Genomic DNA, 72,089 nt, shown 5'->3' with positions numbered 1-72,089 from the left:
TTTTACCTTCCTCACCATTCAGTTTCGGATAAAAATGGTGATAAATTTCGAGTCGTATTTGATCGTTCTGCAAAATCTTCTAGCGGCATTTCTCTTATTGAGTAATTGGTGGTTGGTCCACAGTTACAGACTAATCTGACAACATTAATTATTCGTTTCAGAATTCACAGAATAGCTATAACTGCAGATATAGAGAAAATGTACAGACAAATTATACTAAAAGATGCAGACTTTCAAAGAATAGTATGGCGCGATTCACTTTATAAACCAATTCAGGATTTTCTATTAACTAGGATTGCTTACGGTACTGCATCAGCACCGTACCTTATGGTAAGATGTTTACAGCAGTTAGCATTAGATGAAGCAACTAATTTTCCTTTGGCTTCCAAGACATGTCTTAAGGGCTTCTACGTTGATGATTTGATGTCCGGAGCCAGTTCAGTTACTGAAGCTATAGAATTACAAATGCAATTGAATCAGATGTTGTCACGTGCAGGATTTGTTCTAAGAAAATGGGCTTCTAACAGCAAAGAAGTCTTGAATTCAATTAATCCAGATTTGTGCTTATCAAATGTTTCTTTGAACATGGGCAATGATGATACTTTAAAAACGTTAGGTATCCTGTAGCATCCAGCTTCAGATATGTTTTTATTGAAAGTCAATTCTTCATATCCTGAAGTCTTAACCAAACGAACATTACTTTCAATAATCGCAAAGACCTTTGACCCTCTTGGATGGTTGGCACCGATCACGGTTCTGTATAAATTGATCATGCAAAGATTGCGGAAACATCAGTAGCAGTGGGATGAAAAGGTTCCTCCAGATATTGAATGTGAGTGGAAACAACTTACAGAAGATATGTTATTCATTAAAAGTATCAAAATTCCACGATTCTTGTTGGTTGAATCAGATAACCAGTTTCAACTGCACGGGTTTTGTGACGCCTCAGAGAAGGCCTACGCCGCTGCAATTTATCATCGTTCTGTGTTAGATACTGGACAAATCAATGTTCAGTTGGTGATAGCCAAGACAAGAGTTGCACCACTAAAAACCATATCATTTCCCCGATTGGAACTTTGTGGAGCATTCCTGTTGACTAAATTAATGGATTTCACCTGTAGGGCTTTAAATACTCCTATATCACAAGTTTATTTTCATACTGATTCCACTATTGTATTAGCCTGGATAAGATCTCATGCAAGCCGATGGAAGACCTTCGTCGCCAACAGAGTAGCAAAAATCCAGACTTTATATTCTTCTGTCCAGTGGCATCATGTGAGTGGAAATGCTAATCCTGCTGATCTTGCAACGCGTGGTGTGTCATCATCTGCACTGGTTACCTCATTGTGGTTACGTGGTCCAGATTTATTGTATAATTTATTTCCTTCTCAGCCAGCATTATCTGCACCACTACTGAATGATTCTGTGCCAGAGCAAAGATGTGCTTTACAGTCAACAACTGCTGCCAGTCACTTGACAGACGCTCATGATTTATTTTATAAATATTCTTCTCTCACTAAACTTAAACGTGTTGTAGCATTATGTCTGAGGTTTGTAAATAACTGTAAAAATTCAGAAGATCAGGTAAGTGAATTTTTAAAAACTAGTGAATTAACTAAAGCTATGCATGTGTTAATTAAATTAATGCAATATGCTGAAGTTAAGAATGAAATTAATTGCCTAAATAAATTTAGGCAGAAATCAATCATTATCTGGTACAAGCAAAATTTTATCTTTAAATCCATTTTATTATATCGGTAATTAATGTGTGTAAACTATTTATTGTGTATAATTTTATTTGTACAAGTGCTCTGCTTTATATTTGCGCAATTTGTTTCAAGTTGAAAGAAGTATTGTTAATATTATGGCTCTTGCAAGATTTCGGCATAGTTAAGCCTAGCTTGATGATTTGTTTACTTCTTTGAGTAGTGCTACGAAGTAAAGGAATGCCAGGATGGACGAAGAAGACGATGATGCGTTTTATAGTGCGCTTAAATGTTATGCTTGAAACTTTATGATAAACTTGAAACGGCTATTGAGTCAAAGTGTAATATGAACCAGAATATTCGTGAAGAGGCAAGGCATGCAATGTGTGAGTTAAAGTGTTTGATTACTAAGAATTTTGAACGCATTAAGTCGTTGGGTTACCGTGAAGCTTGTAGGGAAAGTCTTAAAGACATTTTCGTAAAACCAACGTATGCTAGTGCTGTGCTGCCATCTCCTGTGGACAATGTGAAACAAAATTCTTTAAGTTGTGGTCTTGTCATTTCTTCGGAAAATCGTTCGTCAGAGGATATTAAAAAGATTCTTAAATTACAAATTTATCCTGTAGAGAAAAAAGTGGGTATTCTCAATCTAAACAATATTGGAAATGGCAAGGTATTGATAGAATGCCCATCTGAAAATGATTTAAAAAGGATACAATCTGAAATTCAAGTAAAATCACCGGAATTAACTGCCTTTCCTTCCAGACGAAGGAATCCTGCGATCTTAATAAAAAATGTCTCTAATGAGATAAGGGATGAGGATGTTCTCGATGTTTTAAAAAATCAAAATCCAGATGTTATTGCCTCTGAAAATAAATGGAGTGAATCTCGAATTCGATTTACGTTAAGGAAATTTTAAAATACGAGACATTTAGTTGTTGAGGTTCATCCAGACATGCGTAGAGGTATTTTACAGGAATGTAGACTAAGAATTTCTTGGAGCATCTGTACTGCGGATGATTTTGTCGTGATTAATCGGTGTTTTAATTGTTTAGGATGTACCCACCGTGCTGAACATTGTAAAATCCTACGCGCTTGTTATTTCTGTGCACGTGAACATGAAAGTAAAAATTGCCCACATAAGAATTTGAAGGTCTGTATCAATTGCATTCGACGCAATCAAAAAATAAAAGATGAGAAAAAAAATTAAATGTAAGCCATTTGCCGTTTACTGAAAGTTGCTCTTGTCATGAATTTATAAGAAGTCAAAATATATCAAGAACGAATTATGGATAATAGTCATAATTCCATTTTAAAATTTGTTCAAATTAATTTACATAGATGTAAGGCTGCTACTCAGCAACTTGTTTTGAATATGGAGGTATACAATGTTTCTGTTGCTTTTATTCAAGAACCTTACTCTTATCATGGTCTTATGCCTGGCTTTCCGAGTTCCTTTAGGTTATACTCAGAAGTCATAAAGGCTGCTATTGTTGTTCGAGCCGGATTTCTACCTACGTTTTTGGATTTGAGATTCTTGGATTATAATATCGTGACTCTTGATATTATTTTTAAAGATACAAAATATTTTCTTTTTTCATACTACTTTGAGCTCTCCCGATGTATTGAATTTGATTTGGATAAAATAAGTCGGGTCTTCCAGGCTAGGGATCTTGCAAAGCTTATTTAGGGTATGGATTCCAATAGCAAGTCTGAACTGTGGTTTAGTCCCTACAGTGATGCTTGAGGCAACAAGCTTGGAGATTTTGTCAGCTCCTATAACTTATACGTGATCAATGAGGACTGCGGCCCTACCTTTTGTTCGGAACAGGGATCAAGCTATATAGATGTCACAATTATGGGATCTGATTTTCTAGCAAATGTTACCCGCTGGTGTCTCTCGGACTGTGAATCATTGTCAGATCATGCAATGATTGAATTCGACTTATCTGTTTCTGATGCTTCTTTAAATGCTGTCAGTAGATTTTTGTTTAATACAAAAAAAGCAAATTGGGGATATTTTGAAAAATATTGTTCACAGTATATTTCTTTGATCATTAATGGTTTGGATTCTTGCTCAAGCACTGATTCAATGTGATTATAGATTTTATAACTTCAGTTATTTTTCGGGCATGTATTAAATCTATGCCTACTAGAAGGACTGGTAAGCGAAAAGTATCTTGGTGGTCATCGGAAATTTCCATTATGAGAAAGAGAGTCAACGCTGCTAGACGGAGGTTCCAGAGGACTACTAGCAATGATATAAAGGACTTGTATAAATACCTTGATTTAAGGAAAAAAATACAATGAAATGCTTATTGAGGCCAAATTAGAGTCTTGGAGGAAGTTTCTTTCCGATATCAATAATGAGAATGTGTGGAAAAAAATTTACACTTACGGTATTAAAGAAAATTTTATGAGGAAGATTGAGATCTCGGGTCTTCGGCTTTCAAGCGGTAACTTAACGTCTTCCTTGGAAGAAACTATCAATGCTATTCTTGATAATGCATTTCCTCCTGATTGTGTGAGGCTTGATAATGACTTTCATACTCAGTGGCGCTCATCTGCTCGCAGTAATTATGCATCTCAGATTGATCCTCCTTTTTCGCAGGCCGAGGTTGATGATGTAATTCGTAATTTAAGGCTTGGCAGGTCACCTGGCCCGGATTCTATTCCCAATGAAACCATAAGATACTTCCATTGGCTTTTTCCTGCAATTTTTCATAGATTATTTAATATCTGTTTGAATTTTGGTGCTTTTCCACGAACTTGGAAGAACGCCCTCGTTATTGTGATACCCAAAAAACAAACTTTTACTGTTCCACATGTGAATAATTTTAGGTGTATTTCTCTTCTTTCTTCTTTAGGTAAATGTTTTGAAAAACTTATTACTAACAGAATTACATGGCATCTACATAAAGAAAATATTCTTAGTGCTGACCAATATGGTTTCATTGCTCAAAAATGTGCTGAGGATGCACTTCTGCGTCTTAGCAACATTGTACAGAGGGGCAAGATGAGAGGTTTGTACACTATTTTAATTTTTCTTGATATTGAAGTAGCTTTTGATAATGCCTGGTGGCCTGCTATTCTTAATTTACTAAAAGAAATGAAAATACCTCATAATGTGTTTAATGTTGTTTCTGATTTGCTGAAAGACAGGACGGCCGAGATTTTTTTGGGTGGCACCTCAAGTGTTCGTCGACCTCAGAGAGTATGTCCACAAGGCTCTGTTTCCGGTCCCAAGCTTTGGATTATTATTATGAATGATCTCTTACAGAAACTTTCTGATCTCTTCAGTTGTGAAGTCATTGTCTTTGCAGATGATTTGTTGATTTGTAATCAAGGAAAAGAAATGCAAAAAGCATTTCATCGCGCCCAAGATGTTTTAGATTTCATTTATCATTGGTCAATAGATATTAAGTTAAACTTTAACCATGCAAAATCCAAGACCATGTTTATTGATAGAAAAAATACTACTTATGAAAGATATCAATTCCTTTTAAATGACAATCCCCTTGAGAGGGTGAATGAAATTAAATATCTAGGTGTTTTGTTGGACAGCAAATTTAACTGGAAAAAGCATATTTCCTACATTTTTAATAAATGTGAGAGACTTCAGCGTGGGCTGAATCGAATTGCATGTAACAGTTTTGGTGTTAAATCGAATGTTAGCGCAATTATTTATAAACAAGGCATTGTACCCTTTATTTCATATGGATGTAGAGCTTGGGGATTGTCTCTAAAAAAGAAAATTAACTCTAAACGCCTGCTTCGAGTTCAAAGACGAATTTTGCTGCGAGTTATAAGCGGTTACCAAACTATTAGTTACAATGCTGTTTTCTCTCTTGCCGGATTTCCACCCCTGGATTTGTTTATTCTGACCTTTATAGATTACAAGAATAGTCTTGGAAATTACTCTAATTCTCACTTTGATCGTTTATTGCCCTTGTCTGTTCTACCACATCCTTCTGTAAGACAACCAGTACAGATTCTGGATAGTATGGACACTGATGTAAATTCATTCTCATTTGTGTTGTATACGGATGGTAGTAGATTGATGATAAAGTTGGTTTTGCTTATGTTATTTTTGAAGATGATATTGAAATTAAGTTTCACCAATTTCGCATTAGAAATGAATGTACTGTACATATTTCTGAGCTTTTGTGTATTAATTTTGCAATCAAGTGGATAATTAGCCAGTATGGACGTGGTTCCAGCTACTTAATCTGTACGGATTCACTCTCTTCCCTGGAATCTCTTAAAAATACCTCTTTATGTAATGATATTATTGTTAATATACAGCAGTCTCTCGGAGATCTGGAGAAGAAAGGTATTGCAGTGGTTTTTACATCTGTTCGTGGTCATTCGGGTAATTATGTAAACGAGAGAGCTGATTGGCTTGCTAAGAATGCAACTAAAAATGATATTAATGTTGATGTAAATATTCCAAAATCTTATTTTAAAAAACATTCAAAGCTAAAATGATTGAGCGGTGGAACTGTGATTATATCTCTTCTGATAAGGGATCTGTTACAAAAACATTCTTCCCAACTATTTTTGAAAGACTGAAAAGTAAGGACTTGTTGCTCAATTTTAAAGTTACTCAATTTTTGTCTGGACATGGTAAGTTTAATGTTTATCTTGAACGATTTAAGCTGACATCTTCTAGTTTGTGTAATTGCAGTCTTAGAGTTCAGCAAAGTGTTTTCCACCTGCTTTTTGACTGCCCATTGCTTGATAAAGCAAGAAATCTTTTGAAATTTAGATTAAAATTAGTTGGAATTCATTGGCCGCCGAAATGTTATGAATTTGTATCTTCGACTTTCAACAATTTTGTTGACTTTTATTTTAAACATTGTTAATGATTTCTTTATACATTTTTATACTTTTGTATTTACTTGTGTTTTTTTTTTTTTTTTTCTTTTTTTTTCTTTTTTTCCTTGTGTATGATTTCATTGTATTGTTGAAAACTGATGATATTACTTACAATTTTGCCTTTTTTACTTACGATTTGTAAGTCTCGTGTGATACTTTCTGGTGCACGAGGATTTCTTTTTCTTTAAATAAAAAATAATAATAATAAAAAAAAAAAATCCATTTTTAGATAATTCAGGTATTCTTAGGGTGGGCGGTCGCTTGCGACATGCAAACCTTGCATATGGCTTTAGGCATCCAATGTTGCTTCCAAAGAGGCACATTTTAACTTATCTCATTGTTAGACATTACCATGAAAGACTTTGATTGCAGTGGGATGCAGGTCCACAACTTATGCAATCTTGCATTCAAGAACAATATTGAATTATAAATGGTAGAGCTTTTATCAGAGATTTAGTTAGGAAATGTATAAAGTGTTGCAAAATTAGAGCATTCGTCGCTAATCAATTGATGAGCGATTTGCCGTCTAGTCGCGTTTCCCCTGCTCCTGCGTTTTTGCGTTGTGGAGTGGATTACGCAGGTCCTTTTCAAATTAAAGAAAATAAGGGTCGAGGCTCTAGGTCATTCAAGGCATATATAGCTCTATTTGTTTTACGACAAGAGCTATTCATTTAGAATTGGTGACTGATCTTTCAGCAGATGCTTTTATTGCAGCTCTTAAGAGGTTCATTTCCCGCAGAGGCAAAAGCAGTGATATATATAGCGATTGTGGTTCCAATTTTGTTCGAGCAAAACGCAAACTCATGGAATTTGAAAGGCTTGCTAGGTCTGCAACTTATAACCAAAATGTTAGCAGATATTTGGTTGATAATGGCATTAAATGGTATCTAAACGTTCCAGGTGCGCCACATATGGGTGGATTCTGGGAAGCTGGCATAAAATCAACAAAATACCATTTAAAATGAGTAGTTGGTGAGGCGAGATTGACATATGAAGAATTTGAAACATTTCTCACACAAATAGAAGCTTGTCTTAATTCGCGACCTTTAACAAGTTTGTCTAATGATGCAAATGACTTATCAGCATTGACGCCTGCTCATTTTCTTATTGGTAGATCATTAACAAGCATTCCTGAACCAAATTACATTGAAGTTTCCCATCTCACTAGATGGCAACATATTCAAAAAATGGTTCAACAATTTTGGAAGCGTTGGCACAAAGAATATCTGTGTCGATTACAACAAAGACCAAAATGGCTTTTGCCAACTAAAAATCTTCAAGTTAATGTTCTGTGTCTCATAAAGGAGGATAACTTACCTCCAACTAAATGGAAAATGGGTAGAATTACTCAGTTACATCCTGGTCTTGATAATATTGTTGGGGTTGTGACTATAAAGACTTCAGATGGCATGGTCAAAAGAAATATTAAAAAATTGTGTCCATTCCCAATTTGAGTTTTAATTAATACTGTATTGTGTTTTAAATTTACCGAATTTTAACCACTAAATGTTGAAATAGTATTTCAAGGTGGGCGCCACGTTCGCGCGTCATGTAAATTTTGATTTTGGTCTCTACAAGAGGGCGCCTACCTGTATATCTATTGTACGAACTTGTTCTTCAGAGCCTAATAAACGCAATAACGAACGTTTGTGTCTACTTTCCGCTAACAGTCACACACAAGTCAAAATTTCTTTGCGTTTTATTCTTTATGTGAAATAAGAAGTTTCCCTTAATATAAATATAGGGACTGGGAGAACATACAAAATTACATAAGTTTCTTTATATGTAATAATGCCAAAACATGAATATTTTCATCATTTAAAACATTTGTACAAGAAATATGTGTCTACAATCAACAGTTGCAAAAATACAGGCCGGATAAAGATACAGTGTATACTCCATACCACAGCCACGATCATGCACAAGGCTTATTGACAGAGGAAAATATATGAAAGAAAGATCGAAACAAGATCAAACCAAAAAGGAGACTAATAAAAACCTAACCATTAATGAGTGTAAAACAAAATTCATGGCAGTAACTAGTAGAGTACATAATCCCCTCCCACTGCAATCAATTCTCATACTTTTGAGGACATTTCTCAGTTTATGCATCTGGTACTATCATCCCTAATGATATTAAACTTGAAATTGGCAATATATTATTTAGAACCAATAGATGTTACCATGGTTTAAAAAATTATCAGTGTCTAAATTATTAAACTTCAAGATAAAAATAAATCTTTACACAACTCTTATTATACCTATCATATTGTATGGTAGTAAATGGCTATTAACAAAAACAGACAAAGAAAGACTTCTAATCTTTTTTTTTTTTTTTTAATGCGAAAAATATATGGTCCAGTTAGAGAAAACAATAGATAGAGAATTTTGTTTAACTAAGAAATATATAGAATATATAGATAATCTAACATTATCTGAGTAATTGAATCTTATCGTATCAGGTGGCTTGGACATATTTTTAGATATGACAACTTGAACCCTGTTAAAAAGGTGACTTTTGTAAGTGTAAAAGGTACCAAGAAAAGAGGAAGACCTCACATAAAATGGATAAACTGTGTGGAGGTAGATCTCAAGACTTTAAAAATCAATCATTGGCAGACTACAGCGACTAATCGGATCTATTGGAGGAACCTTACTGAGATAGCTTTGGCTTGCGACAGGCTGTAGTGCAATTGTAAAAGAACTGGAGAGATGATCCATTTTCACAATCATATAGTTCTCATAATGCGACTTCATACTAAAAAAGTAAACAGTTTACAAGTCCTTGGGATTGTTGGTTCTATTCCTGTAGTTATGCTATTTTCAAATTCTGGAACATTCCGAGAGGTTGTAAGGCAAGTTGCAGCTGCCCTCCGAAGAGCATCCCAGATATGTTCTATGAGGTTTAAGTCCGATAATTTGTTCTAGTTAGCCAATCCATTCAATTAATATCCTCACCTTCCAGAAAATTATCCATCAGATTATCCATATGTGGAAGCACATTGTCATACGCAAAAATGAACAAAGCAATAAAACTGCCACATGTGCTTTTAATACACATAATAAATACACTAAAATACATGTAATACACACTCAACCCATACACACATGTAATATTAAAATACAATTGTGTATTTTTACCTAAAGATTAGCAGTTCTTGTTTATAAGAACAACTTATACCTTTTTTTGAAAAATCATCAAAAATTTGCAAATTCTAATTTTTAACACCAATGTATAAAGCTGCATTGCAATACCTTAGTCTGGCATCTAATGCTCATTTCGACAGCATTCCCCCCCCTAAAAATTTGTATTTATTTGGTAATTTTCACACAGCTCATTGTTGGAAAATTTAAAGCATTCAACTACAAAAATAAGTAAAGGCTTTGAATATACTTTTGAAATATTCTCTAAATTTTTTGTCTTCAGTTTATAAATTGACAACAGTTTCTGAAGATACTTAAAGCACTTTTTCCCCTTACCTAAAGTTAAATTATTACTATTTTAATATTATTCATCTACCAAAGATTTTTCAGTTAGACATTTTTCCCACAAAAAATTGAAATTTTATAGTCTTCGAAAGTTCGGAAGAGTCTAAATCGTCATCTCTTAAACAATACAGTATTAATTTCTTTGAGTAAGAATAGATTTACATCTAAATGTCATCATTGAAAGGTGAAACATTATGGGCAACAGAATTACTGTTACAGTACAAAGTCTTTAATCCGGACTCAGCGGGACTTTGGCGATTCCGGATTAGGGGTTTTACCGGATTATAGATCATCAATTTAAATCTGGTAAGAAATTATAAAATTAAAAATATGAAACCGCACTTTATGAAATAAAGAGCAATTATAATCTACAGGGTATCAAAATTTACAAAAAAAAAGCTTAATATTTATTTGTTTACTTTATTAATTTCTTTCAATGTAAGTTAAGTTGCTTCATTTTTTGTGCTAATACTTTCTCTTTAATTCTATAAACAGACATAATTTCTTGTTCAGTTACAAAGTTCCACTGTTCAAGTCCTGTAATTGCTGTGTCAAGAACACCGACTGACTTGTCAATCAAAATTTTTTCGTTTTCAATAACCTCTCTGTCACTTTCTTCACTATCGGAAGCAGTATGTCATATACTTTTGCCTTTCCAATGTCATACTCCTCGCATAATTTTGAGACGGATATGCCTTTATCCATTTTTTGCAGCAATTCGACTTTTTGTTTGATGGACATCGACACATGCTTTCGCTTTGCAGAATCTTTCGCAGCTCCAGAATCGGAAACTCTTTTTGACATAATCGAAAGTTCAAACTTACTTTTTATAAAATTGCTCTAACAGTCTGCAAAAAATAATAAGCCAGATCCAATTAGAAGATTAAGGAACAGCGCAATCTGCAACATTAACTGAAATAGATAATTAGATCATTTTAGCCTAGCTTATACCGTTCGTTATACATTAAACGCGCATGCATAAAGGTATTATACGCGTGCGTATTAATGATTTTCTGTGCATGCGCAGAAAGTTTGTAGCTTTGAGGTCCGGATTATAGACGTCCGGATTAAAGACTTTGTACTGTACTACAATCTAAGTAAAAAATGGCTTACCAGCAGCCAAGTAGTAATTTTGCTGAATACTGGTAGTTTCGACTTGGGTTCAGTTCCCAGGTGAATGAGTTGGCTGCATGGGTGTTTTCCCCATGTGTAACATGTATACAAGCCAATTTTCCTTAGAAAGTCTTCCACAAAGGCAACCCTCTGCTTGGGCACCCAGAAGAAGTGTGCTTTGCCATAATGAAATAAAATGAAGTTGAAGTAAATAACATGCAGCAAGTTATAGTTTCATTAAGTGGAATATGATATTTTACACAGAAGATGTGAGAAAGAAATGGGAGCCAATTTTCCTTAGAAAGTCTTCCACAAAGGCAACCCGCTGCTTGGGCACACAGAAGAAGTGTGCTTTGCCATAATGAAATAAAATGAAGTTGAAACAAATAACATGCAGCAAGTTATAGTTTCATTAAGTGGAATATGATATTTTACACAGAAGATGTGAGAAAGAAATGGGATCTAAGGTGTTTTAAAAATCTCCAAAACAAGTGACAAAACTTTTTGTGAAGTCATAATGGACATCACCTCCCCCTTTTGCAACTCGAACATCATGTCACAAATAATATTTGATGAAAATAAATTTATAATTTCTAACTTTTTATATTAAGAAAGAAAGAAGAAAAAAAAAAAAGAGCGGAAACATTCCTACTACACAATATTCACTTACCATTTGCTTACAATAAATAAGTCATGCAAATCAAAAGACAATGAAATGTCAAAATAACATTTCACATTACATACTATATTTATCCCCTGGAAAATATTCTGCAACAATTCATTTTATACACTAGATATTGTAAAATATATTAAAGATATTGAGATATACTATGGATGTATAATAACTGAAGTTTGAGATGGAGATCATAAAGCACTGGACATGTCAAAAATCAGTTTGTTTCCACAAATATCTGTAATGTATAAATACTAGATTCATTTGAATAGAAAATGAATTACATCTTATCTGCTGTTTTCTGTGTTTAAAAATGCATCTTGCAGATTAAACTTTAAAGTAAAAGTTTTGTATGGCTAGATGCTAACTTTAAAGTAAAAGTGTTGTATGGCTAGATGCTAACTTTAAAGTAAAAGTGTTGTATGGCTAGATGCTATAGCATAATAAAGAAGAAATAAAACTTGTTGAAAGGGTACAAGACCACAAAAATTTGTTATTCAAAAACGGATTGCTAAAAAAGGGGCTGTATTTTTTTTTTTTTTTTTTATGTTCATACAATCACTTTTTAAATTTTATTAGTTTAGGAAAGCTACTGTTGCTTTTTACTTCCTTGTACGAAGTAAAAAGGAAGTATTGTAATCGCGAAAAGTTTCAGGCAGCATATTTCAACGAAAATATCCATTTTGACCGCTTTCGAAAGCAATTTAACGATATTTGCGTGATATTTGTATGTAAGGACAGAATAAAAGACTCTTTTCCTCCAAAAAAAATAAAATTGCTTTAAAATGAATTCTGAAGAGAGTTTTTTTGTGGCGTCTGTACGAACGTATGTACATATCTCGCATTAACTCAAAAATGAGTAGCCTCAGAATGTTGAAATTTTGTATATAGAACAGCAGAATAGTAGATTTGTTGCCAATCTAGAGAAAGATAACGCCTTCATTTATTATTGTGAATTAAATCATGCTCAATCCTTTCTGGAATTTTTTCGAGGAAATAAGTGTTTAAGATTTATTTCGTAATTTTTAATACAGATATTTTGAGTTTTTATGTACTTTTGCCTTTTGCGAAGTGAGAACTGAATTAATTGAATGAGAAATACCAAATCGTCTGTGAAAAACTGTTTCTTTTTTGTTTTGTTTGCTTAATTTCTTTTATACATCATTCTAGCTTTATTATAGTATTTGAATAGAACACGTGGCAACGATTAGATAATTTTTTAAACGATATAAATTTTGTGCAATCAGAGTTATAATATGAACGAAATATAATACTGTTAAGTAAACCTAGTGCCAGGGTATCGCTATGGTAAACAAAGTGAATTTTACAGAATGCATTTATTCTATTGTGGTTTATGCGCTGTCGGCGAAGTAGGTTTAATTCAATCTAATAAATTTAAATAAAATGCAAGAAAAAATGCGTATAATTTAATATTCCGTACAAGGAAGTCATGTGGTGTACAGATCAGATTTTTTTCTTTTAAATAAAAGATACATTTGAATCTAAATGTTCAAAATTTTCAGCAAATGTGCTTTTATAAGAGAAATTAATGTGACAAGTTAGTTTACTTTGGCAATTCCATAAATGCCCATGCTTTTAAATGTAAAAGTCGGCAAGCAGCTTTTATAATAAAACGGAAAACAATTTTTATAACACATTTATATTTATTCATTATGAAACCAATTTTATTATAGAATGGTGTGAAAGAAATCCAGGCTCTGGAAAGATGTCTATTTTGAATGAATAAATAAATAAAACTTTATTATGAAATTTCACAATTAGGCTTCAAAGTAATTAAAGTAAAACTGAATTCAAAAACTACCATGGGAAAAGTACTATGCATTTATCTAGGAGGTATTTAAAATCAAATGCATAACATGGAAGAAAAGTAAATGGAGTGGTAAAGAGTAAACCAAGCTATGTTACTGGTTTAAGCCTCCTTGCTGATAAGCTTTTCTGTCCTGCTCATTTTTATCAACACAGAAAGACTACTATTCATATTAATTCTACGCAATTTTTACCATTTTAAATATACTAATAAAAATACCACTATATAAGTAAACTAAGAACTTTGTCACACTAATTGGAATGTTTTTTTAAACTTATCACAATTAAACTTTAGGAACATAAGCAGTTCACAATAAGAATAAAATAAGCTATTAATAATGCTTTTAAATAACAATAATAGGTATGGGAATGTAATTTCAAAGGAATTAGTTCTTAATGCTATTTAAATATGGATGGCTAATTTAAGTGGTAGCAGTAGAATCAAAATTGTATCCAGATATTTCATTTAAACATGGATGGGTAATTTAAATGACAGCAGCAAAATCAAAACTGTATCCATATGTAAGAAATAATACTTTAAAAATTATGTTAAACATAATATAGATTTTCAGAAATCATCCAACTAGTATATATAATCAGGAACAAATGTAAAAAAATAATAAATAAATAAAATAATAATATATCCAAAATTATTTTCTATACTTAATGGGGGAGAAGAAGAAATACTTCTTTAAACATAATTGAAGAGTACTAATATATAGCAAAAATATGAATTTTATCAGAAATTCCAAAAATGAGATTCCACAAAGACAGCTTAAGTTACACTATCTTTCACCTCCCCCTGCATTTAAATACTTACTTCAAAAGTATTTGCTTCATTATTTTTATTATAAGTATTCTTAAGAACAGGCTAGGAAAAAATAAAGGACATAAAAATCAACAGAAATATTGTTCTTAATGAAATAACAGAATAAATTGTAACACAAGCGGTTAGAATATTGCAAAAATGCTAAAATTTGATTTAATCAACGTAAATAAACTTTCATCGTGAAATAAGCAAACAGTTAAAAATCAGAATAATCTTTATTATAATAAGTGTAAACAAAGTACTTGTACAGAGCTGCACAATGCAAAATCTATTGTGATTTGTTACAACTGAAACAATTATATCACAAACATTAATATAAAAAAAATACTACATCATATGCTCATAACATTAAAAAAAAGCAGAAAAATATGTACATCAAACTATACCCAGCCACAAATAATGGTTTATAGGAAAGTTGTCATTCATATATTCATCAGCTTCATTTAATTATTGAGATGTATATGATGCTATTATATACATTTTATTCTTCAAAATACTTCAGTAGCATAAATAAACCTTTCATCATGAAATAAGCAAGCAGTTAAAAATCGGAAAAATCTTTATTATAATAAGTGTAAAAGTACTTATACAGAGCTGCACAATGCAAAATCTATAGCGATTTGTTACAACTGAAACAATTATATCGAAAACATTAATATAACGAAAAATACATCATATGCTCATAACATTAAAAAAAAGCAGAAAAATATGCACATCAAACTAGACCCAGCCACAAATAATGGTTTGTAGGAAAGTTGTCATTCACATATTCATCAGCTCCATTTAATTATTGAAATGCATATGATGCTATTATATACATTTTATTTTTCAAAATACTTCAGTAAGTCGGGTTCAATATCCTAAAAAAGAAAACAAACCAAATTTCATATCAGTTAAAAAAGGACATATAAAATTTAGAAGAAAAATATGCACAATAATTTTCAAGACGGCTATGAAAGAGAAAAGGACAAACATTTTCATTTTCTATCGTTCTTCATATAATTTTCAATATACATAGCTTCTAAATTTCTCAAAAATACATGCACATATATAAATATATTGAAAACGTAAATGATTAAATAGCAGAAATAAGATATATAAAAAAGAGGGGGCAGGTACTCAATTCTATACTGCTTACTCCAATGGCTAATAAACAAAATTTCAGCTTTAGTTTCCATGTCTGGAAAGGATCATTCAAGATACTACATTAGATCCATACTGTACAGTAATAGAAAACATCTTTACAGTAATAGAAAAAAGCTTTTCAGTGGAATGGAAAAAAATGCAGCAATTTTTCTTTACTCTAAAACAAATGAGATAGGAAAGAAAGTTTGTTGAGAAAATGTAATTCAATATAAGAAAATTATTTAAAATAAATTCAGTAGAAATGTTTCATAAAAATTTGCTACACAAATGACTACGTTTGAACATAGAGAAATATAAGACTACCAAAGCATTTCTTTAATTCTAGCAAAGTGGATCATCAGATACATTTTGTTTCTAATTAAAGTTTTAAATAACACATTCTTAGTGTCACCTCTGTAATAGTTGAGAAACATCATCAACACCATATGCTGCCAACAGATCTATCTTTTCGCTTTTCTGGCTGTACATACCAACTCAAAAAGTAGTATTGCCATTATAAATTACAGAAATGGCAAATACGAGGCGTATTCGGAAACTAAGTACCGTTTTGAAAAAAAAAATAAAAAAATAGTAAAACAATTTTTTCGAATCCAATTTTATTTTTACACGAAAATACATGTCTTAAACTATTTTTCAACATAGTTTCCGCCAATGATCAAACACTTGTCATAGCGTGTGACCAGTTTTTGTATACCATCTTCAAAGAAACTTCCTGCCAGTTTCGATAACCACGACTCTACAGCATTTTTCGTGTCATCATCAGATCTAAAGCGCTTGCCACCAAGCTCGCGCTTCATGTACAGGAACAAGTGACAGTCGGATGGCACCAAGTCCGGGCTGTACGGCGGGTGATCGAACTGCTCCCAATGAAACCGTCGAATTAACAATTGAGCGACACCAGCAGTATGGGGCCGCGCATTGTCATGGAGCAACACAATTCCTTTACTGAGCATTCCTCTTCATTTGTTTTGAATAGCACGCCTTAGTTTTGTTAGTCTCACAATATCGTGCCGCATTGATGGCTTCACTTCTGGGAAGAAATTCAGTAAGCAAAACGCCTTTCCTATCCCAGAAGACAGTGCACATGATTTTTTGTGATGACATTGTCACTTTGAACTTTTGTTTTTTCGGAGAATGAGTGTGTCTCCACTCCATCGATTGTTGTTTCGATTCTGGTGTGAAATGACACACCCAAGTTTCATCAGCTGCCACAATTTGGTTTAAAAAGTTTTCTCCCTCATCACTTTACCGCGTGAGAAATGTCAGGGCACTACCAAGTCGCTTTGTTTTGTGAACATCAGTGAGCAGTTTTGGAACCCATCGGGAACACAATTTGCGATAATTCAAGCGGTCAGACACAATTTCAAACAAAACAGTACGTGAAATTTGTGGAAATGCCTCTGAAAGAGTTTTCATTGTGAAGCGTCTGTTCTCATGAATTGCTTCATCAACTTTCCTTACCAAATCATCGGTAACAACAGAAGGCCTACCACTCCCTCGGCGTGGACATTTGTTCGACCTGCATTAACAGGGTTCGTACACATTTCCTTACATGAAAATTAAGGACTTTTAAGGACCATCAAAGAAAAAATTAAGGACCTATCAGCAAACAAAAAAATGAATGGAATAAAGCAATTATCCATACAACCGACTTCATGCTTGTAATTTCACTTTAAGAAACTAACAGAAGTGTGTATTATGCACAATTATTAAATTCAATTTAATACTTACCATAAAACAATTTTGAAAATTAAACTAACTCTCTACAAGTTATGAAGTAGATAGCATTAAATTAGGAACATAATTTCTTGAAAAACATGTATAAGTTTATTTTACACTAATAACAGTCACTATTTTAGAGATTTACATGATTATTATTTAACTTATTTGATATTTATTTAAACACAGTCAACTACTATTATAATCACAATGTAAGAATATTTTGCAGATTAAAATAACTGATTTGTAAACACACAATTTATTTCCTTGGTTTTTTGAAAGATACTAGAATAATAAACTGTACAATAAAAGATACAAAACATTTGTGCTTTTTTTAAATCTGAAATCTTTTCAGCTATTTTAACATCTAATTTATTTATGTCTATTTCCTTTTCTTTAACTATTCTTCCAAGTTCATTTGCATTGATAAACAAATCAATGTTCCTGCTAGTCTCAGCTTCATCTGCTAAAGCATCTACTTCTTCATTAATATCTTTAATGTCCCTTTGATGAAATTTTTTCTTCTGCTTCATATAATCAATTTCTTCCTCAATAATATTTCTTTTCCTTTTTGAAGTTTCAGATTTAGTTAAAGATTTTTGTTCTTCTAAATACTGAACTTCTAAATAACGAACTCCACTTCTTGCAGAAGCTGCTGCTGATCTCATTTCTTTATTAATTTCGATATTAAGAACACCTCCAGAAAATTTTATGTAATCAAATACTGTGCGTTGAAAAATGTATGATGAGTCACTTAAATTTTCAATTTCAATTGCTTTATTTACAGAGAAGCCCCTTTCCACAGAGGCCTGTTCATATGACAGGATAAGAATACTTGTCACAGTGAATACTTGAATAGTGAAAATATACATTTTTTACTATATATATATAATTTATTTCCTAAACAATATTGATTAATTGATTATATTATCTCCTAAGTTTAATTAAAGTAGAATTATTTTAAAAGAGTGAATCCATACTGGTAAGTTATATTTTGAAAGATGTATATATATATATATAGTATATATATATATATATATATATATATACAGTACAAAGTCCGAGATCCGGACATCCAATATCTGGAATGATCTAAAATCCGGACCTCAAAGCCACCACCACCCAAATTTTTAGGGCTTTTTTGAAGGGAAGGGGTATGCTTTATGCACGCGTATTAGATTTTTTTTCCTCATCATAAAAAAACATGTCGGAAATCCCGATTCTTAATCTCAGTTTGGCGATAAATAAAATATCTCATTATTGAAGAAATAATTATTTTAGCATAAATTTATGTGATTAGTAACTTGACTCCATAGCTGCGTATCTCCTTGGCATAATCTCAAACCGAAACATTTGTTTATTTTACACCAACTAATATTTTATATCCTTGATGCCGAAATCGCGAATCATTATTTGTTGTATTTTGCTTTCATCACCGCATGTTTATCAACGGATGACAACTTGAGTGATGAATCATGCAGCGACGCCAAATAACAGAGTATTATCCGATTACAGATTTAAGTTTAATGTGCTAAAATGACAAGGGGAGATTTAGCAGAAATTTCTTTCCTTATGCTAAAAATAGATTTTGTTAATGATACTCATAGGACAAACGATTATATTTAGTGCTATTTGAATTAAGAATAACTGATTTGTTATTCACATAAAGCTACAACCAGCGCAAGAACTCGCATGGCCGCACCAGGCGGCAGAATTTAGCGAAGTTAAACAGAAGTTTTTCATTGCGATGACAATGCCCAATCATCAGTCAATTAACGGAGGGCGAAATCTGTAGTATGGTTCTAAATGCAGAAAATACAGCTACCGATAGTGAAGAAAGTAACAGAGAGGTTACTAAAGAGAAAAAATTTTGATTGACAAGTTATTTGGAATTCTCGACACAGCAATTACAGCACTTGAACAATGGAACTTAATAACTGAACAAGAAATTATATGTCTATAGTATTAGTCTGAAGTATTAGCAGAGAAAACAAATTAAACAACTCACATTGAAAGAAATGTTTAATAAAGTAAACATATAAATATTAAGCTCTTTTCTTTTGTAAATTTTGATAACCTTTCATAAATGCTTCATTATTTCATAAATCATGATTTCATATTTTCAATTTTATAATTTCTACGTGCCATCTTAGTAGATTTAAAATGATCTAATATCCGGAAAAATCTCAAATCTGGAATCACCGAAGTTCCGACGAGTCCAGACCTCGGACTTTGTACTGTGTAAATATATATATATATATAATACGGAATGTATATTTTCAGTTAAACTTCTACCCAATAATTTTAGTAATTCATGAAAGTTAATTTTGCGTCTAGTTAATTGAGGAAAATTAGCTTCAATTAGTTGTTTTCAGCTTTAAAAATATTAAAAAATTTTTAATTAGTTAGTTATTTTCAACTAATAATTGTATCGCCATAAGCAAAAATTATGCGTTACTATCAACAACATAGGTTTAAACCAAATACTTAATTGTCTATTGAAGCTTCAAAACGTATTTCCGAACTTCACTTTTTCTCGGCTAGCGTTACCGAATTTGCCCTTGGCGACCTAAAATCGAAATGGAGCCAACAGATTTCCCGCGAAATCGATAACAGACCCTCTGCAGAAATAAACTCATAATCCCGATATCCCATACATATTACTATATGTGCAAAAGAGAATAAACTCCGTAGAAGGTGATAAAAAATTAATTTATGGCTTAATTGAAACAAACACAGAAATTAAGCTAAGCAAAACCGTGTAAAAACAAATTGAAATGATAAAACGAAACTTAATTTTCATGGGAATTTTCAGCGCTGACTCTCCCATTCTAGAAATTTCAATTTGTTTCACACAAAGACCACATTTAAGAATTGCCATCCATCAATATCCAGTCTTTGTAGTCAACTTGATGAAGCCACAGTTTATTGAAAATGCACTTTCCAGGCATCTCGTTCCTATTGCCGTCGGAAGGGCTGTGGGTTTCCAGGTTGGAATTGCTCTAATTTTGGCAAATATTTTCAGAATCCCCCCTTTTTTTTCTCGAGCACCTTCATCATCACTTTCGCCTCTTAAAGAACTTCCGGCTTCACACTTTCGTCACAATCTGCCTAAATTTATGGATAACACCTGTTTCGAAAGATTGGGTGAATAGCCAATCAGACACCGATACTTTCGTTCGGGTAGCTAATTTTTTTTATTTTTTTTTTATTGTTTGCAATGCAAATCCGCCAACAGATTGGTTAAGAGCCGTGTAATTTTAATTCCATATTCATGAGAAATCGTAATTCACACTTAGAATGGCGGCAATCATTAGAAATGATAAGAAATGTCAAATGAGCAAAATTGAGGACCTTTTATACATTTTGGCCAAAATGAAGAACTTTTAAGGACCAAAAATCATTTTTGAAAAAATTAAGGACTTTTAAGGACCGTATGAACCCTGATTAAACATTCTTACCCACTTTCTCACCATTCCATAACTTATCGCGTATTCACCGTAAACTTCTGTCACTTGACGATAAATTTCGGCCGGTTTAACATTCCTCGCGTTCAAAAATTTAATCACTGCACGAGTCTAACAGTCAGTGGGAGAACTAATTGTCTTAAACCTTTTGAATGTGCACAGCAAACTGAAAACACAACATAGAGCAACCAAAATGGCGACAACTGAAAGTCAGTGAACAAGAAAGACTAGTGCGCATGCGCAGGACGCCTACCACTGCGCTGCGACAGCGCTACAATGAAACGGTACTTAGTTTTTCCGAATACGCTACGTATAGGGCACAAGAGGAAGCTGATATTAATTATAAAGGTTCAAGTTTCCCCCCCCTTTAAAAATGACAACCTAACAACAAACAAACAAAAAAAGAGAGAGAAAGAGACAAATGAAATTTAAATTAGACTTCAAGCTGAAATAGCTATGCAGCCTCATTTATGGCGGTGGTGTATATGGTGCAAAACCTGCATGGTCAGGATGAAGTTATTTAGTTAAGAGTACATAAAATGTTACAAGAACTATATGCTATAAATATAAAAAAAAAAACACATTAAAAACATATTCTAAAAATCCATAAAGCCTAAAAGAAAAAACAGCGAGGAAACTCAAATAACCTAGTAATGTTTTACATCGCACTGAAAGCAACCTATTTCAGTTAAAAACTTTAAAAACATTAAAATGTAAAAAATATACAAACACAACCTTTAATGTTTTACAGTTTATAGTGAAGGCCTTATCTTTTAAAAAGCAAGGACTAATTTAAATACAAATTTTAATTTAATTTAATTTAATTTAATTTAAATATAAATTTAATTTTAATATAAATATAAATTTTGAAAGAATCAAAATGTTTCAACCTAAAAAATTTTTAATTTGGACAATCAAAATACAAACCACAGACAACTGGGCATTACAGTTTGCACAGATTGGAACATCACTTTTTTAGCAGATGCTGACACGTAATCTTTAAAGTGACTAATCCACAAGTGTGTCAAAAGTTCTTTGAGAGTTCTGTTTATAATCCAATACTCGCCTTCATGCTTCCCATGACATAGCTTGTTACTTATTTGTAAATACAAGTGCTGCAGCATTGTTATTTAGGAATTTATGATATCTGCATAAGGGATATTAAGCACAGAGTATACATCAATAGTAAGGCCAGCTATGTCTGCCAGTTATTGCTGCTAATACCAATGTGGCCAATATAGGAATATAAGATATCCAATATAGTATTTTCAGGTCTGAAAAATCTTAAAGGAGGTTAACAATCAATAAGATTTTCAGAACGACTTCCACATCCCAACAATATGAGTTCTAACTCAATGGTTCCCCCCCCCCCAGGAAATTACAGATAGCTTTCTTGTTGCTGTTAGCTATTGCTCTGTTTTGTCTGACTGAGCTAATGGCATACGGAAAGAAATAAGTGTGTCACATGGCTATCTGAAAAGTATTAAAAATATTTTTATAAATACTTCCCATCAATATAGAACATAACCATTGCACTTTTATCCTGACTTAGCAAATTGTAAATAAATAACATTTATTTACACACAAACATGGAAACTATAAAAATATCCTAACAAGAATTACAAGTACTTACATTTGGTGCTGTTTGAGGACTGTAACGTTTAACAGGCTGTCCATTCTTATCAATCAAAAACTTTGAAAAGTTCCATTTTATAAAGCTGAAAACATGAAAAATTTCATTAACCCTTTACATATACAGTAAAATCTCAACTACAAAAGCTTGGAAAACGCCTAACATATGAAAATTACAGAAAGCTAACATACAAAAATTGCCAATTCACACTAAAAAATACAATAAATGGAGGGGGGAATCTAGTTAAAAAATTATAAAAACAATCCTCTTATTTGTTATCAGCTTCTCATTATGTAAAATTTTAAAAAAATACATCATAGACATAAAATCAGGAAGCCTTAATTTTTTCCAATATTTATTTATTTCAAATGGTAGATTACAAAGACAACAGTAGATACAGCAAGGAAATAGGTAAGAGAACAACAAAACTAAAAACAATCCACAGTATGACCCTAAACCTCTTTTGCGTCTCTCCTCCCAATATCTCTCCCAGAAGGATCCAGTATTAAATGCAGGGCAATGACTCAGATGCGAGGCATCCATTTCTTCACAGTTGGACAGTTTACAAACTGGAATTGTGACAACATTCATTCATTGCAGATGTTTTAAAGACAATCACCGCCAGAATCAAGACAAAAGATAGCAATAGTTTTCTTTCTAGGCCATAAAAGAATGTCAAAAATTCTGTTAATCCATTGTTTACGACTGTTCCTGTAAGAAACTGTCTTTTCAAATAACATCTCTGTAACAATTTTTTTATTACTCTTTTGGCAGTATAAAAAGGGATGTGGTTGTGAGTTGTTTGGAAAAAACTGACCCCTTTCTTTGCCAGGAAATCTGCCTTTTTCATTTCCATGAAGGCCACAGTGCGGTGGTATCCATTGAGCTAAATTGTTTAGCTGTAGGGTTTCCCTTATTTTGCATAACAAATTATTTTAAGTTTGATACCTTTCCTGAACCTTTCATTTTCTTGGAGGATGTAAATTTAAAGTTAAGAGAGTATTTAAACGGGTGAATCCCTGAGTTTAGGCAGAGCATGGTTTTCGCTAGCCAGCTTACATTTCGTTCCTGACATTGCTGTTACACTAGTACACCCCTTGGCCACTTCGGATAATTGTCATGCCCGTTAGGTTTTTTTTAAGCCAACCTAAGTTAGCCATACTTTAACGTGCTAATCCAGCACCATTCTATTTAGACTTGAATTTGATTGTGTAATAATATTCAAGTTCCACCACAAGTAGTTAGTGTTATTACAAAGCATGAAGTATGTGCCTTTCAGTTAATAGTTGGAATTAATAAAGGGTTATTTTCACTCTTCTGTGTTGGTATTTACTTCACGCCTGTGCAAGAACTCACCAGGTTCATTGTTTAGTTTATGTGGAAAAGAAGACAGATCCTGTACAGTAACTGCTGGCATTTTAAAACATACAATATACACTGGTGATTCAAAAGACAAAGTGGCAGCTTCAGAATCAAAAAGTATGAAAAACCTTTGAAAAATGTCCAATGTGACATTGGAGTTGAAGTAAGGCCATGCATATGGACATAATCTGCAGCATTAAAAGCAGTGTTATTCCTTCCAACAGGATTGTAAAATGAAAAAAGCTAGCAAAAGACACAAGTGCCTGCATGAATACTGTCAGCCAACTTACAGCCATCCATAAACACATGTAGCTATTCACTGTCAAAATATAAAGCATTAATGATTTCCAAAGACATTTTATTTTTATTTATTTATTTAGAAATAGGCCTTAAACATATTAATGTAAAACATTCTTATTTGATTACAAAATCTCATCAACCATGGCTGAGATTATGCCAAATTTATGCATAACATTCTGGCAGAAGTTTTGGGGAGGCGACTAATTGCTCTTTAGGTTGGATAATCAAAAGATAGAATAAAAATATTCCAATTCAATATATGCTGATTAGTTGTGATTTTACTGTGTTTTAGGTTAAATATTCATACTCACTTGCCAAAAGTTCCACCTTGTTTACTTTTTAAGTAGGACCAAAGAGGATGAGTATTATCACCATTAACATTGATTTTACTGAACATATCAAACTGAACATTGTATTTCTTCACAAATTCTTTAATTTCTGCTTCAGTACCTGGCTCCTAAATTAAAAAATATCCACATTTTAAAAAAAATGCAGAATAATTTTTTGCATCTGTTTTATGTATTTACTAACATATTACAAAATGACACATTTTAACAACTGTTATCTATCACAATCTTAACTAATAATTCACTTCTTTGAAAAGAAAAAAAAAAGAATTATTTATGTATTGAAATATGTGTCACATAGTTAAATTTTAGTTCCTAACATGTAATTTGGTACTTGTGCATAAATGCAACAACTATAATAAGTATCACCAGATGTTCAAAATGCACCAATTCCAGCATCCCAGTTTTAACAAGCAACATCACCATTTCCGTATGCAGGTTCCCAACCCCTCCTTATTTTAAGTTAAAATGATTTTTAGACTAATTAGAACTTTTTATTTGTGATCTTAAACTCAGTTTTAAAATCTGTGCTTCTGGAATTTGCAGCTGTGGAAGAAACTGATAAAAGTTTTTCGAGAATACAGTATTCTGCTACAAAATTGCTAAAAGGAAACAGCTGGTTTGAATCTTCTAAATACGATTTTGCTAACATTCCTGCTAGGAAGAAGAAGCTGAAACCCATTTGTGAGCAGGTTTACTGAGTGCTCTTCTAGATGCATGCAATGCCTTCTTTTTTTTTTTTTTTTTTTTTTTTTGAAATTGTGTCATCATTCATTTTGTAAAAATCCACCAAACCACACTACGGTGATTGTGCTAATAAGCAAGTACTGTAAATCTTACTTAATGAAAGTCAAAAATAATAATAAATAAAATAATTTAGAACAAATGCAGTATTACCATAATTGAAAAATGCAGAATACTTTTTTTATATCTGTTTTATGTATTTACTAACATATTACAAAATGACACTTTTTAACTTTATTGTATGTATATTGTATTGACACTTTAATTATATGGATCAAGAAAAGATACATCATTTTATATGGATCAAGAAAAGATATATCATTTTATTAACATACAAGATACAGAGCATATTTTAATTTCTTAATCTTACTGAAGAGACTATTTAATAAAATATTCACCAATAAAAGTTATTAACCGCAAGCGTGTGTGCTGGGTCCAATGGACCCACCCGATTAACCTGTAACTACTGTGATTATTGTCGCATAACTACTGTGAGCGGTCTCTCAGACCACTTCTGCTAAAACAAAAGATATGGTTTAATTTTTCTTATTTGAATAAATGTTATTTAATTTCATATATTTAACATTTTCATAAAGATATAAAGCAATTTTTATACTTAAATCAGTTCATTAAAATAAAATAAATACTATGATAATAATTCCTTCGCTTACGTATCTGGACGGAAAAAGTAAATTTTAAAATTTAACTTTTTTATTTTACATTAAAATTTGCGATAAGAATGCTTTAATAAGAATATAGAAAATTAATTTTTATTTTTAAAATTATAATTCTAGCTGCATTTTATACATACTTCTCTACTGCATTGTAGACATACTGGTTCTTTGCATGCTATACATTTGTAAGCTGTTTTCCTTTTTTTTTTTTTTTTTTTGCTTGGTGGACAAATATAGCACGTTCTTTTATTACTTAATTTATAGTCTTCGACCGCAATGTTTCCTTCATCATCATTTATTCCAAAAAAACTCTTCTTATTGTAAGTTTGAGTTCTTTAGGTAAAAATGATGAAGTTATCCTCCGTTTTACATGAGACTGCACCAACTGAATTGCTAATGAAATCTTTTCGTTTCATTTTCGGAGCCAATGGGATAAGGTTGAAATAATAGGAATGCATTTATTGCACAGATATTCAAGTTTCTCAAGAATATTGTCATAGGCCAACGTCGGGTTCAACTAGCAGTTGAATAGATTGAACGAAGAATAATATTTTGACTATGAGTTCAAACACCCTTGTTGGGCTCTTGAATAGACCATTTGAATTCATTTTTTCCAATAAAAAAATCTCTTGTAGAAGGAGAACATGGAGTTTCATTTTCATCGGCAGATATTTCTGAATTTGTGTCATGGTCGCTTTCAATAATTTCATGATGGGACCTTTCATCAGAGAACTCTAAATTAGACCAACTTCGAACTATTAATTTAATTTGGTCTTGGGTAAGATATATAGAACGTTTCCTGCATGCATTTGAAGACATTTCAAGAATATTTATAAAAAAGAGAAATATGTAACAACAATGAAAAGTGAACTTTATCGGCCGAAATTTGAATAGTATCCACTGTGATCGGTCCCACAGATCGCTGAGAGGGAAAATATTTTTAAAATAAAAGAAGAAATAGAACTAGCCAAATGCAACTTGGTATGTGACCTTGGACAACTGGTTTAGGAAGGTCCTAAGAATAGCAATACCCATTAATTATTCTAAGGGGTGGAAGCATTTAATGAAAAATGTTGCGCGGTCTCACAGCAGTTAAAGACACGTTTCTAAAAACATCCCTATTTTTCCCAAGCAGTTGTGGTTCAGTGTAGTCTCTTCCAAGGCCATCATCTTTATATTTCTGAAGTTTATTGCCGGAAATTTTATTTGAAGTTTTGTTTTGACAGGATCGGGTCTTTCAGATTCTGCCTATTCTCATTTTGTAACATAGTTCATTTGTGGTAGCACATTAAGCTGCAAATATGTCAAGTAATTTATCCTATAAGGAAGAAATGTTACGCTTGCAAAAATTATTAGATGTATGAACTGTTAAAGACTCCATTGAAGAAACTGATAAGGAAAGTTATAATGAATTTCTTAGTTCTCAAAATATTTATTCAGAAATCGAGATGCATTCTGAAAAAAAAAAATGAGAATGACATTTATTGCTTTATTGGAAAAAACAAAAAATAAATAAATAAAAATGTTCAAAAGAAAAACTTAAAGCTGATGTTAGAACTCATCATATTGTTACTAAATTGCCTGGAAACATCGGTAAAGGCAAAATATGTGCAGACTCCAAATGAATTGTGGGAACTTTTACTAAGTGAACAAATGTTGCTGAAAGTCGTCAGGCATACAAATATTTATATTGCATCTACTCCTGACAGCTTTTAAAGAGAGAGAGCTCTTCACACAACTTTAATTGAAATTTGTGCTTTTATAGGTCATATTTTTTTGACATAAGTCATCTCATGTAAATGTGCGGGATCTATGGGTAACATATGGAACCGGCTTGGAAATTTTCTACAAAACTATGTCCTACAAACATTTTCTTTTTTTATTAAGATGTTTGTGTTATGATGACATAGGAATTCATGTCATCAAGAAAGAATCAGATAAACTTGCACCTATAAGAGAGTGTTTTTGAAGAGTTTGTGAATAACTGCCAGAAATATTACACTGTCGGTGAGCTCATAACAATTGATGAAAAACTTGAAGCTTTCCGAGGAAGATGTTCTTTCAGGCAGTATATTCCTAATAAACCTGAATAATAATTTCTGAATAGAATGAATAATAATATAATAAATTCCTAATAAATTCTTTATTAATATAATAAGTTTTTCTATTCCTTTATCATAAAAAATATTATAGAAATTAAAATTTTAATTTGCATAATTTGCATATTTTTAAAGTTTGATCATAATATTTTAGTATAAATGTAACGCTTTACCTGAAGAGTAACAGTTTTTTTCTTCAAAAAACACGAGCTGGGTCTTTTGGACACAGGGTGCGTACTCGTGTAACTTAAAAGAGCATGCGTGCCCCGGGTTAAAAGTAAATACAAAATTATATTCTATATTTAAAATATATAATTTAAAGTTTGATGCAAGATTAAATACCTGTCCTCCAAATTGGTTGCATGGAAATCCCAGAATTCGCAAGCCCTTAGATACAGCATACTTCTCATAAAGTGCTTGCAGCTGGGAATAATTCTGCGAGGTTAAACCTCATTTAGACGCCACATTGACAATTAAGCAAACATGGCCCCTAAAATATGATAAAGGTATTCTTATTGTTTTCAATATATATTTAGTAAAAGTTAATTTCAAGAAATATCAAAATTATAAAAATTACATGACCATGTATATTAAAGTATGTTGAACATTGCCCAAATAATGAGTATATTACGTGAACTAGATTAAATTATTTTAATATATAAATTCCATTCTATTTTACCTATTTAAATTTACACACAATTTAAAGTAATTTTTTTTATTATTATTCCAATGATTTAATACAAACAAAAATAAGTTTCCATACTAATATCTTTCAATTATATCATCCATTTTACCAAGTACTTAAAAATTTCTTATGAAAATTTTGATAAGAAGTATTTGCAAACAACAGAACTTTAGCAACTTACTTACTATACCATAAAATGGAATTCTTTAAAGCACTAAGTTACAGCATTAATTAAAAATTAAATCAAATAAAAACTAATTAAAATGATAAACATATTTGCATAATATATCTGCACTTTTTCTACAAAAATTTTCAACACAAATTTCCAGGTACAGAAATTGCAGAGATTATTTCATTTCTAAGTTTGAAAAATAGCAGTTATAATTCTAAAGTAAACTTGACAAGAATAAAATGTATGAAAAAAGAAAAGATGATGCAAAAACAGTAATTAAATCACTTTAATTACCAGCAAATCCAAAACTTCTACATATGTAATTGAGCAACTTCAGGCTGTTTTCTTCAAAATAAGGAGGAAGCATATAGTGCAATTAAACAATTAACCCTAAGTGGCATGACTGCTTTATCAAATCATGAAATTTTATGTCAAAAGGTATACATCAGCTCATAATTTAAAATATTTTCCTCTCTTACTTCCTTTAAATGAATTAAATACCTTAAAGAATGGAAGTTTAGAAAAACAGACAAATATATGCAAATTGTACAAATTTAACTAATAAATGCCATTTAAATTCAGGTCTTCCTGAGAAGATTTAAAAAAGCAGTGCTGTTCAAAGGGTTAATTTTAACATGAAGAGCTATAAGAAGTTTTTCTAAATTTATTACATTAATCAAGTTTTTAACACTCATGAACTAAAGATTTAACTTAAATGAAATTTTTCTTACAATTTCAACTGCTTTTTACTGCCATCAGTGAGTACAATAAACAGAAGTTAACTCTGAAAAGAATACAGAGCAAGCCTCATGCAAATATCTAACCTCTGCAATGTCTTCAATCACAAATGCTGCTCCGACGTAATTGACAGCTTTTGACGTATTCATTTATATGAGAATGTAACTGCTAAATATTTCTCTGTGCTCAAGAAAATTTTCTTCATATATGATTTTGTTTTCTTTTGTCAAGATGCTGGAAAACATTTAGAAGTTTTATTTTGTGCATTCTCCCTAGATATAATTTTAAAATAAAATATTTTACTCCATACTACTCATGCCCTATTTTTCTATGAGTGAGTGAACCCTTAAAATAGGTACACAACATTGCTATGCTTCAGATAAGGGGTCACATAAATCATCAAGCAGAAGAATCTTGCAATGATTATTAGATTGCGATATGATATTGAAATAATATTCGAGATACAACTTTTAATGTCCTAATTTAAGTGAGGGTTTGTAAAAGTCAATATATTACTGGCCGTAGATTGGAGATGTTCTGAAGGCTCCGGAAGAAAACTGCAGAGCATGATGGTGAATAGGATCTAATCTCAATAAAACTGAAGACCATGCTGATCCATAGACAACTTAGCTATAATCCAATCTAAAATAGACGGGTGCTTTGTAAATGCAGAGAATCCTGCCACCTTCTGCACCTCAGAAGGTGTATGTCAATACTTTAAACATATTTCATATTTTAAACACTTCTGATACTGCACACGAGGAAGGAAAGTCAGTTTTCAGTCAAACTCCCCTTAAAAATTTTATGTTTGGACAACTGGAATTAAGTCACTTGAAAGGTGAAACTCAGGCTCGGGATAGAGACCTCATGTTCTAGGCAGTGATCTTTGAAGTGGAATATGGGGACTCAGTAGTCTGCTGAATACGATTATCCCTAAAACCAATAGCACCTCCCGGCTGCCTGCCAAAGTACCAATCATGAGCCGGAAGAGAATGCCAAGAAGTAGCAACAGATTTAACTCACAAGTAGATCTCCAAAAAGCTCAAGGTGGAAGTGGTCAGAGTCATTGAAGTTCCTTCCTTAGCCAGGGCATCAGCCATTGCATTACCAAATACATCTTGACAGGAAGAGTTTTTAAAGTAAAGCCAAAATAAAGAGTGAAGTCTTATCACCAATACGAAGTCAATTTTGCAGATGTTGGATAGGACTGAGTGTCAGTCAAAATCCAGATATCTTTGTAGGCAGTGCAAGCTTATGCTTTCCTCAACTGCTACGAGCTCAGATGAAAAACAGAACAGTGATCAGGATTTCTAGTCTTAAAATTAAAGCTATTAATAGGTGAATGAAAACTCCATGATCACAATTCCCATATTCCTTTTTACTGCCATCAGTGAAAATCTGAAAAGCATTAGAGGGAATGCCATTTAAAGTTTTGAGAGAAATCTGCTGAAGATAATCAAGTAAATCTTTTTTTTTTTTTTTTTTTTTTTGTTGTTGTTGTTGTTGTTGTTACTGGCATAAGAGGTTCGGTCTATGTGCAAACAGATATCAGGAAGTCCTTTCAGTGGGTTAATAGTAAGTTTCAGCGAGTATCTCTCAATACTTTTACCTATGAAACCCACGAAATAAGCCAAAGAAAAAGGCCTGTTTCTTTTCAATCTTTGGTTAGAAATCCAATCATGAAGAAGAATTGAGGTGTAGACTAGAGAGAAACACGCTAATGTGACAATCAAAATCACAAAAACAACCTTGTATTTAGCATAAGTATATTGAAACACTCAACTGATTTCGAGGGCAGTTAAAGGTCCCTCCTCATCAGGAGAAAGAAATACCTAGAAAGAAAGAAGAAAAATAAAGGGGAAGGAGTCTCAGAAACACGTGGTCCTTATCAGCAATGCACGTGGTTATAACTGGATTTTTAATCAGAGTTACACTGGCCGCCTACTTTTACTGAGCCAGGCTATCTGATCAAACATGTAACGCAAAGGACAAGAAAAATAAGCGAAGTTAACAATAGGGAGCGAGGGGCAACTGCACCTTCATGCTGAAAATCTGAACTTCAAAAATCGAATGTTCGCCAGTGCGATTTATTACAAATATTTGAAAGCAATGAAGATTGCATTTCGGAAACTGAAGATGAAACTAGGAATATTTTCTACACTGTTTTGGTTTCAATAAGATAAAACATTAATTCCTAATGTTCCTAAAAAAAAGAAAAAACTGTTCTTATGCTTATATAACGATTATATAACATTATATAACGATCATACTATAGATGATACTATTGGAGAAAATAAAACGTCAGGAATTATATGTTTTTATAATATGACTAAAGGAGCAGTGGATATGGAAGATGAAATGTCAGCCAATTATTCAATTGCCAGAATAACCAAGAGGTGGCCAATGGTAATTTTCTTTCCTGCACTGAAGGTTCCTGTAATAAATGCTTGAATTATATTACATTCAACCGCTAATCCACCAACCAGAAACAGAAGTCTGTTTTTGAAGGACTTAGCATTACAATTAATGAAAAAAAGTATTGCACAAAGAATCAGATTAATATTCTGATTTATATTATGACGTACTGCATGCAAAACAAAAGCAAAACTTTTGACGAAGAATTAAAACGAATACATGAAATTTGAAATAACTAAGTATGAAAGATGTGATAAATTGCCCTCGCGCCAAGGACAGAAGTACGTGAATGCAATGTTTAAAATGTGAAAACATTTTGTGCCAAGAACACATGAATGTATTTTGTTCAAAGTGTGAAGAAATAAAATAAGCATTGTGTATGCAATGAAAGATGCAATGAAACTTAGAGGCATGATGTTTATTTTTTTATTAATCTTAACTCTAAGATTATTTTGGAAATTAAGTTTTTGAAACCCAATTATTATTCACATATTTATAATACACGAGAACAAGAAAAACAGCTTTAAAACTAAATAAAGCTATTTTTATCGTATTTTAAATATTGGGGTATGTGATACCCCACGCACCCACTCTAGTAACTTTTCTTGGTGCGACTTCCGCCAGGTTAACGATGCTCAGTCTTTTCCTGCCCTTTGAAACCAGATTTTTCAATGCATTTATTATGCAACAACTCCAAATCAAGCATATAGCCCAAATATTTAGGATGTTTAATATATGAAAATAAAAACTGATCCAGCATAACAATATATGGATGATAATTATATAATTTTCGTTTAGTGTGTAAAAGCTCATAAAAGATGTAAAGATGTAAATTGTATTTTATGGCAAGTGGAAAAAACCTCCACTTCAGAAAGGGTGGAATTGATATAATTTTCAATCACTCCAATATCTGGTTCAGAGTTCCATAAAATTAGATCATCAGCAAATAGTCCAGTTTCACATCTGTGGGTTATAATTGTCTCAATCCCTGCCGAATACGATGAGAATAATAGGGGACTCATCAAAGCACCCTGAGGCAGACTTAGTCTGTTGTCTCTAGAATATGATTCATTAAAAGTTGACAAAAAAGATCTGTTCCTCAGAAAATCTTCAGCCCAGACAAGTGCCTTTCCATCAAATTTGAAAGTATCAAACAGCTTTACAATCAGCTGATTAATCCAGACTCTATCAAAAGCTTGTCAGGTCTAAACACAATACTGTCATATGGTTAGCAGGCTTCAAGTTATGCGAGTCTAACACTTTATCCAAAATATAGGATTTGATCGATAGCAGAGCTTCCTCTCCTAAAACTATATTGTTCTCTTGGCAATAAATTGTTAAAATCCAAATAAAATGTCAGTCTGCATAAAATCATCTTTTCCATTGGCTTACAAGGGAAACTAGTCAATGCAAGAGGATTAAAACCGCCGGGCAATTCAAGTGGTTTAATAAGCTTTCTAATTGGTATGAGAGAGCATTTCTATTCTTGAGGAAGTCTATCTAGCTTTCAGGATTTATTAAAAAATTTCAAGAGACACTCTTTACCTCTAGGGCTAAGATTATGTATCAATTTACCATTAATATTATCAGGACAATGAGATTTCGACAGGTCAAGTGTTCTTAAGGCATTGTCCATTTTGTCCAGCATGAATGAAAATGTCCTTTATGTATTTTACTGTGGCAACCATGAACAATGCACCTGGCCTTATTCTTCAGCATTTTAGCTTCTCTCGTTAAAATGAGTTTACTTATTTTTTGGTAGTGACGAACCAAAAGATTACCAGCAGCCTTATCATTAGGGACACCTGCTCAATCATTATAAATGGAATTACAAAACTCGTATTGAGATTGTTTATTACCAAGTTTCTTTACAAGCTTCCGTAATTTTGTATTAGGAGTTCGAGCATCAATATTAGTGCACAATTTGCTCCAGTCTTTTCTCTTAAACAGGGTATAGGTTCTCTTTATTTCTGCATTAATTTTTGAGGGTTCAATTTTAATCGGTTTACACAATATTGTTTTCATATACAATTATATCCTAACAAGCTAAACCACAGCAAAAACTGAAAGCATCGATATTACCTTTATTAATAAAGAGTTCAAAAACTTTTATATTTAAAAATCAGGATACAGTTCATGATCGGACTGAACTGGGGAATAAAAGTATCTCATCTTTCCCTCTATGGCTGAAATGGAAATAAAACTGTTAGAATGGGCTAAATCAGCAATAAGCTATACAATATTACTAGAAATAAAACTCAAAACATGTGACAGGCCAGAAACACTAGAAAGGAAAATTGCTATGCAACATTTTAGAAAATATCAAAACCTCCTGTAATTTCATTAGTATCAGTAAACCACATTTTTGACAGAGGCTCTGTAGAATAGAGAAGTTTCTGCCTCATATTCCTTCCGAGTAGTGAAAAGAAATGCTTGGGCATTGCAAGATTATTGAAGAAATACTTTGATGATGAAAATGAAAGATTTTAACTTTAATAATGGTTATTTGACGATGCGTGAATTATAAACTTTGCATGAGAATTAAAACCACCATCAGTCCAGCAATGAGAAGTCCATAAAAAGCAAAACTGCAACAAGTTAGTAAAAGTGGTTACAAAAATCTCGCAGAAAAATATACAAATGATCCGATTTCCTTATGAATGAGCAATTAATTTTGAGTAAAAAGCCTATATGGGAAGGCTCTGACAGAAATGCTCAATAAGTACAAATGAAAGGTTTTACCTTACCCACCATAGTTAACACAAGAATTTAACAGGCATCACATTTCTCCTGACTGAACGAGGCCTAGCGTGGATTTTTCTTATCTGAAAGAAGTTAGTCTTAGCAGTTACTTAAATATCTAAACGTTGAACGAAAGTTGCATCTAACAAATGCTTAAAGTTGCTATCATCAAATCTGCAACACTGAACTGCAGCTGCTAAAAAGCAAGATAATTATAAAGAAAGATTGCAAGGAAAAACTGCTCGAAATAAAAGTCCAAGAGGAAAACATATTATAAGTGAATATTTGAAAAATAATATTTGTCTTTAGTGCTGATTTAATAGTCTTAATAACGTGCTTTAAAAATAACATCACTATGGTAGTAATTTGCTGAAACAAAATTGTTTATAATTTTATTTGCTACTCTGATGCCAGAGCATTTGAAATTAATGACTGGTAAAAAAGCATGCCACTGCAAGATTTCCGTTTAAAAATACAATTTCATTCCAAAAATAAACTACTGTTTGTTTTGTTATGAATCTAACACTGCCTGCCATATAATAGAGTAGCTCCATTTGCATTCCTTAAGAAAGTTTTAATTTTCAACCAAAAAAAAAAACTTTTCCACAGTCTGATAGAGAATATGCTCAAAATAATCTCTTGCAGAAAACTTGGCACTAGTCTCATTTGGCTCAGAGTTTGGCATAAAATTAGCTACATCTCATTTCTTATAATTATTAGAAACTGAGCCTCAAACGTGGCTCAATAAAATATAACAAAACAGGCAGTATTTGAACTTTTCTTAGCAATAAACAGCATGTATTGTTTTTATAATAATAAACATACCATATATTCAGGCCATAATGCGAATGTGCACTTTTAATATAAATGATTCGATCGAAATTTACGTGTACATGTATTTCCTCATCAATTCAATATACCATTGTTCCAAAGTCTGGGAAAAATCGTGAAATAAATTACTTTAAAAGATAACAGCACCGCATAGGTATCTCTCAGGTTTTTTTCTTAAAGAAAAGGGTGCACCTTATACGCTGGAATGTATGGTACATTATTTGGTACAACACATTACTCCATAAAATCTGAAGCAACTGATGGAAAAATCATAATACTGCTTCAGAAATCAGAATAACAAAAGTGATGTTTGCCTTATCTACAAAGAAAATTTTTAATTAAACAATTCAACTTCACTTAGAATCCAAGCTAAATACTTTCATTTCTGTTCATGAAGAGATGATTCTTTAGATTCAAAAAGTGATTTTTTTAAATATATATGTAAAATAAAAAATTTTAATTGAACATGTCTCTGCTTCAAAGATTTGCTTTGCACCATTTTGCATTACTCGACCACGTGTATAAAAGGAATTGTCTGAAAAGAAATTTCTATGTTGTTTTTTTGGCTGTATGCTAATCTCCTTATTCTATATTAGTTTTAAATTTTTACCTTGAAATCTTGCCTAAAATCAAACAGCGAACCCTAGGTGTGCCCAGAGCGCGCTCGCCAATAATCTAGGACAAATGAGAATCTGCATTCTTTGTTTCTTCGCATCTTATCGGTCAATTCATTGACAACGATGCTAATTTCAGCACTCTTTTTGAAGCTCTATTCAATCAATGTGCCACTTTGAGAACACCTACAGAATTAAAACGATAAATGCCATCTTCACAAAATTTTACTTGTGTACTCCTCTAGGCCTCTTTAAATATATTTTTGAATAATTGTTGACTGCCTCTTTTTTTTTTTTTTTTTTTTTTTTTTTTTTTTTTTTTTTAATCAAAACTCTGACTTTAAGAGGTAGTGTGCCAGAAAGGGTGAACATAAAGACTTTCCAGTTATAAATATGTGCACTGTTAGTATGCATTACTTTTTCTTGTCTGCTGCTGCTTCAGTAAACTTTGTTTCTCACTTTGCTTGTCATCTCAATTATTTAACATGTAAACTTCATATATAGAAATTGTGAGGAACATTTAGAAAATATCAAAACAGCCTAAATGTTTTGCCAATTTCAAGTAAAAATATATTTTTGAATAATTGTTCCAGTGCAATAAGAATGATGTTTTAAATATCAAACCAGTTGTGATTTTCGCAGTCTTCATTAAGTAACAGTCTTCTCAGCCATGACTGCACACTAAACTGGTTTCATCTTCCGTAAAGCACTGATATTTTGTACAAGATATCGATATAAAAGCATCATATTATAAAACATTAATAACACTTGGAACCAAACTATAATGAATTCAACATCTTAACTTTCAACCAGTGGTAGAGTCATGTGCATGTAACACAAACTCGGTGGATTTCTGGAATTCTTTCTACTAGCAAAACTTTCATAACTCAAACGAATAAAAATAAAATTTAATTAAATTAAAATTAAATTAACAATAAAAATCATACTTTGCTGTACATTAAACAGGGTTGCCACTCAAACAGGAGAATGAAATTCCCTGACTTTTCCAGGTTTTCCAGGTGCGTTTCAAGAAAATTCCAGTCTATCCGCGTAATGTACGTTGGCTACGCTAAGAGGTAAATTATGGTATTACTTGTATTGTGTAGCAAATTCACTTAATTATTCAATAAATCCCAGAGGACATTTATTCTTAATTATTCTTGGTATACTTAGTTTGATAATTTTTTTTACTTTTCCACTTAAGAAACTTAATAAAATTTAAGATATATACATTGGATAACAAATGTATGTTTTATTTAATTATTACTCATGATCATCACCTGTAGCGAATAGTTTATCCAACAGATGGCAGTATCTACCAAGCTCCTTTGGTAATTGCCAATGCGCATGCGCAAGTGGAGTGAGTGTAAAAAGAAGTATGTTATTAGGAGAATGAGCTTTCGTTAATAATGTTGCTGCGCGTTTTCGCTGTGTAAACAAAAGTATATTTTTATATCATAGATGTTCTTTACTCTCTAATGCGAAGCACTAGGTTAGTGCACGAATCTCTTCTGATTCAGAAACCATTTTCAAACCGTGGATCACCACAGCAAAAAGTGGCGTCCGTCTAACAGGACGCATTAGTTAGGTAAAGGACACTTTTGATGGTTTAACAGCAGAAATGGAAGCCTTGAAAGTAAGAAGAATACCACTGCGTGCAGCCTTCACAAAAGCATATAATAGCCTACATGGACATTTGAATGAGTCAGAATTGAACAGTGATGTTCTATTATCGTCCCTGGAAATTCTGGAAGATAAAGGAATTTGACTACAACAGTTGGATGAAGAAATATTGGATCTCCTATCAAAATTGAAAGAAGTCTCGCAAGAAGAATATACTAAAGAATTTGAGTCATGTGAGACTTACAAGGAGAAATTAATAGCATCCAGGATGAAAGTGAAGCAAATCACTGTGAAACTAGAGAAAAATTTGCTGACTCATGCATCAGTAAATGAAACCAGAACTGTTGATTCAAGAACAACGGCAACGAATTTGAAGCTTCCGAAAATAAATTTGATTGAATTTACAGGTGATCCACGACAATGGTTGAATTTCTGGAATACCTTTAGTAAGATACACGAAGATCCAGTGCTAGATGATCATTTGAAATTCGTATATCTGATCCAGGCTACTGCTGCCAAATCGAAAGCACGGGAAATAGTGCAGAGTTTCCCGACAACTAAAGAAAATTATCCGAAAGTCATCGAACATTTAAAGAATCGTTTTGGACGTGAAGATATTCTTATACATCTTATACAAGTGTACGTTCGGGATTTATTGAATCTTGTGTTGATAAATAATAATGCAACCAAAAAGGACTTTGCGCTATCATTGTACGACAGTTTAGAAACAAAATTGCGTGCTCTGGAATCTCTCGGTGTGACTGAAGATAAATACGCTAGTGTTATTTTTCCGTTAGTTGAATCTTGCCTGCCCCCTGACATCTTACGCGTGTGGGAGAGGGAACGGGAGAGCTCGTCACAACAAGGTAAGAGCGATCTTGAATCTATTCTTCTGTTTTTGAAAAATGAAGTGATATCTGAAGAGAGAATTAAATTAGCGTGTTTTTCTTTTGATAAAAGTAGAAAATCTAAACATTAATGATGAGTCTAATATTCCTACTTGTAATGATTTGTATACAGGAGACAAATTTAAAGAAAATGCTCCTATTAAGAAAGTTGAGGAATCGTGTTTATTTTGTGATAAGCCACATTTAACAGAAAAATGTTTTAAAGCTAGTACGCTTACATATCAGGATAAAAAAGATTTAATATTTAAGAAGGGTTTATGTCTATTATGCTTGAAGAAAAACCATATTTCTCGTAACTGTAAGTCCAAGGTTAAGTGTTTAATTTGCCAGAAAAGGCATTTGGCAGTAATGTGTCAACAAGTTCCTTCTCAATTGAAAGAGACTAAACAAGTAGAGCCTGTGGCGAAAAATAAGGTCAATGTTTTGGCTAGCAGATCCGCGAGCTCCGATGTGTTACTACAAACATTAATCGTAAGGGTAAAAAATGGCAACAGGGAAAGGATAGTCAGAGGGATTATAGATACGGGTTGCGAGAGAAGTTATTTAACGAAAGATATTACAGATTCTTTGAAATGTAACAGTGTTGGTGAAGTGAAATTAGTTCATAAATTATTCGGAGGTGTAAAAACAAAAGAAAAATTGCATTCTAAATATATAGTTAAGTTGAGTAGCCTTCATAATAAATATGTATGTAGTGTGCATTGTTTAAGTGAATCTGTTATCTGCTCTGATGTTAAGAAAATACCTAAAGGTCCTTGGTTGAAAGAACTTCATAAATTAAATATTCAAGTGTCAGATGTAGAGGGTAATGCTCCCGAAAACGAAAGTTACATTAAATTGTTGATAGGTTCTGATATTGCTGGAAAATTATTCACCGGAAATATTAAATGTTTACAAAGTGGTCCGGTCACGATGGAAACAAGTTTGGGATGGATTTTAATGGGTAAAATTCCAGGAAGGAATCTTCGGGTATAAATGATTCTCTTGCATGTGTTTCTTTATTGCTAAACGAAAGATCAGCAGAAAACTTGTGGAAGTTAGACGTTATTGGTATAAATGACCCAGTTGAGTCTAAAAAGAAAGCTGAAATTCATGAGGAGACCATGCAATATTTTGAGGAAAATTTGAATTTGGATTCAGACGGGAGATATGAAACTGCATTACCTTGGGTACTGGACCCCTCTCGCTTGTCTAATAATAAAACGTTGGCAGAAAAACGCCTGACTAATACGCGAAGGAAATTATTAGATTCGAATCAAATTAAAGTTTATCAGGAAATATTTGATACTTGGTTGAAGGAACGAATTATTGAAGAGGTAAATGAAGGCGAAGTAGATAGAGAGCACTATTTGCCTCATAGGCCGGTTTTTAAAGAATCTAGCGAAACTACGCAAGTAAGGCCAGTTTTTGATGCTTCGGCACATGCCAAAGGAGAACTTTCCTTAAATGATTGTCTTGAGAAAGGTCCCAACCTAATAGAAATAATTCCAACATTGTTGAATCGTTTTCGGAAATATCCTCTTTCAGTAATTTCAGACATTGAGAAAGCCTTCTTGCAGATTGGTATAAGAGAGAAGGATAGAGATTATTTGTGTTTCTTTTGGAAAGGTGCAAAAGAAGAGAATACTAAAATTTACAGACATTGTCGCGTGGTTTTTGGGCTTAACTGTAGTCCATTTTTGTTAGCCGCTACGTTGAACTATCATTTAAATCGTGCCCCAGATCAGTTTGCAGTAACAGCCAACATTTTGAAGGAGTCCTTCTATGTTGATAATTGCCTGACTAGTTTTAAGAATGTTGAAGAATTGAATAGATTTGTACTAGAATCGAGAATGTTATTGTCACTGGGAAAGTTTAATCTTAGAGGATGGCAGTCGAATTGTGAAACCGATATAATTCCCAACTCTAAATTAGATACATTCGTTTGCGTTTTAGGGTTAAACTGGGATTTGAAGGATGATACTCTTTCCTGTAAAATTGAGTCACTAAAGAAAGAGGAGATTGTCGCGAGTAAACGAACACTCCTTTCTTGCGCGCATAAGTTATTTGACCCAGTAGGCTTCCTTTCTCCCGTTACCCTGTTCCCAAAGGTGATATTGCAAGAGTGTTGGAAATTACGATTAAATTGGGATCAAAAATTGCCAGAACATTTAGAAAAGAAGTCCATACAATGGGTAAAGGAAATGAAACTGCTGTCTGATGTCAAAATTCCTAGATGGCTTAATATTGACAGATCGGTTAACGAAGATGTAAGTCTTCATGTTTTCAGCGATGCCAGCAAGCATGCCTATGCTACCTGTATTTTCTTAAGAGTGAAGACCAAAAATAAGGTTTATTTAAATTTTGTGCAAGCACGCACTAGAGTTAAGCCTTTAAAGAGTATATCCATTCCTCGTTTGGAATTATTATCCTGCTTAATCGGAGCACGCTTGGGACGTATGGTCTTTTCAGATTTGAACATGCCAAATTTAAGAACATTCTTCTGGACTGACTCAACAACCGCTTTGTGCTGGATCCAGCGAGACGTACGGTGGGGAACTTTCGTTTGGAATTGTGTCCAAGAAATCAGAACACTTACAAAAATAGAAGATTGGCATTACATCCCTTCGGAGCTGAATGCCGCTGATCTCCCTTCTAGAGGCTGTTCAGTTAAACACTTTTTGCTGTCGAAATGGTGGGAGGGTCCATCATGGCTGTTAGAACCAGAATCGTCATGGTCAAGAGGCACCGATTTGCCGAAAGATAGAGTACGTGATGCAAATGTTTTTGAGATAGTGGGTGTCGATCTGGCAGGACCCCTCTACCTTAAAGATGGTCGAAAAGCTTATATTGTTCTTTACACATGTGCGGTCTATAGGGCCATTCATCTGGAGTCAGTAACATCCTTGACAACTGAAGCTTTTTTCCAGTCATTGAGACGTTTCATTTCTCGTCGCGGAAGACCATCTATAATATACTCAGACAATGGCAGTAATTTTAAAGGAGCGGAGAGCCTTCTGCATACAATTGATTGGGAGAGTCTGTGATCAAAGGCCGCTGAGCAAAGAATTCAGTGGAAATTTATTCCTCTTTTCGCACCTTGGTGGGGCGGTTGGTGGGAACGTTTAGTTCAAATGGTGAAACAGATTCTGAGAAAAGTTCTAGGTCGTGCTGCCCTGGATTACGAGGAGTTGCTTACAGTACTATGCGACTGTGAGAGAGTAATCAATACTAGGCCACTTACCTACGTGTCGGAAGACGTTGAAGATTCATCCCCATTAACTCCAGAAATGTTCCTGCAGGAGATTTCCAAATCAGGAGTACCTGATATCGATACAGTGGATAAGGAAAAACTGAGTAAACGAGCTAAGTATCTACAAAAGGTGAGAGAACAACTTAGAGCAAGATTCCGTGTGGAATATCTAGGACAGTTACGTCAGCAGTCCATTAAAAACTCTATAGCTAAACCTCTCCAGGTGGGTGAAATTGTTCTACTTGAAGATAACAACAAAAAACGTGCTTTTTGGAACCTGGCGCGTGTCATAAAGCTGCTACCTGGTCATGATGGACAAATAAGACTTGCTGTCATAAAAACAGAGACTTCTGAGTTTCTGAGACCAGTGCAAAGACTGTATAGACTTGAGCTGGATAACCCAGTCCAAAAGGATATGACTGAAAATATTCCTATGACTACCAGCAGTGGTAGAACTGTGAAACCAGTGATACGTCTGTGAAATGTTTTGTACTTGTTTGAATACTTTTTAATAATTTGATTTATTTTTATTTTTCTAGGTTTAGTATTATCTGTTAATATGTCTAGAAAATTATGGAATGCTGCATCTCCAGGTAAATTTGTATTTCAATTTAATTAGAACATCTTGGTAGGCATAATTTTATACTTCAATGTTGTATACTGTACTATTATGCATATATTATACTTAACAGATATGTGAATTTACCTCCCAGTAAATTCAGGTGGGAGGAATATGTAGCGAATAGTTTATCCAACAGATGGCAGTATCTGCCAAGCTCCTTTGGTAATTGCCAATGCGCATGCGCAAGTGGAGTGTAAAAAGAAGTATGTTATTAGGAGAATGAGCTTTCGTTAATAATGTTGCTGCGCGTTTTCGCTGTGTAAATAAAAGTACATTTTTATATCATAGATGTTCTTTACTCTCTAATGCGAAGCACTAGGTTAGTGCACGAATCTCTTCTGATTCAGAAACCATTTTCAAACCGTGGATCACCACAACATCACCAGTTCAACACGAGGCTAATACGATCCTTATAAATCACAACGCAATGCTAAATAGTTAGGTTAGATTTTAGGTAAATTTAATTTGTGTGAGGTATGTTCTTAAAAAGCACCTTAACACTTGAAAACACAAATATAATTATAATAGTTGTTGTTTTCTCCATTGAAGATTGAGATTAGAATCTTCCCAATCTGGAATAAAATAAGGCTTTTTTTGCAGACATTCTGCAGCTAAACGAAAGAAAGAAATCTATTTTAATAAATTGAGGTATTTTATATTTAGTTTGCAGCATACATAAGAAAAAAATATGTGCATTAAATTTCGTGATGGTATGTCATCATACTGCTAGAATTAATTTCAATATTATGCCAGAGAAAATTTCCTGAAATTTAGAAATATTATTTACTAATAATTAATAAATTTAGAGGGAAGAAGCATCATTAAATTATACGAATAACATAAAAATAAAGATAATTACTTAAAAATTGAATTAGAATAATCAACGATATTTTAGCGAATATAGTTATATTACATGGTTAGCCTAGATGACAGATTACTATTTTTTATTTTACTGCAAAATGGCAAGGTATTTATTAAAAAGAAAGGCTTAAAAAGATTTTGCGGTAAAATTCCAGTATACGGTGAGGCTTTGGCACGATTTTGAAAATTGTCGCCAAGACCAAAATGACCCGTTTAGTGCGCATCATCATGTCGCCAAATGCATACATGGAGATTATTTTAACCAAAAAACGTCTATGCAAAGAATCTCTAATTCTTTGGTCTATGTAAAGAAGAAAATTTTCCATACAAGTAAAATGCTATTACGCCGCTAGAATGCGGAGGGAAAATTTGCCAAGGGATTTGGCTACGGAACCTGGCGGCCAGAGTTTCCCTCTCCGCGATGTGTACCGGAAATTGAGAAACGTGTTAAGAAACGTTCTTTGACAAAAAAAAAGCTACGAAAATCCGTTTTTAAATTATTGCGAAAAATCCAAGAACAAACGTTTTATCAAAGGACGTTTCTTCTTGGATTTTTCACAATAATTTTAAAAACGGATTTTCGTAGTTCCCCCCCCTCTGAAAATTACTAACCTATGAATTAATTTACTTGCGCCAAAAAATATTTTCTTTTAATTTAGAGTTTAACTACTTGCGCTAAGACTAAACTTCACGGTTGCGGTGCCGTGCGCTACAATATAGCAAGTGGTAAAGTGTCTCATTTACGCCGCTCCGCATCTGCGAGTGCAATCCAGAGCTGTAACTCGAGAAATAAACAATCTCGTTGTTAGGCGACGTGTGCACCATGTTATTTTCATTTTTGCGATAAATGCTTATCGACGTGGTGTTCACGTCGCTCGCAGTTTGAAACAAAAACATCTCGATGTGCCTGGCACGTCTTTTTAGCGCAAGTGGTTAAAGAAATTTTAAAGGATATTCATTTAATGAACTCTTGATAACGTGACCTTCGAACTTCGACACCGGTTTCCAGCTTTGGCGGCAGATATATCACGCATGCACAGCTGTTTCCCTCTATGATGGAACGGAGCCACGTCTGTTGCAGAGAGGTTTTCCTTCTTTACAATACATATTCTTTGATTCTAACCTCCATGGTACCGTATACTAAGATTAAACCCATTTTGTTTTATACGAGAACAGGTACTTTCTTTAGTTCATGCACTGCACATGCGATTCTCGAGAATGCTGGAAACCAAACCATTGCGGGAAACTTGCTTTCCTGCGAAAATTGGCTCTATGCCAGCAGACACTCACGTGATAGGCAATTCGCCAAAAAAGTTATCTCTTCCGACGTCGGCGCAAAAATCGCTTTTTTTGGCGGGATCATTGTATGAACTTCCCTGACTTTTCCAGATTTTGACAAAAATACTTAAATTCCCTGACTTTTCCCTGAATTTTTTGGTCAATTTTCGAATTCCCTGACTTTTCCCGGTTCTCCCGGTTTTCCAGGTAGCGTAGTGGTGATTAAATAATCATATTTTTCACATCTGTTCAGAAGAATTTTCAATAGGATGAAAATCTGATAAACGTATAATAATATAAAAAATCTTGTCAAATACATCTTTTGATAAAACAATTTTCAACATCTATAACAAAAATATCTGTCGAGAAAAACTAAATACTTTTATGCACTAAATACCAACAACACAAATATTATGAATAAAGATTATGATGGAAAAATACCTATACTTCTCTAATGACACTTCATTTCCATCAATATCTTTAGCTGAAAAATCATATATTGATTTAGCTGTTTTCCAGTCTGCATTTCCTGAAGCTGTTGCCTGCAAAGAACAAACAGTTAAAAAAAAAAAAAAAATATTAACATTATGATCAATAACACAAGGCTGCCTCTTTTAGAAGAACATTTTTAATGTCTTACCATTGTTGCAGAAAAAGGCACAACTTTGCTTTGAAAATTCCAAGCTACAATTGAAAAACATTTAAATATTACGATGGAATATATTTGAAAAATATTTAAATATTACTATTTCTAATGAATTTAGGACACTAAAAAATACAAAATTATTCTCATCATATTTCAATGCTTAATCTAGGTTCTTTAACCCTTTGTGGCACATTGTCCAGTCTGGACACACCTAAAAATTTCCTTCTGTACGCACAGAAAAGTTGAATGTAAAAGAATTTATAGGTTACTCTAATCCTTCTTTATTTACAGTAGATGGCAGCTCAACAAAAACCAGTCCATATATTTTAGCCATGTTAATTTTTTAAGACCTCTCATTTTTCAAAAAAAAATCTTCCAAATTTTTTTAGGGTATAAAAGGAATTGTTTGAAAAGAAATTTCTATGTTATTTTTTTGGCTGTTTGCTAATCTCATTATTCTATATTACTTTTAAATTTTCCCCTTGAAATCTTGCCTAAAATCAAACGGCGAACCCTAGGTGTGCCCAGACCGAGCTGACCGATAATCTAGGACAACTGAGAGTCTGTATTCTTTGTTTCTCCGCATCTCATCGGTCAGTTCATTAACAACATTGCTCGTTTCAGCACTCTTTTCGAAGCTCTATTCAATCAGTGTGCCCTCGGGCACACCCACAGAAATAAATAGTAAGTGCTATTTTCACAAAATTTTACCTGTGTGCTCCTCTAGGCCTAATTAGACTGCCTACCTTTTTTTATATAAGGAAGCATGCCGGAAAGGGTTAAAAAAATACATTTCAATTAATTAATTGGCTCTACTCTTATATGCGCCCTAAGATCACCAAACGTGGCGATGTGTGTTCTGCACTGGTTTTTGGCACGATTTTGTGCTGTGGGATGGTTTGGTGGATGATGCTTTTTGTATGGCAACCCTTTTGATGCTGAAACTTAACTCTTTTGCTACAGTGGTTTAATTGCTCGTTGGTTCATGTCATGCATGTTTTGAGTGTTGTAATGAAAGACGTGGTGGCAAGATTTCAGTAGCGTATTTTAAATTGTTAGCAAAGTAAATTTAGTATTAAAAGGTATGATGTTGAAGTTGTTAAGGAGTCTTTTGTTTACGGGTGTGTTTAAGCGGAAAGAAGTGCATTTTTGGAATTTCTGTAGGAGTCAGGACTTTTAAAACGGAGTTTGGCGTGTCAAAAATGCGGCGCTCATGGGAGAACTCAGACGAAGACTGGTGTTTCTAATAAGAATTGTGTGGGTTTGCAGTCAAATAGTTGCTGGTAAAGTATGTGGTTATAAGCGGAGTTTAAGATTTGGATCGTCGTTTTCGTGTAGTAAGTTAACTTTGCAGGAAGTTTTTATCTTTACTTTTGAAATTTTGAATCGCAGAAAGATATGCAATATAGCAAAATCGTGGCACTTTAGTTCACAGATGCTATGTGACTGGGGAAATTTTATTCACGTATGTATTATGTTAAGTGGATTTTATTTTATAGAATGTTATGATCATTGTTTTTTTACTATGAATTTCTGTTGTTATTTGATTGTTTGAAATTTTAGTTATTTTAGTTTATTTTGTTGATTTGTGTGCAATGCCTAGATTGTGCAATTTATAGATTTTTCTTTTTTTTAAGTTTAAATAGAATGCTGTGTACATAGTACTCTTTGAAATTTATAGTTATGTTAATTTATTAAAGCGACGTGTGTGTAGTTTGTAAATTCCTTCGCTGCCTAGATTGCGTAATCTGATTCTTGTCAACTTTACATTTTTGCTGATTTTTTTTTTTTTCCTTTCCTCCAGATTTTTAGCTTGTGTGTTTAAAACGTGATTTTTTGGAGACATTTTAGGCTTAAAGTTTGAAATGTAGATAAAAATTTAGATGGTAATATGGCACCATGGAGTTTCTCCCTAAAAATATTTGGCGAGAAATTTGTTGCCAAGCGAGGGCATATATAAGAGCAGTTCGAATTAATTTATGATTTCTACTTATTATTATAAAATTTCTTTTGGCTGATCTTTCGAATATGGTAACTGGTAGTTTGGCGACATTTTGGAGGCGATAAAGGTTACTACCGAGGACTTTGGTAATAATGTAAGAAGTACTCAGTTCCGATTACGCATTATTTTGTGTGAGGGAAATGAGAGATCATGAGATATGTCATGTGACATGAATGGATGAATTAAGACTTCTTTAATCGGAAAAAGGGGGGAAATTTGGAAAACTGTAGTACTATATTATTTTGTACAGTCAAAAGTCGTTAATTCGGACACCCATAATCCGGACCTCAAAGCTACAAACTTTCTGCGCATGCGTCGCGTTGACGCATGCGCGTGACCTTTACCGCTGCAAATTTGCGTGTGCGCGTGCGCAAAATACGTTTACGAATGCGCGTTTAATGTATAACGGACGGGATAAGCTAAGCTAAAATTATCTAATTATCTATTTCAGTTAATGTTGCAGATTGTGTTGTTCCTTAATCTTCGAATTGGATCCGGATTATTATTTTTTGCAGACTGTTAGAGCAATTTTATAAAAGTAAGCTTGAACTTTCGATTATGTCAAATAGAATTTCCGATATATATTTACTAATATGTAAAGGATATACAAAGCGAAAGTATCTTTCGGAGTCCATTAAACAAAAAGTGGAAGTGCTGCAAAAAATGGATAAAGGCATATCCTTTGGTTATCTAATCTTTAACGTTTGTTTATCTTTAACGCCGCAGCGGCGTGCAGAATTGGAAGTTCATCTGTCAGCACTATCCTTATCTTAAAGGGCAGATGTTTTTATTTTATTTGGCTTATAATTCCTTACTCAATGTAGTATTTCATCTCGATGTACTCCGTCTTTAATATGATTTAAATCAAATGCCTCGTCATTATAATTCGCTTCCGATAGCGAAGAAAGTGACAGAGGTTATTGAAAACAAAAAAATTTCGATTGACAAATTAGTGGGTATTCTCGACACAGCAATTATAGGACTTGAACAGCGGAACTTTGTAACTGAACAAGAAATTATGTCTGTTTATAGAATGAAGGAGAATGTATTATCACATAAAAAACGAAGCAACTTAAACAACTTACATTGAAAGAAATGTTTAATAAAGTAAACAAATAAATATTAAGTTTTTTTTTTTTTTTGTAAATTTTGATACCCTTTAGATCATAATTGTTCTTTATTTCGTAAATTACGGTTTCATATTTTTAATTTTATAATTTCTGCATGCCATTTTAGCAGATTTAAACTGATGATCTATAATCCGGAAAAATCGATAATCCGGAATCGCCGAAGTCCCGACGAGTCCGGATTAACGACTTTTGACTGTATCAAGCTTCATTGTGTGTTGTGTGAAATAGTGGAAGTGTGCGTGCCACGTAATGAAGATTAGGTAAGTTAGTATTTTTAATCATTTGAGGATATTATTTTATGCATTGTTCTAAATGTAAGGAGTAAATAAATTAATATGATATTATTGGAAAATTGTTATTAGCAATGATTTAGTTTAAAGTAATTAGGATTGTAATCCAATTTTTATTAATTTAATGTATGTGCTTATTTATATTTTAAGTAGTGTTTTTTAATTTAATTACATTTTAATTTAATGATCGTGATTTTGTGAGTTATATGTTTGCAGTATTTTGGAATACGTTTGAGTAGAATACGTTGAGCATTTTCATGCATTTTCGTGAAATTTTTCTAATTTATGAGAAAAAAGCAGTGTACATGGACATAGTGAAGAGTGTGCGCAATGCCATTTTTGTGCAATTCTGGGATTTTTTTAAAGTAAAAAGTCGACGTGTACATGGTTTAGTGATATTTTAATTAAATGATAGTTATTTTGTAAATTTTATGTTTGTAGGAATTTGGTATACTTTTCAGTTGTAGTAAACATGCATGGAAGTAATTTAAATATTTGACACTAAGTATTTGTAACCATTTGTAATGTTTGCGGTATGAATTCGTTGGTGACGTTTATAATATAATAGATAATTTAGAGGTAAAAGTTTTTGGATATTTTATTTATTTTATACGTGGAAATGTTCATCTTTGGAAAGGGTATATACTTTTGCGATCAGGTAATTTCATATATGTTCTTTTTACCGGATTTAAAGATTCACAAAATTTTCATGCATTTTCGTGAAATTTTTCTAATTTATGAGAAAAAAGCAGTGTACATGGATATAGTGAAGAGTGTGCGCAATGCCGTTTTTGTGCAATTCTGGGATTTTTTTTAAGTAAAAAGTCGACGTGTACATGGTTTAGTGATATTTTAATTAAATGATAGTTATTTTATGAATTTTATGTTTGTAGGAATTTGGTATATGCTTCAGTTGAAGTAAACGTGTATGGAAATAATTTAAATATTTGACACTAAGTATTTGTAACCATTTGTAATGTTTGCGGTATGAATTCTTTGGTGACGTTTATAATAGATAATTTAGAGGTAAAAGTTTTTGGATATTTTATTTATTTTATACGTGGAAATGTTCATCCTTGGAAAAGGTATATACTTTTTCGCGATCAGGTAATTTCATATATGTGCTTTTTACCGAATTTAAAGATTCACAGAATTTTTTTGCATTTTCGTGCAAATTTTTGTAACTTATGAGAAAATAGCAGTGCAAATGGATAAAGTTACGAGTGTGTGCAATGTCATTTTTGTGCAATTCTGGGATTGTTTTTAAGTAAAAATAAGTCGACGTGTAAATGGTTTATGTGTATGTGCTATTCTGAAAAACGCGCAAGGAGTTTGCGATTGTGCACTTTTTCCCAATTTCGCAGGTTACCTAAAATTTCTAGCATAAGTGTAATTCGGCTAGTAGATTGTTAGAAAAAGTGTTCAGTAAATAAAAAGAAAAGAAACATGTCTTTACTTCGTGAAGACAAAATGGCGGCGAAAAAAAAAAAAATAGAGGGTTGCTGTAGCAGAGTTGGTCGCCAAATTTTTGCCAAGTTACCATAATCCAAAGATCAACCTTTGTTTTAAAAGCATACATTAGTACAACCTGCCTGTACAATGCTATCTCGGTAAAAGTTTACAATTGGGTGCCCCTTGTTTATTGGCGATTCTTTTTTGATGCAAAGATCGGCGCCAGGAAGTCACAATTTCAAGATGGCCGCTACACAAAATCAAAATAAGAAGTCGAACAATTGCATAAGATCTGTGTCCATGTACACATCGATCTGTTTTTACTTAAAAAAACATGCTAGAATTGCACAAACTAGGCATTGTGCACTGCCTTAAATATGTACATGTACACATCAATCTATTTTTATTTAAATAAAATCGGGAAGCTAAAACAAAGTTAAAACTATCGTGGTAACCAGAAGTGAGGTTTCATCGGCAAAATTTTTTTTAAAATGTCGCCAATCGAAGGGGCACCCAATTCTACACTAAAGCCATTATCTCCATCAAACCGATATGATATTTAAAAAATATCCTTGTAAATCAAACGTTTTGTTTAATACTCAAAGCTATGTCTGTATTTTTAAACAGTGAAATGTCTATATTTCGAATATTAGACATTTCACCATAAAACTACCTCAAGTACCTGATATTTCAGTTAGTTTTTACAGTATAACATCTTCCAAGTGAATATTTGAGGAATCATTCTAAAACACTGGGGGCTTTTATTTTAATTTTCTTATCAGTTCATTTTATTTTGGAAGCAACCTTTCTTATAGCTTTCCACCCATGCTTTCTTTCCAAAATGAGATTTAAGTTTCAAGCATTATGTAAAAATAGAGTAGAAAGCTATACGCCAGTGTCAATTATTTCAGACACAACATGTTCTGCCTTCTGGCCATGTTGTTCTTTGTTACTTAAGCTTGCTATTTTTCAGCTGTGCGTATTAATTGCCAGTTAGTCTATATTGATGGTAGACGAAAGCCAACTATGCTTTTAATATTTCTGTACAGCTTCAGCTGATTTATTCAACTTAAGATTAGTTTTAATTTACGTTTTCTATTTTGAGTTGCCACTATAAACACAATGAGTATCATCAGTTCATAGAGTTGAAATAAAAGGGGTGGTAAAATCCTAGTATACGGTGCAGCCTTGGTGCGATTTTGAAAATTATCGCCAACACCAAAAATGATCTAAAGAACGTCTATATACTATACACTATATACTATGTGTGTATATACATAGTATATACTATGCATAACTATATATATTCTTTGAATTTACTCATCGTTTATTACTCATCATATATGTCCCGTTTTTGCTGCTCATCATAAAGTCGCCAAAAGTAGCCAAATCCCGTGTGCACCGGATACTAGGATTAAACCAAAGGTTTTTTTTTTTTTTTTCTTCTCATAGGTTATGAGAAGAATGAGAAGGGACTCACCAATACAAGTTGAACTTGCTGAACAGTCACTTCACAGTTCAAGTTAAGATCTAGCCTTCCAAATAACTTTAGATTAGCTCGAATATTATAATATCATGAAGTAAAAATACTACAAAATGTGACATAGCTACATGCATATTTACAAGCCTGATTATCACATTCTCATGAAAACGTTCCAATGTCCAAATATTGAAATAACAAAATTCTAGTATTTAAGATAAATTTAAATTATATTTTTAGCCACTTCTGATTTTAATATGCATTACTGGTGACTGACATGTTTGCAAATAAGAAAAATTATTTCCGTTCAAAAAGTTTCAGACTCAAATTAGATCACGAATATTTACAGTTACAATAAACAATAAAATATTCATGTTGTGTCATGCCCAAAAAGTGAACAAACAATACTTAGACAAAACAAAACTTAATTTTAATATCAGAATATTGAAAACTTTTGATACAAAACAATACAAAATTATCTGCCATTAAAAAATACGAAGAAATTACGAAAAGGCTTCTGCCCCTAAAGCCTCATCATTGCAAGCTTATATTCTGCATTAATCTTTTTCAATAAAATAGTCATTATAATTCTAAACAAAACAACAGATTTTAAATGATATCCAATTAATTAAAAGTTTGCTTTTTTGTCAATGCTGTGCAAGAGTACACCCAAATCAGAGAAAGGACAATGATAAAATGAGACTACTTAAGGAAATTATGTTTTCTAAGAATTTAGTTATTAAAGCTCACCTCAATAGAGAATTCTCATGCCTACAGTTAGTTTAATTAAAGCCGATTCACATACAAGCGAGCCAGGCAACCACTCCGGGCACCGAGGTATTCTACGAAGCAACAACTAAATTAAGATACATTTCGCTCTGAATTATTAAATTACTAGATGTCAACTATATACTGATCACCTAGAACACTTGCAGCAGGGTACGTTAATTTGTGATACGTACGTGTTAATACGTACGTTAATTTGTGAGGAAAATTTATTAGGTGTACTTGCTAATATGCTACGATTGCAAAATTATGCACAAATTCTTAAATGATACTACAACATATTACTGCCGGTATTAATTTATTTACTCCGCTTATCTCTTTATTTTGTTTTCCATAAATCAAAATTAGATGTGGTGTTGCTCGGAATTTTCAACTAGATATCATGAGATAACGCCTTTTATACCATGCCAAAATATTTAGTATTCAACTACGAACTACTTTTAAGAACAAGAAATATAACATCAAGCTGTCACAGTTATTATAAACTATATTTGCAGTCCGCAGTTCCTTAACTTCAATAATGCATTGATTTCACGTGATTCATAAGCAATTCTAAGCACCTTACTCACTGTCCTTGCGACTATTAAATTTAGGTTAATAAGCCGGTAAGAAAAATAATTCCAAATTATATTAAACACTCACTAAAGATTCTTCGCAGGAACATAAATCCGTAAACAGTCAAGAAGATGAGTACAACTGAATAGAACAAAGTCCTACAACGCATTAAAATTCACAAATACACCTACGGATTCAAAATCCCAAGGTTATTTGAGTACTAAAAATTAAACGCCGCACATCTGTGATCTGCCCTTGGAATTTCATGAACTCCTATTGGTTCACAGAGCTGGTGTTATTTATATATTCACCACACCCATGGAGAAGGTTTACATAATAAAAATTTATAACATCCTTCCACTATATTATAAGAAAAATTAAACAAATAAAATTTTGTTTTTCAGTGAAATTTGTTTCTAAAAATGTAAATAAGTATAACGGGAGTTTATTCCCATAATTAAAAACAAATATGTGAATTATCAATCAAAAAATTAAATTTTAATTTCAGTATTACACAAATATATCTAGATGAAGTAATTAAGAAACAGGAAGTTCATAATCCAATAACAATTATAATGTGAGTAATTAATAATCATTTGTAAGTGTGTAATATATAACATAACATAGTGTGCGTAATTAATATTATTGTAATAATGACAATCATATCTCCCTCATTTTCTCCCTCGTTTTGTGTTAATGGCTGTTCTCTAGCTTCCTTGTAATCATTTTGAAATGGTTTCAAGAAAAATAGCCACCACTATAGGATGCAAGATCAGGGCTAAAGAAAGAGAAGATCAGGGCTAAAGTCATCCGTTTAAGAATAACGATGCCGACACGAACCCTCTTGGGGAGCATATCCGATGTTATGTGACGTCACTGGGTTCGTCCCGTCGGCGTATTTCCAAACCCTACCCTAGAGCTACTAGTAGCCTTGCCCTACCCCACTTTTCGAATTTTTGACGTCACGGAAATATCGACTAGTTTCACCTGGCAAGATGCCTACCCCACTAACGGCTCAAAACAGGGATGGCTGTGAGCGGCTCCTTGCGAAAGGCCTGTTATGCGCATGCTCACGGACATGGTGAAATGTATTTATTTTCAAATGATTATTGGGCTACTACATTTGGCTATTATGCGCCACTTGGCGTTGTTTCTATCAATTATCGGAAAATTCGAATGTGAGAGTGGTTCCTTTTTCACTTTATATATAAATAATATTTTTCACACATATGATAACTGTTTTAAATGCTGAAAATGAAAGATCTGCTATTTAGACAGAGTTCATTGCGAACAATGAAAACTGAACAGTTAAATATTAAAATTATTTCCGTGAAAACATTCACGTTCAGCTTCCGAGCCATCACTAGGCAGAAGAGACATTTTTCGAATATTATGATAGTGCTTCTGAGAACAAAATAAGAGAAATTCCTGTCATAAAAATAAATATTTTGGGTGCTAGTTTCCCTAAGAAAGGTCCTCCATGGAAGCATCCCTTCCCTTAGGCAGATAGTCCATATGAAGTTAACCTAACCTGAAAGTAATAATTTTATTATGGATTGATTTGAAGACATCTTTAACAAACTTAAAAAAAAAAAAACCTACAAATTTCAGAATTTTTTCTCTAATAACCATAATCATATTTATTTAGTTTTGGAATAATTATTTGAGTATTTTCCATTCATATATAACTTTAATGCTCATGTAGATTACAAAAAAATATTTTCCTAAATTTTAAAATGTTCTATGGGAATCAAAGCTATTACATTTAAAGAGGTTTGCTAGTTTAATTGAGAATAATGAAATGTGTGCTAGCTACCTAACAGAAGGAATATCTTTACTGAGAACTAACGGATTAGGATTATTTGGATTATGTAAAAGTATTTTACAGATATCTGCCTTAAGGAGGAATGCCTCACGACCAACAATAGAAACTTCCACAGAAGCTCTAGGGTTATATCAGAATCTCCTTCTAAACAAACCTTCCAACTTCATGATTGAAATTCATCGTTGCATAATATAGTAAAATTAACTTTCTTACATCAGATTTCAACCGCTTTATATACCTATTATGCAGTCATTTTATTTCTATCGTTATATTATTTATGCCCCATTTTAGAGAATTTTAAAAATGCAAATTAAAAAAAATAATAATGAAATAGTGGCAATACATGTTTACTGACTTTCGTAAATGTTTCTCTTACGTAGTGTGATTAATTGAGTATGACGTACTTCTTCATTTATGCTTTCATCACCTATAAATTTAGATTTTAGAAGTATTAAATGTTTAAAAATTATTTGTAATAAGATGTTCTTAAACAAGTTTTGTAGTTCTTAAACAAGTTTTGTGATTTCATAAAGTAAGAAAATTGCACAAATCAAAAATAAATTTTTATTTTACTAAAAAAACCATATAGTATATCATATAGTAATCATCTATAAAAATTTCATACAGTATTTTAACACTTGAAAAATAAGGAAATGTAAGAACTCAATAACAAGTTTTAAAGTACATAATAAATTACAAAAAGGGAAAAAAGAAAATTATCTTGCAGTTTCAGATACAAAAATTTTATCATAAAATGTTTTTACTTGATTTTCAGCTACACCGCATACTAATAATAGTAGCAAGTAATAAATTTCTTCAGTTTCATTTTCAAATAAACTGACTTAAATCAAACATCTGAATGTTAGACACATAATTTGAAAAGATTCTTTTTTTTTTTTTTTTTTTTGGAATATAACCATAACTTAATTTTTAATGCTGAGAACAAGCATAAAAGATCTAAATTATATATCCTAACTTGTTATACGATTACACTTAGATAAAGCAAACTTTGTAATACTAAAGACAGTTTTTAAGGTTTGAAATAATTTTCAAAGCAAAAACTTCAAACATCCAACTTCTAACACAAATGCGAAACACTTTATATTAGCTCTACATACAATAGTAATAAATAATTACCTAGGTTTGAAATATTTTTTCATGAATATAAATAAACAGGTATTTAATGTTCTGATGTCATTTTCAGGAACAACATGCATGAATAGATTCACATAAACTCTACATTAAATAATAGCTACATTATTTGAAAGAGTATTAATGCTATTAGTCAATATACAAAACACTTTCTTCAAAATTAGAAAAACTCCATATATTAGAATCAAACTTGTGATTAAATTCACATCAATTATGCATTTGGACATGGCAGATACAATCTGAAAAGGGCCTAATTGATTTAAGTGAATAACCGCAGCCTTGTGTCAAATGATATAAAAACCCTTTACATTCAAATTTTGTCAGAATCATACAACATTTTTTATAATAATTCTATTTACATCAGAGTTCCATTATTACCTACATTTGAAATTACCAACATATTTATAAATAAGGAGGATAACAGTTTTCTGATTTTATTCTCAGAAACATAATGTGCATTAATAGATTCATATACGCTGAATCTTGAACACACTAATTTAATGAACCTTAATGCCATTAACTAATTTCCAAAAAATTTTCTTCAATACAGCAAAAAATCATGAAACACTCAGATCAAAGCAGAATTAAATTTGTGATTGAATTCACATAAATCATGCATTTGAACATGGCACATACAATTTGAAAAGAAACGACATTGTTTCAACTGCTATAAAGGCCCTTATATCCAGATTTTACTCGAATCATGAAACATTTTTCAAAAGTTATTATTACTTGTATTAGAAATATACCTTCATGAATATAAATAAGCAAGCAATCATTTTTTTTTTTTTTTTTTTTTTTTTTTTTACTTCACTCTAAGAAACATCATGTAAATAAATAAATTTTTATTAACAAACATTTTAAACTATAAATATACTACTTTGAGGGATTTTTAATTCTATAAAGTTATAACAAAAACACTGTTTTTCAGTAGCGAAAAGCATTTTAAACACCACGATTTTACAATAATTATATATATGATTAAGTTGACATTAACTAATTATTTTAAATTAGACATAAACTTTTGAAAAGGGCCTTATGACTTAAGTAAATAATTTCAGTATGTATTTTTATAGATACAAAGGACTTAAATAACTAGATTTTCATTTAAAAATACGGTACAATTCCGTTATAGGGACCGCAAAAAATCACCAAAACTATTGTTGATGCCAAAATAATTATGGTAACCTTAACTCAAGAAAAGCATAATAATAAAAAATAACTATCTAAGAGTATTATTTTAATTTAGATGAAAGTTTACTTTCATATAATACACTTTATTATTATAATTTAATATAAACAAACGGCTAATTCTAACTGTAAGAAAGCATTATTGTAACTATCTAAGATTATTAATTTAAGTTGATGGAAGGTTAACTTCATATATTACACTTTTTTGTTAATTTAATTTATTAAAAAAAGGGTTAAAAATAAGTGAAATTAAACGGGAGGCATAAAATTTTTAAGATCCTGCAACATCGCAGAAAAAATTTCAGCAGTTTTTTTTTTTTTTTTTTTTTTTTTTGTGCAAATGTCTATACATAAACTCGGACAAATAAGAATTGAAATGTGCCCCGATGGTGTTTATTACGCCATTTAGCACTGCCTGACAGTCGCTGTATCGTTTGCGTATGGTCCCCGTTTCGGGGTCCACAAAATTCTAGTTGTGGTTGACAGTAAAATGTTCAATGCCGACATATCGCAGTTCATCCAACTTATATGATTTCTAGCAGTCAGTATACATAATGCTTCCTTCTGTGACATTTCCCTTTATGATGTTCGAACATGAGTGGCCGAGCGATAAAGTCGCTGAACACTGGTAGTTCGGTCTGAGGTTTGAATCCCGCAAACGGGCTGGCTGTATGGACAATTTAATGGTTTTCTCTATGTGTAACGTGTATACAAGCCCGTTTCCCTTAGAAAGTCCTCCACGTAGGCCTCTCTTGCCTTAGGGAGATAGCCCTTGAGGCTTTGCTCTAATCACATAAACCAAACCAAACCTTTATGATGTTCCATAAGGTTTTCACCGATCGATCTGGAATAGCGACTAAAACATTCTTTTGATTCTCTGCACAATCCACCGAAAACCCATTGTGGCAGAAGAAGACGTCCAATGTTATTCTTGCTTCTACTGAAAAGGCTTTTGTCTGCTTCATAATTTTTTCCGCATCCACCGAATTTCAACTTAGGCTGAGAAATTAAAGCTATGGCACACACCTCACGCATATCTTCCAGTCTACAGTTGTATTGTGGTTCATCTTCAGTTGGAGTTCACAAAATTCAATAGATGTCACCTCCTGATACCAAAAATAGGTGAGCCTGCCTATCAGTTATAAAGGAAGGGGATTTTCGTTCATTCGATCCAATATCTGACTTCTTAATCCTTTCTTCAGAATACAGGTTCATTCCTGCACCTCCATTTCGCTATTGAGTTACCGCTAAAGCATAATTTCATCTCGTGGTTTTTCGATCATAATATTCTATAATGAATGATGTCTTTTCTTTGGAAAAATTATATTGCAGACATTTTGTCATTGGGCAATTCCCAAATTGTTAGATCCATATCATTATCAAAAAAGAATAAAAAAAATAAACCAGTATTCCATTGGCGACTTACAAATATTACCCCCCCCCAACGGCGGGCCTTCGGCTTGGCTACAACTAAGGCCAGGTGGTGGTCACTTTATTATGGAGGCACCTAATAAACCAATAGGGGTGTGCGGAAAAATCTATGAAGGAACCAGCAGTTATAACCATGCCTTCTCCGGAATTCGAGCCTAGGCCTTGTCGTATCGCAGTCAGCTTCCCTAATCAATATATCATGTGGGCGATGACTTACAAATATAGAACTATTTAAATTTACGTGGTGTGAAATCGCCGCTTTCGTTAGATTTTGCGCATATATTTTTGCTGCAATTTGCTACGGCCCCTATAATGGAATTATACCACAAAATAGTACTTTTATTTGAATTGTGATGTTTTATACGATAAATAACACCAAGATTGAAAAATTCTTAAGCATACAAGTCTTGCACAATGAAAATATTTAAATTACCTTTGCAAACCTAACTTAACATACTATGTCACTTTATGTTTCTCTTTATATAAGTAATGTACAATTTTCATTATTTATAATATAATAAATTATGTTGATTTAGGGCCACTTTAACCCTGCAAGAAGTATAAATGTATACTTAAAACAAACAGTTTAAGAAATTGTGATTTTAAACATAGCATTAAGAAAATATCATCCAAATATAAAAAAAGTTGCTTTTTACTGATTCTTGAATTTTTTCAGTTTCGTTTCATTTCTTTCAAGTGAATTTGAAGGAATGTTTTGTACATAATTGTTCAAACATATATTTAGAAATCCTAACGACACTAATGCTTATTATCTTGTACAGCAAATTACATTCACAGCATCTTTTATTAATACGTACATACTATATTACAAAAATAACTGAGATGAGCCTCAGTTATTTTTGTAAGAAGCTGATGGTGTAGATGAAATGCTTTTCGTACTTTTCAGATATAATAGTCTGGAAAAGTAAATATGCAACTGATATCAATGCCACCATATTTTCTGCTGGGTCTTTGAAACCTCCCAAATTTTACAGTATCAATATATACATAATTTGTTTCCACTAATGTTACATTTTTTCCGCCAAGATGCAGAAATCTATGCAAGCACTTTAGTTAGTTTAATATTACTTGCACAATAAACAGCAATTGTATGTGAAAACTTCTGCAACAGTGTCTGAAACTGCAACCAATTTCACCGACCATTGGAAATAATTTCATTGATTAATACTTTTATGAACTTCTTTTACATCTGAAACTTCTGTAATAAACTGTTTTAGAGAGATGTATCGATAGGAATTAGAATGAAGCTGAAGAATAGACTTCAATTAATTTTTTTTTCTTTTATATTCCAGGATTTGCTGTACTGAAATATAGTAACTGCCTTCAGACATCTGATGAAAATCTGTACTCAAATTTGTGAGTTTGAAATTTACACGTTAAAATTAATTTTGACCTAATTACTAAAAGTTCTTAATTCTATCGATGATAGCATATATAGTGTGAAAAAGAGCAAAAAATATTTACTTGCGTAAACATTTGAAATGACTTTTTTTATTATCGTTGTTATTAATCTCACTGATAACACCTACGCTAATTCAAATGAAACGCGAAACGCTGGCGAGAAATTACAATATGTTTACCATCATTTGTTGGCGATAAAAAGAAACGGCGCATGCGCAGTTCGTTCAAAAGATTTTCTCATAGGGAGCCGTTCACAGCCATCCCTGTTTTCAGCCGCTAGTGCCTACCCCACTTTTGACTACTATGGCGCGCTTTCGAAAGAATTGTGCTGCCGAATAGTGTGTTTAGGTGCTAATTGTGAGATTTTCGCAATTTAAATTATTATGAGTGGGAATTTACGCAAAATCTTTAGTGAATGGTTATTGTTTATCGCCGTAGTGTATTTGAGGAAAGAGGAGAATAATTCACTGCTGATGTATACATTAACAGTATGAAAAAACTGGAAGGTGACACTCGGCAATAAATGTGCTGCATTTCATCGCAAAATTCAGCGCCGCCAGTAAAACAAACGAAAGTGTTCGAAAAACTTATCCACATCTGAAGCCACTATACAAAAATTGTATGTGTGCCAATACAGCAATTAAAAAAAAAAAAAACACCAATCGCAGAAAACTTCAGATCAAGGAATAAGAAAGAATTGCAGTGCCTCTATGTGCTTAAAAACTACGAAGCATTCTGCAGACTTTCGTGCCAAAATCAAGGTTGACAAATAGATTAATACATTTTATTGTTTCTTTTAGTGTATATATTTCAAAATTATTAAAATAACTTGAACAGTTGTTTAATTGCTTAAAACAGCAATAAAGTTCATTTATAAAGATATACAAGGAACTTTATAATTGATTGCTTTGGTGAACAACTGAAATTTACTAAATTACCTAACTTTATAACATTAAATATCTTCTGTTTATTAATTCTTCTGTTTAATATTAACTGTTGTATTATGCTCTGTTTTATAAAAGCTTAACTACTTTATTCATTTGTTATACATTAAAATATTTTCTGATTTATTTATTAAATGCGTAATCAATTATCAGGATTACTAAATGTATTAAGAATTTCCATACATGCTTGTGCAGTGTGAATGCATGTTTGTGTAATGAACTTTGATTTTCATGAACGAAAAAGAAATACAATCTCTGAATAAGTACTTTTTTGTTTTCCAGTTCCTGTGTTTAGCTGTAAAAGTAAATTCACTTCAAGTATGTGTCTGTGCATTTGTGACGATGTAAATGCTGAAATGTATGTATAGTAAAAACTCAACAAAAAAAAAATATCCGGAAATCTCTTGAAGTTTTGGATAGCCGGGCATATAAAAAAATGAAATATTGTAATAAGTGAATGGAAGAATAAACTACTAGTCTAAAATCATAAAAACAATTCATCTTATTTGTATCAACTTGACTATCAAAAGCCAATATTTAATATTATGCACAATTTTGAAAAGAATGTATGCTGCTGATCTTTGGAATATGATAATGGGTGATTTTTACAATGGTTGTTATGTGGATTAAGACTGCAAGTTGAAACTTTAAATATGAATAATAGTAATCTGAAAATTTGAAGTAGTAATTTTATATCCAACAATCTCTGCCAAATAACTTCCATGTTTGAAGTAATTAAAAAAATATTTTTAACCACTTATTATTAATTTTATAAAGTGCATTCTATAATTTAAATTTTATTTACTTTCATCTCTTTTTAATGTTTGCCATTATAAATTTCATACTATGTACTTTTTTAAGATTTCATAGTTGCTAATTAAACTTCCTTTACAATTTATTTAGTTATTCTATACATACATTTATATTTTATGTAAGAAAGGGATTTATGTGCAACAGATATACAGTGAAAAATCATTTAACATAAAACTGAGGGGACTGAAATATTTTTTCGTGATAAAGAGTATTGAAAAGAAAAAAAAAAAAAAAAAAAGCATATATTCAACAAAATTAAGCTTATTAGAGTACATTTTATTTACATAGATATGTATATATGCATGTATTTAATAAAAACCAATGAAACTAAAACATCCACAAGAACTTAATGGAATTTAATACAAAATTTTCAAGTTTTTGAAAAACAAAACATTTATTGAGTTTTGGGAAAATAATCTGATATTTTTCTTTGCATTGTCTTTTTTAGCATCAAATTGTTCAATGTCAAACATTTTGTTATTCATTTCACCATTGGAATGTGCGTCTGAATAACTGTCCATACTTTTTATGATGTTCCTCATTTCGGATGAGGTGGGAACAGGAACTGCATTATTCACTTTATTTTCGTCATCAGAATCTGCATCAATGATAATTTTTTAGCTTTGAACAAACTCCAAAATAACTTTGTCTGTCATAATTGAGGCTGTACACACATCATAAACTACTGCAACGAATTCTTCCGATAGTACAGTAGACAGTTCATTAATAAACTTTCTCAAACATTTCATTAAGTGTCAGCTCAGTTTCAATATCCTACTTCTCCATTTCTTTCGGCGCCGAAGAATCTGATACTTTTGAGAATTGTGTGTAATGAAAATAATTTTCATTCATCCTTGGAGTTGCTGAATTCTATGCAGTGCAACATATGAGCCAAACTCACTAATTTTTACTCACACTGCCATGTATTCATCATTGAATTCCAAAGCTAACTGATGAGAGATGAGATGTTTGTGTGGCTTTTGTAGACGTGGAAGGCGAAAGTACCGTAGATAAACAAAACTGGCTCGTGTCACAGGCTATTCCGAGGGTATTTCAAAGCCAAATTAGCCTCTTTTCTACAAAACATGTGAAACCACCTCTCTTTCGTTTCACACGCCGCTTAAATCTCGCCAGCGATGCCAGTGTTTTCTGTATTTTGTTTATTTCCAGAAAGGATATCTTTTCATGTTAAGCAATTTTTGTTTCGTGTTAAGAGAAACAAATTGCATGAAAATACATAGTAGTTTGTTGGGACCGTTGCATTATTTCGTGTTAACCGATATTTCGCCTTAAGCGTTTTCACGTTAAACGTATTCCACTATATACAGATGTGTTTGGACTATGTATATACAAATAATTTTTTAAAAGGAAAATTTATAATCCTTCCAAAAATTTTTGTGCATTATGCTGCTAAAAATTGATCAGTTAATATATAAAGAAAGAAATTTAGAACCAATTTTTCAGAAAGAATAAAAATTGAAATTCAAATTAACTTGATAAAATCCTGTTTAGACTAGTAAAATCTTTTTAAATTGGAAGATATTTTTAATGATTTTACTCCCCCCTCCCATTTTCCTTTGCTACTGCTGTTTGATAAGAGGTTCTAGTGAAGTTTTGTGTTAAAATTATTTTGAACTTTCAAAGATTTTCCACTGCAGGATTTTAATTTTTTCTACATTTTTAAGGGCATGTTTTCTTTCTTTCTTTCTTTTTCGATTCTTTTTAGACTAGAAAAATATTTTTAAATCGAAAGATATTTTCAATGATTTTCCTTCGCTTTGAGGAGGACTAGAATTTTTTGGTGAACTATTAAGATAAAAATTATATTGAAATGGTTCATCAGCTGATTCTGGATACAGAAAAGCAAGGATTTTGTTTTAGAAGGGGAAATGTAATTAAATTCGACATACTTCCTCTTGACGATATTATGTTAAAGTTGGTTGGATTCCTCACCTTTCTTGTTCTTTTATACTACTTTTTAGTTTTTCTTGTGATGGTTTATTTTAACACGTTGACTGCCGTGGGGATCACCGGTGACCTGCACTCGACTTGGCTACAGCGCGGTGGGTGCCACTGGCAATGCGACCAATAGTAAAATAAATAATTAAAATAAATATTGATACTGATAAATTTTTAAATAGTACCATTGTTACTATAATGGTTTGAAGAATAATAAATCATAAAAATTTAAATTATAAATCACAAAAATGGTCTACAGATGTTTGGAGGTCGCTGGTGACCCCCAGCATGAAGCACAATTATATAACATTATGTTCTGTAGATAATATTTCAACATAATATATATCGCATAATAAAAATTTCAAGTTGCCGTCATGCGCAAATCACGTAAAATGCACGCGGCAGTCAACGTGTTAATTTTTACATTTTAAATTATTCTTGTTCCACATTTATAGGATTTTATGAAGATCATTTGAACTTTAATTTTTTAGTCTTTGTGAAAAGTTGTTTCTAAATTTCTTTATATACTATATATAAGAACTACACTCCTAGAAAAAACTAATTTATATATTTATTTATACCTAATTTTCATTTTGAAACATTTTAGTACATGCTTTTCCTCAATATTTTAAAAGTTGATTTTTTGTTGATCTGAAATATGTAATATGGAAAAATTCTATCAAAAAACATAACTCAGAAACAAAACAGGAGATAAATAGAGATAATAATAATGTGGGATATTTGATTATCTTCCCCTAATAGTCATTTGAAACATTTTAGCGTGTTTTTCCATTCAGCTGAAACGGTAAAAATATAGAAAAATTCCCACAGAAACATTATTCGGCTGAGAAACAAAACAGGCAAAAAAATGGGTTGGCGTCAGGAAACTGATTGGTCTAAAACAGGCCTTCTTTTCAGTCGTGACCCTTTTTTATCATAGATTTTTTTCCACGACCCCAAAATATTTATGTAAATTTTGTGAGACCCCATAAGCATTGCAAAAATCTGACACGCGCGAGTGAAACTGTCAATTTTTCCACTTGTATTGTAAGATAGTATTGCAGTTTTAGGTCATTATCTTTAATTTCTCATTTTAAGACATAGAACAATGTGAAAATTTTAATCAAGTAACAGACAAAATGACAGCGTCACGTGCAAAGCAAGTAAAATGAACATTTATATTATAAACAGACTGCGTTGAAACATTTTTGTTTTTCTCTTTGTCTGTATTGGCTTATCTTTATCTATTTTCAGATACATTGTGTAAAAGTATTGGGTAATTGTAAAATTATTATATTAAGTTTAAGAAATACCAAAACTACTAAAATTTTTTGCGACCCCCTGCTGTAGATGGGGGTTGCGATCTACAGTTTAAGAAAGTCTGGTCTAAAATAACGTTACAATATTTGATTTTGTTGGAACATTGGATAACTGAGGCCACAGCCAGTGCAGTTATGGCAGGTGTGCAAATTATGGAATTTACAGAAATATCAAGTAACAAAATTTTTGGAATTTAGGAGTGAAAAGTTTTTAGAATTTAAGACCCACAGAGATTGAATAGCATAACAAAATGTACCTGCTGAAGCTAGGACTCCAGTGCATGGTTATATTCTTATAAGGAGTGTATGCCTGAATGCAAAGATGCATTTTGAGTCATCATTGCTAGGTTACCAGCCTACACAGCATTGTGTGATACATCATTCATGTAAATAAGAAATAAAATTGACTGCAATTTAGTTAAATAACCAATTTTATTCCTTGTAAGTATTATGCAAGAGTATTGTAATTGTTGAATAAGAATACAACACCTGCTTTCTGTTCATCTGAAATGAGATAGATATTCTAGCAGTTATTCCAGCAGAAGTTTGTAAGAACGGATCATTCTGTATTTAGTTAGATAATCAAAATACACAAGCTATGAACATAACATATTAAACCATAATTCACTTTTCATATTAGACAGCCAATGTTTATAAATTTTCACATAAGTTGTACTTTCTCGTAAATTTGAAAATACTCTATTGTATGCTGTTCTGTTGAAGACAAGCCTGAAATATTTTTTTTTTTTTCAAATGCAATTGATAACTTGTTTTTTTACAAAATTTTAACCTGGGAGTCATGAACAAATTTGTGGGGGGTCACCAAATTCAAAGAAATTTATTTGACAATAAAAGATATACAGAATTTGAAGAGAATTTTGGATGTTTTTTAACATTTGCCAGGAATTTTAAATTAAACATTTCCATATTTTAATTCTGATTTTATTGCTTTCACTTGATTTATGCATTATGTTTGATGATTTCCAAACAACTCGAATCAAATTTCAAAGCAACTGCATACGCGCAGCTAAGATTTAGTTTTTTTGGCTATCTTGGTAGCGTCTTGCATGCAATTTCTAATTGTAATACACATCATTTATAAACTATGTTTCTTATTTCTAATAAAATTTGTTGTCAAGTAAGCACATAACATTTCCTAAGCATTGGAAAATTCAGTAGTGTCTCAAAGGATAATAAAAACAATTTTGTTTTCCTTGCAATTTTGTTCATGATGGTTAAATGGCCCAAAATCTCTTGTAAGAGAAATGGGATGGATGCACCAACATCAAATAAACTTAGAGAAAAACTATTAATGAAAATGCAAACAAAAATTTAACCATTGGCTCTCTTTCTACTTCAAAAAAAAAAAAGAGTAAATATCAAGAGTTTATTTTATACTGTTTTACATGTTGCATTATCAATGGAAAAAGAATATCCATTGCATTGTGTGTTAAATGCAGTGAAAACTTGGCAAATGGAAAGCATGAAACCTGCAAAATTAAAAATACATTTAGAAACGGTACTTTTCTTATTTTGCCGCCGCAAACAATAAAGTCGCCAACAACGGTACTACTGATGCCAAACGGAATATCTTCACTGCCAATGTTTTCTGCCTCATTTTCGAAACAAGTCGCAGCCATTTCTTATCAGATTGTTTCTTTCAATACTGGCATACTACAAGATAATTAAAATTTATGCCCCAAGACCATTCACAGTAATTAAGACAATTAGACTGCAATCACACCACTCACCCGAAGGCAAAATGAAGGGTTAAATTCATCAATTTTAATGAGAATGCAGTAGTGAAGTAAAGCACTGCGGTTTTACATAATTTCTGAGTAAGCTATTTGTACGAATTGAAATATTTCTTACATTTAAACTTGTATTCCAAATAAGGATTTAACTTGAAATTAATGTAGATAATTACTGAGAGAATTAGATTTTTGTAGCGTAGTTTACGTGAGATGAGATCACGTGGTGTTATGTGATATGAACCGGCTAATCAGGATGTTGAACCATGAAAACAGTAAATTCTTAATGTCTTTTTACAAATTTATTATCTTTATTTATTGGTTTTTTATAAAATTTTAAAAGATATTAAAATATTTGTGCCTTCAAAATAAAAAATTCTTAGAACTAACGTTTGTTAACATTTTTTATGTGTATACTGTATGTCGTTAACAAAGTCTGCTTGGCGAGATTTGCGCCAGTGAAACTGAAAAGTACCTCAGAAACTAAACATAAAAATTAAGTAAATAAATCTGAAGAATTTTTTTAAGGAATGAGCTGAGAGCATGAAAAATTAAAATGTATTTTTGAAAAAATATACAACAGTTCCTGAGAAGGATTTACAGGCATCCTTAAAAGTTTCATATTTAATTGCAAAAAATTTAAAGCCTCATACGATTGGAGAATCGATCATTCTTCCTTCAGCAATTAAAATGACATCATTTATGCACGCAGAAAAATATAGTAACGATTTAAAAACAATAGCACACACAAAAAAAAAGATACTGTTTCTTACCAAATTTTTGTCATATCAGACACTATAGAATACAAAATCCAGTCTTTACTATAAAACTTGATGAAACTACCGACATTACTAAAATGTTTCATTTCATCGTTTATGTGAGATATGTTTTTGAAAACGACGCAGTAGAATATTTTTTATGTTGTAATATTTGGAAAGGAAAAGCAACTGGAGAGAAAATATTTGAAATTATTAACAGACATTTTGAAACAAATAATCTTACCTAGACACACTGTTGCAGTTTGTATTAATGTAAGCTTTTAAAACAAAGCAAATACTTTGGCAAAGAGAATTGAACAAAAAAAAACAAAAAAAAAAAAAAACAGAAACATGCTTTTTCACAATTTACTAAAGAAAATAATACAGATTTCTTGTTTAAAACAACATATGATAAAATTCACAGAAATTTTTTTGAAAAATTTCCAAATAAGGAATTAGGTTGGATCTGTGACCCATTTTGCCTTTGGTGTTTTCAATTCGATGTATTTCTAAATGAAAAAGAACAATTAATTGATATTTTAAGTGACGGAATACCGTGTGTTAAGTCTCTAACTTGCCAAAAATTTTAGTTGATTGGAAACTAATATGCCGATTTAAAAGGAATGAAAGTAAATTATTATGTTTCATACATAAAATTGTACAGTAAACCTTTAGCTTCTATTTAAAACTTCTAAAATGCTTATGTTACATTTTTCTGTTATATAAGCATTGAAAGTGGATTTCTCACTGAAATAGAAATAATTTTGCTATTGAATTAACATGGAGAACTTTTTTATTGAAATATTTTTTCTCTGTGACATTAGTTGCATCTACTACAATATAAAGATTAAAGAACTGTTTTTAAAACATTTTGAATTCGTTGTCATATTGATCTATGAAGCACTAGATTAGTGAGTTTTTATTATATTATTGACAAATATAGTTTTTAAACAATCAAAAAATTTAAAGCGGAGATAATTATTTGTCAAATATGAATGTGTTTTCAAAGAGGAAATAAATAATAAGTGACAAAAAAATTCACACCTCTAACAAAGTAATTTGCTTTGATTTAATCTTTATAATACAATATATTTTAAAATGATAAGGCAAAATCCAATGTGAAAGGTTATGCGAAGATTACGATAGTACCTAGAGTATTCAGCATTTCGTATAATCCTATAACCAGATAATAATAATATTAAAATAAATTTTATCTGAATGAAGTTTTCTTATTACAGAAACAGTAAAATTATGCAATTACATAAACGAATACACTTTCATATAATATCGTTTACAAGCGCAAGCCAAAGTTCTGTTTATGTTACATCTCGCCCTTCAGCGCATGCTCAAGAATTACCATCCAGGCGAAACTAGTCGATTTGTCCCTGACGTCAAAAATTCGAAAAGTGGGGTAGGGTAGAGCTACTAGTAGCCTTAGGGTAGGGTTTGGAAATACGCGTCCCGTCGTCGACTGACCAGAGCATCAAGTGCGAAAGATTAAATCTTTAGTTCTTAGATTCTCTTTCTTTAGCCCTGTTAGTTTCAGAGAAAGAGGTGGTTTTTATTTATTTTTTATTTTATTTTATTTATTTATTTATTATTATTATTTTTTTTTTTTTTTTACTTGAAAGTTATAACTGATGATACTTTTAAAGGGATTTTGTATTTAGAAAGTTCTTGTAATGAGAAATCATTGAAAAAATGGTATCGTGTTCCGTGGCTACCTGTAGTAATATATATCATAATACGAAAGAAACTAACGTAGTATTTCATAGATTTTCGTACAAAAATATTCAGTTAACCAAAGAATGGTTGCATAGTTGTCGAAGAGCGAATATTGTCAACACAAAGAGTGCTCGAACATGCAGCAATCACTTCACTGAATCTGATTATGAGGATGATATGAACAATAGGTTTCTGGTATTGCTGACAAAAAAGTTACTGAAGTCAACTGCTATTCCAACTGTTTGTATTTCTGACTTGGTTATTTATCAGAATACACCAAGGCAGCAAAGGCAACAAAAAAGAAAAAAATTACAAAGTGCATTTGAAAGAAAGAATTTAAGTCCTAAAAAGACATGTCTGGAATTTCAAAACTATAACAATAATAGCTATGAGGAGCTCACTGAAAATAATATTACTCAGCAATGTTGCAACTGTTCCAACCTCCAGAAAAATGTGAATAATTTAATCACAAAACTATTTTACAGACTGAGAGAAAGCAGCATTTAAAAACTATCTTCCAGCAAAGAAAAAGATTTAAAAGGAACAGAAAACTAATATTAGAAAAAGTTCAAAAACTGAGGAAAGAAATTAAAAAAGTGAATCAATAAAATGAAAAACTAAGAAAAATGAAAACATATGTTCAAAACATATTTACCGAAACTCAAAAATAAATGCATTAATGAAAAATAAGCGAAATAAATGGTCTCCAGGCGACATTTCAAAAAGCATAGCAATCAAGTCATTATCCTTAAAGTCATACGACTTCTAGAAAGAAAAAATGGGTATTCCGCTTTCAAGTGCAAGTACACTGAAAACATGGTGCTCAAGGTTCAATTGCATTCCTGGCATTTTAAATTATGTACTGTTATTGATAAAAAAAATTTGCCAAAATGCAACTGACGAAGAAAGATTATGCGTATTAAGTTTCGATGAAATTCATATAGATTCAAGATTCTGTTATGATTCAAAATTAGATCAGATATTAGGTCCTTTTAAAAAGACTCAATTTGTGTTGGTTCGAGGACTCATTTTGCAATGGAAACAGCCCATTTATTTTGATTTTGATCGTCAAATGAAGGAAAATCTTCTGTCTTCCATTTTGTTTGCACTTGTATCGTCTGGGCTTCGAGTCAAAGCAATTGTATCCGACATGGGAGTTAGTCAGACCCTTTGGAAAGAATTACAAATTTCAACAGTTAAATCTTTCTTTTACATTCCCAAGTTCAGTACCAAAATATGGGTTTTCGCTGATATGCCGCATTGCATAAAGCTTTTGAGAAACCATTTTCTTGATAAAGGTTTTATTCTCGGAAATGGTACAATTATAAACAAAGACGTTATATATGAAGTACTAATAAAAATATCGGAGAAATTAAACTGTGCTATAAACTGAAATCTCAATTTTTATCTGTAAAAGGAAACGAGAGACAGAAAGTAGCACCAGCAAAAGCATTATTTTCCTCCACAACGGCTAAAGCAATTATGCATTTGACTGGTAATGCTGCAACAAGTAATTTTTTTATCAGTAGTTGATGGTATTTTTTCACATTATGAATTGTAGTGTACCATTACCCCTAGCAATAAGCCTTTAAAAGCTGTTTTCTGCCTAGAAAGCTATTATGAAGTACAAAAAGAAAAATTAAATGCGATTAAGCAAACGATTTTTGATCTCAGAGGTATGCGGAAAGAAGACAATTTCCAGAAAAGTATTGTTGCTTCCGTACGGGTTCGTTATGAAATGAATGCACAAGTCCGATGAAAAATGAACAAAAATTTATTATTATCACAACAAAAATGCTTAAATTTTCTCAAATTATCATGCAGTATTACAATATCTCACAGTAGTTATCTTTTAACTACTCAAATGTCCAATAGAACGTAATTCAAAACAGCTAAAGAACGCTAATCCGCGAATTCGCTACAATCAACAAAAGCAGTTTTCTAAACAACAACAAACTAAGCAACTACTACAAACTGAGATGTTTTCCTCCTTTTATAAGATTTTAAAATCACGCGCTAGAATTTTCCAGTACTTTCTCGAAATCAAAAAGAGATATTTATTTATTTAATGCACGCGCTCTTGTATTTTCAATTTTCCGGCTTAGCTTTCTTTTAATATTCGTCACGCGCTGCACTGCGCGAGAAATAAAACCAATTAATTTATAATTTAACTAATATTAGCTTTTTAAATACAAAATTCGTAACACTGCCCCCTTCCCAAGGACTGCACGTCCCGGGCAGTACAATCCCTGGACAGGAAGCTAAACTTACAACTAAAGCATGAATGCAATAATAAGCATTACATTACAATAATAAACAACATGAACAATAAATGCACTACATAAAACAAATCAAATGCTATCAAATTCAAATCAAATACTAAATGCAAATCAAATACTAAATACAAATCAAATCAAAGACACATTTAAAAACAAAATGGACCACGGTCTTATACTATTTACAATTATTTACATTATGTACTATGGTCATAGTAATGTGCTAACCTGTCGTAATGAACGACTTTAGGTTTAGAGTTCGAAGACTTACGAATCCGAACCACGACGTCATTCAGCCTGTTTAGGACTGTGTACGGGCCATCCCAAGGTGACTGTAATTTCGGACAAAGTCCTTTCCGTCGAGTCGGATTCCACAGCCACACCTTGTCTCCTTCGTGGAATTGATGTTCAGTAGCTCTTGTGTCGTATCGGGTCTTCATCTTCTCCGTCGCCAA

At 32.1% G+C, this 72,089-nt stretch overlaps 1 pseudogene across 1 annotated transcript; it reads right to left on the bottom strand.

Moving 5' to 3' along the window:
* Positions 1-14,711: 14,711 nt before the first annotated feature.
* LOC118191819 (glutathione peroxidase-like) lies at positions 14,712-53,314 on the bottom strand (annotated as a pseudogene). Its single transcript, XR_015042693.1, has 7 exons — positions 53,156-53,314; positions 45,368-45,411; positions 45,169-45,269; positions 28,349-28,496; positions 24,454-24,599; positions 22,481-22,565; positions 14,712-15,375 (listed from the first exon to the last, which is right to left on the bottom strand). The product of XR_015042693.1 is annotated as a glutathione peroxidase-like (transcript).
* Positions 53,315-72,089: the final 18,775 nt, after the last annotated feature.

Source organism: Stegodyphus dumicola, chromosome 8 (genome assembly GCF_044657685.1).
Source record: "Stegodyphus dumicola isolate Sdum_Otavi_A_Nest chromosome 8, ASM4465768v1".
NCBI lineage: Eukaryota > Metazoa > Arthropoda > Arachnida > Araneae > Eresidae > Stegodyphus > Stegodyphus dumicola.
Note: the sequence above shows the minus strand (reverse complement) of the source record. Positions and strands in the feature narration are given on the sequence as shown.